Consider the following 72,089-nt stretch of genomic DNA (forward strand, 5'->3'; position numbering starts at 1 on the left):
CTCTTCTTTCCAGCAGATTTTGTTATTCTGGATTTTGAGGAAGATAAGAAGATTCCCATAATCTTGGGAAGGCCTTTCTTGGCTACTGGCCGTACCTTGATAGATGTGCAAAAAGGTGAACTTACTATGCGGGTCCAAGATCAGGATGTGACCTTCAATGTATTCAAGGCAATGAAATTCCCTACAGAAGATGAGGAGTGCTTAAAAGTGGATGTGATTGATACTGCGGTTACTTCGGAACTCGATCACATGCTAATGTCTGATGCATTGGAAAAGGCCTTATTGGGGGATTTTGACAGCGATGATGAAGATAGCAACGAGCAATTACAATATCTGAACGCTTCTCCATGGAAGCGAAAGCTGGACATACCATTTGAATCTCTTGGTACTTCTGACCTTAAGAATGCTGAAGGGAAGCTCAAACCATCAATAGAGGAAGCACCTACCTTGGAGCTCAAACCATTACCTGAACACTTGAGGTATGCTTTTTTAGGTGATTCATCTACGTTACCTGTTATTATTTCATCTGACCTTTCAGGTAGTGAGGAAGACAAGCTCTTAAGGATTTTGAGAGAATTCAAATCGGCTATAGGATGGACCATAGCACACATCAAAGGGATAAGTCCTTCATATTGTATGCATAAAATTCTGCTAAAGGAAGGTAGTAAGCCAACTGTGGAACAGCAGCGAAGACTGAATCCCATCATGAAGGAGGTGGTGAAGAAAGAAATTCTGAAATGGCTAGATGCAGGCATCATTTATCCTATTTCTGACAGCTCGTGGGTGAGCCCCGTACAATGTGTACCTAAGAAGGGAGGTATCACTGTGGTCGCAAATGAAAAGAATGAGCTCATCCCTACTCGAACAGTTACAGGATGGAGAGTATGCATGGATTATAGAAAATTGAACAAAGCCACAAGGAAGGATCACTTTCCCCTTCCATTTATTGATCAAATGCTTGACAGATTAGCGGGTCATGAGTATTTTTGTCTTCTGGATGGTTATTCCGGGTATAATCAGATTTGTATTGCACCAGAGGATCAGGAAAAGACTACCTTCACTTGTCCATTTGGCACATTTGCTTTTCGCAGAGTTTCGTTTGGGTTATGTGGCGCCCCGGCCACTTTTCAGAGATGTATGATGGCTATATTCTCTGACATGATTGGAAATAACGTCGAAGTGTTCATGGATGACTTCTCCGTCTTTGGACACTCATATGATGAATGTTTGAATAATCTGCGCGCCGTACTCAAAAGATGCGTGGAAACTAATTTGGTGCTTAATTGGGAGAAATGTCATTTTATGGTGCGTGAAGGCATTATCCTTGGGCATAAGGTCTCTAGCAAGGGTCTGGAGGTGTACAAGGCCAAGGTGGGAGTCATTGAAAATCTTCCCCCACCTAATTCTGTGAAAGGAATCCGTAGTTTTCTTGGTCATGCGGGTTTTTATCGGTGATTCATCAAGGACTTTTCAAAGATATCTAAGCCGTTGTGCAATTTGCTTGAGAAAGATGTGCCGTTCAAATTTGATGATGAATGTTTGGCAGCATTCGAGACTCTCAAGAAAAGTTTGATCACAGCACCAGTCATTACAGCACCAGATTGGACAGAACCATTTGAGATGATGTGTGATGCGAGTGATTATGCGGTAGGTGCAGTTCTGGGACAGCGCAAGAAAAATCTCTTCCATGTGGTCTACTATGCGAGTAAGACTTTAAATGGTGCCCAATTGAACTACACCACTACTGAGAAGGAGCTTTTGGCTATAGTCTTTGGCTTTGAGAAATTTTGATCTTATCTGCTTGGTACGAAAGTAACAGTATTCACTGATCATGCAGCTATTCGCTATCTGGTTTCTAAGAAGGATTCGAAGCCGAGACTCATTCGTTGGGTGCTTTTACTTCAGGAATTTGAGTTAGAGATCAAAGATAGAAAAGGTACTGAGAATCAAGTAGCTGACTATCTCTCTAGGTTGGAGAATCCCGATTCTACTTCACAAGATAGGACGTTAATCAATGAATCTTTTCCGGATGAACAGTTATTTGCAATTCAGGAGGAAGAACCATGGTTTGCAGATATTGTAAACTATCTCGTCAGCAATATAATGCCTCTTAATTTGACATCCGCTCAAAAGAAGAAGTTTCTGCATGAGGTGAAGTGGTATATGTGGGATGAACCATATTTGTTTAGACAGTGAGCTGACCAGATCATCAGGAGATGTATCCCGTTCTGTGAGACGGAGGGGATATTACGAGACTGCCATTCCACGGTTTATGGTGGACACTATGGAGGTGAGAAGACGGCAGCTCGTATTCTGCAAGCAGGTTTTTTCTGGCCTACTTTGTTCAAGGATGCTCATCAGTTTGTTTTAAGGTGTGATCGTTGCCAAAGAGTGGGAAATTTGTCAAGGAAGGATGAGATGCCATTAAATGTGATGCTTGAAGTCGAGGTCTTTGATGTGTGGGGAATCGATTTCATGGGGCCTTTATCGCGTCTTGCAATAATCAGTACATCTTGCTGGCAGTCGATTATGTCTCAAAATGGGTCGAAGTTAAAGCTTTACCGACAAATGATGCAAAGGTAGTGCTAAATTTTCTTCATAAGCAAATTTTCACAAGGTTTGGAACACCTCGGGTAATCATAAGTGATGAAGGATCGCATTTTTGCAACCGTAAGTTCACTTCTATGATGCAGCGTTATAATGTGAATCATCGAGTAGCTACTGCCTATCATCCGCAAACAAATGGTCAAGCGGAAGTGTCTAACAGAGAGATAAAGCGCATTCTAGAGAAGGTTGTTTATCCGTCAAGGAAGGATTGGTCTTTAAAGCTCGATGAAGCTGTTTGGGCTTACAGAACAGCATACAAAACTCCACTTGGGATGTCACCGTTTCAGTTGGTGTACGGTAAGGGATGTCATCTACCGGCGGAGCTTGAGCATAAGGCCTACTGGGCATTGAAGAAATTGAACCTGGATTTAGATGCAGCTGGTAAGAAAAGAATGCTTCAGCTTAATGAACTTGATGAATTTCGACTTCAAGCGTACGAGAATAACAAAATGTATAAGGAAAAGGTGAAGAGGTGGCACGATAGGAAGCTACATCCTAAGTTATTTGTGCCAGGGCAACAAGTTCTTTTATTCAACTCTCGGCTCCGACATTTTCCTGGGAAGTTGAAATCAAGGTGGTCTGGACCTTTTATTGTCAAAACTGTGTTTCCACATGGAGCGGTGGAAATTTTTGAGAATGATTCGGACCAAGCATTCAAGGTTAACGGTCAGCGGTTGAAGCACTACTATGGGGACATGGCAAACCGAGAGGTGGTTAGTGCCATTTTGTTGACTACTTGAGAAAGGTACGGAACGTCAAGCTAATGACGAAAAAGAAGCGCTGTGTGGGAGGCAACCCATGAATTGTTGTTACAGGAACCCTTAGAAGTTAATAACCTATCCAAAAACACAAAAAAAATCAGAAAACAGGGGCTGAAAAAAAAATTTCCAGAGACCCTCTGCGCGCCCGCGCAGCTATGCTGAGCGGCCGCGCAGCTTGCTGCGCGCCCGCGCAGAAATGCTGAGCGGCCGCGCAGGGATCGAGTTCCAGAAAATTTTTTACAGTTCAGAAAAAAAAAAAACAAACAAAAACACAAAAACAGTTTTAGCCCATAAACCCACGAATTGTTCCCACTACCCCATTATTTTAGCCCTTAATTCCCAAACCCTAATCTAATCCACACCCTATATATACATACACCTATCCTACATATCTCCCACAAAACTTCCTACACTTAAACCTTCTCACAAACATCAAAAATCAGTTCTTACACACTTTTATTCACGAATCAATGGCACCCAAGAGAGCACGCACTATTGACAGCAGCAGCACAGTTCCTACTGCTGATTCATCGAGGGGTACTGCTGCAAGGCCTCGGTTAACTGATAGAGCTGCGGAGGAGGAGTACACTAGGCTGTTGGGGAAGCCGATTCTGAAGGAGAGGGGGTTTTTACCATCAGGGAGGGATGGTGAGTTGTTGCCCATGATTGCAGAGAAGGGGTGGATAGCTTTTTGTGAGTCACCCGAAGCAGTACCGATGAGCGTTGTTCGCGAGTTCTACGCGAACGCGAAGGCTGAAAAGAATGGGTTTTCTGTAGTCCGTGGGCTGACGGTTGATTATCATCCTGCGGCGATTAGCCGTGTGATTGGACAGCGAGAGAGGAAGCCTGAGGAGGAGAATGGAATGAAAAGACTGCTGAGGATTTTGACTTGGATTTGATTTGTGCGACTCTCTGTCGACCGGGCACAGTTTGGAACCGCAGTCCAGCCAATAATGAGTATCGTCACTTTCCGGCGATCGCCATGAACAGGTATGCCCGTGCATGGAATGCATTTATATGTGCTAATATTTTGCCTTCTTCACATGCACACGAGGTCACAGTTGAGAGAGCACAGCTGTTGTGGGGAATTCTGAATGAGGAATACTATGTGGACCTTGGTGAGTTTATCTACCAAGGAATTCTGAAGTTTTTAAGGGGAGCAAAGCATATGAACATCCCTTATGCATCCACGGTTACAAAGCTATGCCAAACAGTGGGAGTGAACTGGCCGGCTCATGAGCAGTTGCAGTTACCAGCAGCTCCGATAGATTCTGGCACTTTGAATGGGATGCAGGAGTGGACCGGTGGTGAGCCTGAGGAGGGCGTCCAGCACGGGCTGGGTTATCGTCTTCCAGGAGGGCGTCCAGCACGAGGTGCTACTATGGCTAGGCCAGGGCATGGTGAGGCTGGTTCGTCGAGAGCTCAGGAGGGTGCTGGGATGGGTGATGCCCAGTATAGGAGGCTTTCACGGTGGATGGATGCCATGTATGAGACGCAGAGCAGATTTGCTCAGGAGCTCACCCTTGCGTTAGGGACTGCTTTTCGAGGCCTTGGAGCTGATATCCAGTGGCCAGTTTTTGGTGAGGACTCTGCATACCCACCGCCTGATACTCCACCCACTGAGGGTGATGATGATGATGACTCCGAGTAGGTATACCCTGTGTTCCTTTCTACTACTTTCACTGAGGACAGTGAAGATTTTTAGTTTGGGGGTGGTAGTTAAGGAATATTGTGTGTGTGTCATTTAGTTGCATATTCATGATAGTTTAGTTCATATAGTTGCATAATTTATGCCATTTAGTTTTTTTTATGAATGTCATGTAGCTCATGCATTTACCATGATCCCTTTTGCAATAAGTTATCAACTGAATTGTGATATTGATGCGAGTGTAGTGATAGCATTAAAGTGATATTAAGTTGTGTAGGTTGATATGCATGCTAGAATCAATTGTAAGTCCACTAATTCTTAAAGAATGCGTAAGGGCTAGATTGTTGTTATGATTTGGTTGTTTTCAAGGTCAATCTACTTATTATGCTTAGAATTCGATTATAGGTTCTTAGTGATAAAGGCATGAAAAAGAAAAAATTTTGGAGAAAAAAATATGGAAGTTGTTGCTAGTTGTGGCTAGGCGTCAAATGGCTAGTAGCCGGCTCGCATATGTTGCGAGTAGTCTAGGGTTGAGCAAGATGGAGCGAAACGCACTTGCTCAGAAGTTATTAAAAAAAAAATTGCATAATTGATCAAGAGTGGGCTCTTTGGTATTCGAGTTATTAAGTTCTTAGGGGACTTTGTGCCTAGTGACCTAAGGTTCTTAGAGTCTGGGATCCGCTAACCTAACGCTCGTTACATGGATACCATTGTATAAGTCTTTTGTGGACCTCACTCATTGCACGGTCAAATAAGCATTTGAGTTGTAAATAAAAAGCACGATTCCGTAGTAAGCTCCAGAGTTCTTGTAGTGTTGTATATCATTTTGTGCCTAGAATTTTTATTCCTTGTATAATCATAGGATTGCCTTGAGGATAGTCTAGTCATAGTAATTGGTCTAGTTCTGAAGCATATCTGTTAAGCATTTGCACACACCACGTTTCTGGCTGTATGTCCGTTTGCATGAGTTTATTGATCTTTAGTTGTCTAACTGCATTCATTGAGATGTGACAATTTGGTTGGTTAATTGTAGTAAGGGGGATCGTTGCATTTTCATATAGATTGCATTCATGCATATTTTTATTTGTTTTTGAGTCTGTGACGCTTGAGGACAAGCATCGATTTAAGTTTGGGGGTGTGATAAGTGGCATTTTATACCACTTAGAACGTCTTAAAATGGCTTAAATTGGTGTCTTGAAATCAAGTATTTTGTGTATTTGATGCGTTTTTCTAGTGTTTATTCATTTCAGGGTATTAGTTGCATTTCGGGGGAGGAATCATCAAGAATAAGCCTTGGCATGTGTTCACCATTGCGAGAGGAAAGGAATGGGCAGATTACGGCGAAGAAACGGAGCAAACCTGGATTTTTTCCAGTAGAGGCCTGCGCGCCCGCGCAGCAATGCTGAGCGGCCGCGCAGCAACCTGCGCGCCCGCGCAGCTATGCTGAGCGGCCGCGCAGGGTCGGGGGAAAAGATAAATTATTTTAGACTTCTACTTCTGTTTGGCTTCCAACTTCTATGTAATCTGAGTTTTATGGGACTATTATATAGGTAGATTTGAGACGTTTTCACAGAGAGTATGAAGGGGATTATGTTTTAGATTGTGTTTTACGCAAGAAGCGAAGGAGATAAGGAAGAAGACCGATTTAGCACACCGCAACGAAGAGGAAGCATATATTCTTGTGATTTTTGTTTCGTTGTAACGTTGGATGCTAGTTTTCTTGCTTTGACTTATTTACTCTTGTGACATACTCTGTTTTAATATAATTAGTTTAGTTATTATTTTCTTGTGTTTGTTTATCATGATTTCATATGAACCCATGATGGCGATAAGTTCTATTATGGGCTAATCGTGATCATGGGGTTGTAACGGATTTATTATGGAATTCTTTAGTTAATTGTTTAATACTTTAGTGTGTGATGATTGCATGATATCTAGTATTGGTTGTGCGTATTCATCTTATGTGCGTCGCGAACATATAAGATAGGGTGTTAATCTCTTGTGAAGCGACGGTGGATCTTGAGATTTAGAACTTGCCATGCTAGCATAGGTTCATGTACGTTGAGCATGATTAGTGGGTAACTCTAACAGTTTTATTTGCCCTATGTAATCAAAAGGAATAACTTGAGCTTAAATCGTTGTGTTGTCAATTTATGTAGACATATAGGAACTCAACATAATTGATGACTATTCAACTTCTATCTTAATTGTGGATGCTTGGTAGAATGGTATTAGTACAATGAAAGTTGGCTTTTATCAGTTTCGTGTTATTCGATTAATATCATCACTGTCACATGCTAAAGGTAATAACAATGGCTATAGAAGGAAGTAATAATGAAGTTGTGATCTCATGAGTGTTTTATTATTGATAAATTTAAGTGTTAGTTAAGTGGTTAATTGAGTAGTTAATTATAGTTAATATTTAATCAACAATTTTAAGTGTTATTATCTTAACATTGAGAAGTAATCATACATTGGTGAGTGAGTTTAATTAGACAATAATTTAGTCTGAGTCTCTGAGGGAACGAACTAGAAAGTATTCTATATTACTTGCGAACGCGTATACTTGCGTGAATATTAGTGCGTGTTTTCGCCCTAATAGTAAACTAAGGGATAATGTTATAATACAAATGCATGAACTATATGCAACATACTAACATATAAAATTAAAAAAAACTACTACATAGCAAATATGCAACTATATGAACTAAACTATCATAAATATGCAACTATATGAGACACACACAAACATATATTCCTTAACTACCACCTCAAACTTAAATTATTCACTGTCCTCGATGAAGGTAATAGTAAGGAAATAGGCATACCTACTCAGAATCAGGCTCATCACCCTCATGGGGTGGTGTGTCAGGAGTTTCTGGAGGCGGGTACACAGAGTCCTCACTGAATACTGGCCACTGGATATCAACTCATGTGGCTCTGAATGCAGTCTTCAATGCCTGGGTGAGGTTTTGTGCAAACAGACTGTGGATGTCATGCATCACATCCATCATCCTCATCAAGCACCTATATTGCGATGAACTCAAATTAGCACTGCCATGTGCTTCCTTCTGTTGTTGCTGTTGTGAACGCAAAGGACCAGCCTTACCTAACTTAGCTCTCCAAGCTACTCTGCTCGCATGAGTTGTCCCACCAACATATGCTTGAGGTGTTGGCCGTCCACCTGGCAAATGGTCATAAGAATAGCTAAGCCCCTTTGGATCAGGCTTACCACTGTACCACTCCTGCATACTCAACAACGTCGAACTATCATTCGGGGCACTCGAAAGCTGCAGCTGCTCATGTGCGTCCAATGAACTCCAATCGCCACATATAGCTTCGTTACAATTGACGCATAGGGAATAGACCCCGTAGTACTGCCTCGCAGAAACCTCAAGATACCCTGATGAATCACCATCCCGAGATCCACATAGTCGCCTTGAAGAATCCCCCACAACAACCGTGCACGCTCCACAGTAACATCATGCACGTGAGAAGATGGCATGATGTTGGCACAAATAAAGGAATTCCATGGACGTGCAAACATGTTCATGCACGAGGCAGGGAAAGTGGCATACTCGTTCATACCCTTCCTGAACTTCCAGTGAGTCTCAGGCACACACAGTGTAGCAACGATCAAATCCAAGTTAAAATCATCCTCCGTCTTCTCATTCCAGTTATCCTGATTTGGCCTCCTCTTGGGCTGCTCAATCACCCTCTGAATCGCCTCAGCACTATACTCTATAGTCAACCACCTCACCACCGAAAATCCGTTCTTCTCCGCATTTGCATTCGCGTAGAACTCGCGAACCACACTCATAGGTACCGCAACGGGTGCCTCACAAAAAGCAATCCACCCCATCTCCACAATCATCTCCAACAACTTACCATCCTTCCCGATGGTGGAAAACCTCTCTCCTTGGTTATGGGCTTCGAAAGCAGCCTTGCATACTCCACCTCAGCCTCCGGAGTTGAAAACCTAGGCCTCACACCACCCATACTCGAAGAATCAGTGGTGTTACTGCTAACTTGGGTTCGTTGTCTTTTGAGTTCTATTGAAAGTGAATAAGTTTGAGAGAATATAAGTGTATAAGAGAGATTTGTGTGTTTGAGAATTTGAGAAGTGATGGAGAAGTTTGTGTATAAGTGTGTGTGTGCATATAGGAATTTAGGAGAGAATTAGTTATGGAAAAGAAGTGGGAATTGATTATGGGAATAATGAGAGTAATGGGGGTGATTGAATTTGATTTGGAGAGGGAAATATGGAAGTGAGAGAGTAAAATTCGGGGGGGGGAATTGATTTGGTGTTTAAATTCCCGTTTCTCTGCCTTTATTTTTTCGGAACCAGGGAGCCAGCGCGGCCGCCCGCCTGGCAGCGCGGGCGCGCCGTGCTACTGGAAAACCAGCGCGGCCGCCCCGCATACCAGCGCGGGCGCGCCGTGCTTTGGCACTGATTTGTTTCTTTTTCTGATTTTTTTGTGTTTTCTCCTTCTTTTCTTCTTCCTCTATCTAATAATGTACAACAAACTTGGGTTGCCTCCCAAGAAGCGCTTGCTTTATGTCGTTAGCTTGACGTAGAATCCCGAGATCAAGTGGACAATAAAATGGCACTAACCACCTCACGGTTTGCCGTATCCCCATAGTAATGCTTCAACCTTTGTTCATTCACTTTGAACGCTTGGCCTAGATCATTTTCAAAAATCTCCACCGCTCCATTTGGAAACACAATTTTGATAATAAATGGACCTGACCACCTCGACTTTAACTTTCCAGGAAAAAGACGGAGAGTAGAGCTGAACAAAAGAATTAGTTATCCCGGCACAAATGATTTGAGCACAAGACCCCTATCGTACCACCTCTTGACTTTATCCTTATACATTTTGTTATTCTCATACGCTTGAAGCCGAAACTCGTCGAGTTCATTTAATTGAAGCATTCTTTTCTTACCAGCTGCATCTATATCAAGATTTAACTTCTTGAAAGCCCAATACGCTTTATGCTCGAGCTCCACAGGCAAATGACATCCCTTACCATAAACCAACTGAAATGGCGACATGCCAAGCGGAGTCTTGTATGCTGTCCTATACGCCCACACAGCTTCATCCCGCTTCAAAGACCAATCCTTCCTTGATGGACACACAACTTTATCTAGAATACGCTTGATCTCCCTGTTAGACACCTCAGCTTGACCATTAGTCTGAGGATGGTAGGATGTAGCAATGCGATGATTCGCATTATATCTCTGCATCATAGCAGTGAACTTGCGATTGCAGAAATGCGATTCCTCGTCACTAATTATGACTCTTGGAGTCCCAAATCTTGTGAATATCTGTTTATGAAGAAAACTCAACACTACCTTCGCATCATTTATCAGCAAAACCTTGACTTCCACCCATTTCGAAACATAATCAACCGCCAACAAAATATATAGATTATTACAAAATGAGACAAATGGTCCCATGAAGTCAATTCCTCAAACATCGAAGACTTCAACCTCGAGAAGCACATTAAGAGGCATCCCATCCCTCTTAGACATATTACCCACACGCTTGCATCAATCACACTTCAAAATAAATTGATATGCATTCTTAAACAATATAGGCCAAATAAATCCCGCTTGAAGGATACGAGCTGCCATTTTTTCTCCACCATAGTGGCCTCCATAAGCAGTCGGATGACAATCTTGAAAGATCTCCCCCCTACGTTTCGCTATACGGAATACGTATCCTGGTGATTTGGTCATCTCCTTGCCTAAACAAGAATGGCTCATCCCACATGTACCACTTCACCTCATGAAGAAACTTCTTCCTTTGAGCAGAAGACAAGTCTGGAGGCATAATATTGCTCACAAGGTAGTTCATAATGTCTGCGAAACACGGTTCTTCCTCTTGTACCCCAAACAACCGCTCATCGGGAAAAGACCCATTTATCAATGTCTTATCCTGTGAAGTTACACTTGGATCTTCTAAACGAGAGAGATGATTAACGACTTAATTTTCAGTACCCTTTATGTCCTTGATCTCCAACTCAAATTCCTGAAGTAAAAGAACCCATCGAATTAGTATAGGCTTCGAGTCCTTCTTCGAGACGAGATATCGAATAGCAGCGTGATCAGTGAAAACTGTCACCTTCGTCCCAAGCAAATAAGATCGAAACTTCTCAAAACCGAAGAAAATGTATAAGAGTTCTTTTTCAGTAGTAGTATAATTCAGTTGAGCACCATTGAGGGTCTTACTAGCATAGTAGACCACATGAAATATGTTGTTCTTTCTTTGCCCAAAAAGTGCTCCAACTGCATAGTCACTTGCATCGCACATCATTTCAAAAGGCTCATTCCAATCAGGTACAGTTATGACATGTGCCGTAATTAAATTCTTCTTTAAGATCTCAAAAGCAGCAAGACACTCGTCATCAAACTTAAAAGGGACATCTTTCTCTAGAAGATTACACAAGGGTTTAGATATCTTAAAGAAGTCCTTGATGAATCGCCGATAAAAACCCGTATGACCAAGAAAGTTGTGAACTCCCTTAACAAAAATGGGTGGAGGAAGGTTTTCGATAACCCCCACCTTGGCTTTGTCCACCTCAAGACCTTTACGAGAGACCATGTGCCCAAGAATAATGCCCCGTCGCACCATAAAATGACATTTTTCCCAGTTGAGAACCAGATTGGTCTCAACACACCTTTTAAGAATGGCGCCAAAAGAAACTCTTCTGAAGGCAAAAGTATCAAACGGACAAGTGGAGGTAGTCTTTTCTTGATCTTATGGAGCAATACAAATCTGATTATAACCCGAATAGCCATCCAGAAGACAGTAGTACTCATGCCCAATAAATCTGTCAAGCATCTGATCAATAAACGGAAGAGGGAAGTGATCCTTACTTGTGGCCTTGTTCAGCTTCCTGTAATCCATGCAAACTCTCCACCCCGTGACTGTTCGAGTATGAATGAGCTCATTCTTTTCATTAGCAACAGCGGTGATACCTCCTTTCTTAGGCACACACTGAACTGGACTCACCCAAGAACTATCAGAAATGGGATAGATGATCCCTGTATCTAGCCATTTGAGGATTTCTTTCTTCACAACTTCTTTCATGACCGGATTAAGCCTTTTCTGTTGCTCAACAGTAGGCTTGCTATCTTCCTCCTGCAGAATTTTACGCATACAATAAGAAGGGCTGATTCCCTTGATATCTGCTATAGTCCATCCAATTGCCGACTTGAACTCTCTCAGAATTCTTAAGAGCTTTTCCTCATCACTACCTGAAAGGTCAGATGCAATAATAACAGGCAAAGTAGATGCATCACCTAAAAAAGCATACATTAAGTGTTCAGGCAATGTTTGAGCTCAAGTGTAGGAGCTTCCTTAATAGATGGCTTGAGCCGCTTTGGAGATTTGTTCAACTCCTCCAATCCAAGAGATTCAAAAGGCAGATCTAGCCTTCGCTTCCAAGGAGAAGCATTCAAATACTGCAACTATTCATCACCTTCATAATCTTCACTATCTGAATTCCCCAACAAGGCCTTCTCTAAGGCTAGGGCCGACAATTTCGGGTTTTGGGTCGGGTTCGGTTCGGGTTGACCATACCTGGTCCAATTTTTAGGTCTACCCGAACCCGACACGACCCGAAACAAGTTCAAAATTATCAACCCGAACACGACCTGTTGATTGCATAATTTACCCGAACCCGGCCTGGTCTGGCCCGAATCACAAATGGGTGGTATTTTACAGCCGCCCACAAACTGAAAAAAGCAAATCGATTTAGAGCACCCAGAAATCAACAAGAAATCATTACATCCACCATATCTTTAATAGTAAATCAAACGGGACTGAAGTGAAAACTTCACACTTGTATACATACATTCAAACTATATATACACGAATCCAACATCCAATTCATCGGTAGATTAATAACAAAATCATGGCTCAAACGTGTTTGTAAATTGACATAAATTAAGTAGAAAAAAGTTAACACAGAGAAGATAAGAGAGGAAGTAAGAGAAAAGGAAAAAAAGAGAGAGGATACAAATGAAGATGGAAGAGGGGTGGTTGGTTGGCTGCTGTTATAAAATAGGGTTTTAAATTAGGATTGATCCTTACTTCAAACGTGACTACATATAATATGTTATTGGGCTTGGGCTTTTTATTGGCCCAAAATCGATGGCCGAATTAAATGACCAGGTGTGATATATGAATTAAACATGTATTTATATATTTCGGGTATTTCGGGTTACCCGAAATTGACCCGATTTTTTCGTGTAAGTTTTAAGTCAACCCGACCCGAAATTAAAAAACCTCAACTTCAATTCGTACTTTCACGTGTCGGTTTTGTGTCGGGTTTTGGGTCGTGTCGATTTTTGCCACCCCTATCTAAGGCATCAGACCTTAGCATTTGATCAAGTTCTGAAGCAACCACAGAATTGACCAACTCCACTTTTAAGCACTCCTCATTTTCAGTCGGGAATTTCATGGCATTAAAAACATTGAACGTCGCATCATGATCCAACACTCGCATAGTAAACTCACCCTTCAGCACATCAATCAAGGTTCAGACAGTAGCCAAGAATGGTTTTCCCAAGATTATGAGAATCTTCTTATCCTCCTCAAAATCAAGAATTACAAAATCGGCAGGAAAGATGAGTTTATACACCTTGACCAAGACATCCTTCACAATGCCTCGTGGATATGTAATAGAACGATCGGCCAACTGCAAGGTCATATAAGTAGGCTTTGGATCAGCTAAGTCCAACTTCTTGAAGATTGACAAGGGCATCAGATTGATGCTAGCTCCCAAGTCACATAAGCATTTTTCAAATGACACTTTTACAATGGTACAAGGAATAGTGAAGCTTCCATGATCTTTAAGCTTAGGAGGCAACTTCTACAACACAGCACTGCATTCCTCCGTGAGAGCAAATGTCTCTAAGTCATCAAGCTTCACTTTCTGAGAGAGAATACATTTCATAAACTTCACATAACTGGGTATCTGCTCAAGAGCTTCAGCGAAAAGTATATTGATATGAAGTTTCTTGAACACCTCCAGAAACTTCTCAAACTGCTTATCCATCTTTTTCTTCCGCAGCCTCTTAGAAAAAGGAGGTGGATGATAGATATGTTTCTCCCCTGTATTACCCTCAGGAGGAGTGTGTTCCACACTAGTATTCCTTGGTTCCACTTCTGCTTCCTTCTGCACTTCTGCCTCAGTCACAACTTCATCTCTCGAAACTTGAGATTTTTCGGGATTTGTAACCTTCCCAGACCTCAATGTATTTGCCTTAACCTGCTCCTTAGCTTACTTCTTACCCGGAACTTTAGTGTCATTAGGGAGTGTACCAGGTTGACGATTTAGCAAAGCATTGGTAATTTTCCCAATTTTATTCTTCAAGGTCTTGATAGACACCGCTTGGCTCTTGTACATGAGCCTCAACTACTCCAATTCGGATTTTTCATTAGATTGTTACAGCTGGAGTTGTTGTCTTGGTGCATATTGCGGTTGCTGAAAACCAGGAGGGTTGTATTGCTTTGCTGCATACTGCTGATAAGGCTGCTGAACCATTTCTGAATATTGTTCCAGCTGAAGTTAGGATGATTGCGGTTGTTGGGAAGATAGGTGGTTGGAACAGGCTGCTGTGACCTCTGAAAGTTGCTCACAAACTGAGCTGATTTACTAGAAATAGCACACTACTATGTCTCATGGGCACCAGCACAAAGCTCACAGACACTAGTGATATGATTAACTCCATAAGTAGCCAAAGAATCCACCTTCATCGTCAAAGCCTTAAGCTGAGCAGCTATAGCAGTAGCTGCATATACCTCCAGAATTCCTGCTACCTTGCCTTGAGGTAGTCTCTGAGTTGGGTTCTGGTATTCATTGGCAGCCATCAACTCAATCAATTCATAAGCTTCATCATAGCTTTTAGCCAATAAGGCTCCTCCTGATGCTGCATCAAGCATGGGTCTAGAAGTAGCACCCACTCCATTACCAAAGCAGTTAATGATCATCCAGTCAGGCATCCCATGGTGAGGACACTTTCTAAGCATCTTTTTGTAGCGATCCTAAGCCTCACATAAAGATTCTCCAGATTGTTGAGCAAATTGAGTAAGTGTGTTTCTGATTGCAGCAGTCTTCGCCATGGGAAAGAATTTAGTTAGGAACTTTTGAGCAAGATCCTCCCATTTGGTGATAGACCCTGGTGGTAGAGAATGTAATAAGCACTTAGCTTTATCCTGCAGAGAGAATGGGAAAAGCCTCAACTGAATAGCATCTTCTGAAACTCCATTGAACTTGAAAGTGTCGCAGATCTCGATGAAATCTCTGATGTGCATGTTGGGGTCTTCTTTCGGAGAACCCCCAAACTGAACTGAGTTCTGTATCATGTGGATCGTGCTGGACTTCATCTCAAATGTGTTAGCCGTGATTCCTGGTCGGACAATGCTAGACTGAATATCATTAATCTTCGGTTGAGAGTAATCCATCAAAGCCTTCGTATTCGCTTCTGGTTCTCCCATTGCAATAAGAGCTTCTTCTCCCACTTTCTCCTCAACAAGAACTTCTTCAAAAACTTCCTTAGCTACAACTTCTTCCTCAGCTTGATCCAGTATTCTCTTACGAGACCGAGAACGTGTGTGCGTACACGCTTGCTAGAGTACCTGAAACATGACAAGGAAACAAGTAAGCAACAATGTCCGAGTCAATGAACTTTAGCGACCACTGATGACAACCACATAAACTAAAAATTAACACCGAGACCCCGGCAGCGGCGCCAAAAACTTGTTAAGACGAAAACACGCGCTAATATTCACGTAAGTATACGCGATCGCAAGTAACATAGAATTATTTCTAGTTCAGTCCCACGAAGACTGGTTTAGGTTAATTTCAATCAATGCACTTATGCAACAATGGTATGATTATTATTCAGTGCTAAGATGATTAACAAATTGAGATTGTTTATAACTAAGATTATTAACTAACATGCAATTAACTACGAGAATTAAAAGGTTGATTTACTTATATAACACAAACATGGTACTCTAACTTCATTACTACTTCATTCAATAGCCTTTTTGTTCTCAACCTTAGCATGCAATGGTGATGATATTCTGATAACACGAAACTAGTAAACGCCAACTTTCGTTGTACAAATACCCTACTACCAGACATCCACAAAAGAGATAGAAGCTGAATAGACGCCAATTATATTGAGACCCTATATGTCTATAGAATTTGATAACATAACAGTTTAATGCGCAAGTTATCTATCCTGATTACATAGGGTAAGTAAGATGGTTAAAATTATCTACGAATCATGCATAACAAATACATGAACCTATGCTAGCATGGCAAGTTCTAAACCCCTATATTTACTTTTGCTTAAATAGAGATTAACACGCTATCTTATAAGTTTGTGACGCTCATAAAATGAATAAGCACAACCAATACTAGGTTATCATACAATCACCACACACTAATATATCGAAACAATTAACTAATAAAAAATCCATAAGTAAATCCGCTTAGACCCCACGATAACGATTAGCCCATAATCGGACTCATCATCAATGTGGGTTCCGATGAAAGCATGGTATAATAAACGTAGTCTTTATACTGAATAAATAATTAACCAAGTACGTAACAAGAGTATAGGTTCAACAACAAGAAATGAGCATCCAAGATTCCAACTTAGAACAAAGAATCACAAGAATAAACTAGGTCTTCTTCTCCTTCGTTGAATTGTGCTATAGGTCTTCTCGTCGATCTCTCCTTAAGCTCTGTTATGTCTCATCTCTTAAAAAATGATCCTAAGTTATCATTATATAGCAGCCCATGCAGATTAGAAGCCCAAAAATCATAATTGTAAGAGAATCATGATTCTTTCATCCCGACTTGGTGCGGCCGCGCGCTTCACCGGCGCGGGCGCGCTGACCTTATGTACTTCTGGCACGGACGCGCGCTAGCCCAGCGCGGGCGCGCCGTTCTTCTGGAAAACTTCTGGTTTTGCTTCTCCTTAATTGCTGGCTCTTAACGGTCTTTGCACAAGCGGTCTTCATGACACCTTCCAAACACCATTTTAGCATCAAAGCGATGCTAATCACCTGGATTCCTGATATATGCCTGAAATGCAAAATACTACAAAAACACATTAAAAACACAAATAACTTGAGTATAAAATATCAATTCAAAGCTTTACGAAGCGCTATAAGTGGATATAAATGCCACTTAACAGACACTAATCACATCATCTTTTAACTATTGAAATTCTAATTTTCGAAGATCTTTCTGATTCGGTAAATTGGCGATTTTGGAAGATTGCACTTCCAAATGCATAGAGAAGGCCCTATGGGGAAAAGCTAACATCTGTATAAGCAATGTAAATTATGCCACGACGTAAATTTGATGTCACAATGTAACATCGAATCAAAATTTGACTATTTCTCACAAACTTTCTTCGCCAGGGATTCATCCTGCACAGAGTAATTTATATCCTCCCTATACATTAAACTATAATTTAGCTGATAAGCTCTTCTTTCCACCTTATCTTCCGAATCAAAATGGCACTCTAGATAGCCAACAATCTGTTTCTGAAATTCTATCTCAACAATTTTTTCACAACCCACAACCCATATCCACTCGTACAATGATATCAAATTTATTCCTCTCTTTAGCTTTCTTCCGAATTTGTTGCATCATTTGAGTTTCCCAGCTCCTGGCATTTCACAGATACCACGTAATCAAAGGCTTTAAAAGGATCCAAACAAAGTTGTTATTAATTTACAAGTGTTTCCCAGAACTTCTCACAATCATCTTTTCTGGATTAAAATTTCAAAAATTCTCTATCAGTTCTCCAAATATTTTCTAATACTTGTATTGTATGGCAAATAGTAAAGCCGAAAATATTGTATGTCATATATTCTTTTGTGGAGAAAATTGACAAGCAGATGTCGCTTCACCGGAAAGCCTTTGTCAAATCAGTCGTATCACAATAAGATAGAACTTTATCCTGTGCCCAACATTTCAATCAGTCTGAGTTATTTGTTTGTCTCTTATAGCAAATCTCGGGGTAATTTGTTTATCTTTTTACTTGGATTAAATTAATTTAATACCTTCCTTTAATTTTACAAAAAATTCTTCCGTCGTTGAAGGACAAGTGGAATTTTTTTTAAGGAATCTCTATTACTTGCATTGACGCCAAGAGAAATACGTTATGGAATGGAATTTTAGCGAAAATATGTTGTAATCATAACTGCAGAATACATATTGATATGAGTCATACATAAACAAAGAGAATAATACATTCACATGTTGATGTTAAAATGTGTGGTCTTGTGTGCACAATAAACGGAGGTTCAAATTTGTTATAAAAGTATGTATCTGTCACTAGTAGAAAGTTAGAGAAATGTAAACCTCTAGTCCATCACGATTTACGGGTAATTAAGCTTTCAGAAGTTACCTTTCAGTATTTAAAAAATTAAAGTTGAACAAAACCTTTCTTCGTCATATGAAACTTTTTCTAATAAGATATGAATGCATACTTCAACTGAATACAACTGTTGACACTGGGAGTTCTGAATTCTATACCAAAATATTCTAAAAAGTTATGGCAGGAATGATTATTTTATTTTAGCTTTATGTTTTTATAATATTTTATGATCTCCGTTACTAGTATTATTTGGCCTTGGAAGGTGGTTGCAATGTGATTTTAAGAAAAATTACTCTAGCTCATGCTTAAGCCTCTAAGTAATGCTTAAAATCTGAAATTTGACGCGAAAATTAACCTTCATTATTGACGATCAAAGTGTTCAACATGATTTAGCATGATTTAAATAGTGCCCTTACATCCGATAACATTTGATGAATTAACGGGACATGTTGTTAATCCCATCCTTCGATTCATAGCAGATGATGTTAAACATTACTTAACCAAAACTTATCGCAATGCTGGTGTACTTAATTCCATTTCTATGTTAGGATATGGAGTGGCCGACAAAATAAAATAGAAATATATGATCATCTAACATAAATCTAACATAACATGATTTAACCTAGGAGCCTTATAAGAGGAAGTAAAATTATAATCCATTACATCCTTAACATTACGAAATATTATTTGAAAATGGCTCATATTCCACATAAATTATTATGCTAGTATATTAATTAATGTCCAAACGACACTTATAAAAGAGTAGACTTCGTAATCCTGCACCACTGGGTGATAGAAAGATACATACGACTAAGCTCAGCTATTTTTGTTATTGTACTACTTGCCAAGGGTTTGTTGCTTTGGTTTAGTTTATTAATAAAAAATTTAATTATAAGAAAAATATTATATTTGACGAGAAAAAATATGAGCAATAATAAAATGAAAAATAAAAAGTATACATATGAACGGATTGAAGTTCCGATAAATCCGTGATTCGACCAATCCGAATATGAATCGGGCCATAAAAAATTTATTTGAAATTCGATCAGAATTTGAATACGATAATTTAGACGAATGAGAATCCAATGGCAGCCCTCCCTGAATTCACAATACTCATGTGCTACAATTATTTTCATTTAACCTCGATAAATCAAATACGTTGACGGTGTCCTCCAACAATCCATGACTATCAAACATGGAGGATTAAAAGTTATTCTCGAATTTAATTCAAAAATTAATCGATGAGAGCAAAAAGAATAAAATTATTATTATTTAGTACTCATTATGTTTTATTTTAAAATTTTTCTTTGATTTTTTTTCACACATCTCAAAATATATTAACCACATAGTTAAAATTATTATTTTTACTTTTTTTATATAAATAAAAGTTTAAGTTATATATTTTTATTTAAAAAAGATAATTTTAAAAATTAATATTTTAATTATAAGGTCAAAACACTTGACAACGAGCGCAGAATAGTTAAGCGAAAAAGACAGAAAAGGAAGCATATTTTAATTCTTAAGATTCTCTGAGAACGTATTAAAAAAGAATTTCCAATTCCCACATTTGGGTTTGTGGTTGTGCGGGTAGGACTACAAATTAGTAGTTGTAGCGTCTTATTGCAGCTTCTCGCTTTTTATCTCCCTTTCACTTTGCTTCTCTTCTGTCATTACTTGTTATTATTACACACAGAAGATATGTCTGCCCAGACCTCCCCATTTAAGGTTTGTATTCTCGTTTTAATACTTTATTGTAATTGTCTACAACTAAATTTTCATTTCCCATAATTATCTTCATTTGTAACATGTATGTATACACTGTTTGCATGTTTCATATGAAAAGATTATCTTGGGCTCTTCCTCAATGGCTAGAAGAAAGATTCTTGGAGACATGGGTTATGAATTCACCATCATGGTATGTTCTTTTTTGTTTGGTAAAAATTTGGTTTTATTTCTCAGCATTTAAAAGTGACATTGGCCTTTTAAAAGATTAATTGAAGCATTAATTTGCTGATTAGAGTGCAGATATAGATGAGAAAGCCATTAGGATGGAAAAGCCTGAGGATTTGGTTGTGGCTTTAGCCGAGGCCAAGGTACGGAGATTTTCGCAAAATATCAAATTATTTTGCGAAAAATGTCTTATTAGTACGGAGATTTTTAATGAACTCCTTAAGCTGAAAGGATGGTAATTGTTACCTTCTGAATTTGATTATGTGTTTTAACTTTAGGCAGATGCTATCATATCGAGATTAAAGACTATGGATGAATACGATGAGGATGCTAGCTCCAAAGAGCCCACATTGTTGATCACTGCAGACACAGTATGCTATTACTATATATTGTTTTATATATTTTTTTCATATTCTTTGGCACATAACTTTGGTTGCCCGTATACAATGGCCGATAACATTGTTACTAAATCAGAAACAATTTGCATTTGTTGCTAATTAAGAGAAAGAAGCAATACTATTTATCTGTTGTTTGTCACAAACAAAATGAATTTAAATTGAGATATAAGGAGTACCCATGTGGTGGCAAAGGTGCTCTTATTGCTTAGATACTAGATAGGTCTAGATTTTAATTCTCATCCCACCCTCCCCTACGCATAAAAATGTCAAAAAAAACACATATTATTCTAAAAAGAAATAGAAGGATACAGAGGGGTACTGTTTAACTGATGATCAAACATTAGACAAGGAATTGTAGATGACTAATACCTCGTTAGGTAGACATTACAAGTTTTAATCAAGGGAAAAGTCTATCAGTATCACTTAACTGCTCTGTCATTATCTGTGCTACAGAAATCTATATCTAGACTGTATTTACTATTTAGGTTTCCACTTTCCAGCCAGAATTTAATCATGCTTTTGACAGTAATGAGGCTATACATGAGCTCTGTAATTCATATTGCATAAAATGTAATCATCCATGTAATTCTAGCCAATCAATGCTCATTGTGTCAATGCCCATGGCTCTTCTTCAAGTCGTGCTGGTTGAACTGCTTAAGGTTTAAAGTGGTATTGTAAAGTGATGTTAGTAGAGAGCATGAACCAGACATTTAGTGTTTATTTTTAGGATGCCTACACTTAATGATGTTTTCTTAATAATAATAATAGTATTAATAATAATAATAAAATAATATTAATTAGAAATGTAGCAGAAAGGCGTAAATGAGTGTTCCTTCTGTTCTTTGCCTTTATTTGGGTGCATAACCCTTGGTAAATTTCTCCTCCGCCCAAGATAGAATATTATGTTAAGTCTTACCTGACAACTGATTGATATTGAGGTGGTGGTGTATGAAGGGACAGTCAGAGAAAAACCATCAGACAAGAAAGAAGCTCGCCAATTTATCAAAGGTAAGCTACATTGACTTCTTTAGTTCTATATATTACATAGTTTAAAACTTGTGGTGGAACTTGTTTTACAGGATATTCTGGTGGTCAGGCCTCAGTAGTCGGATCTGTTGTAGTGAGCAACCTTACTACTGGGAAAAGAACGAGAGGATGGGATAGGTGCGAGGTAAGTATATATGTAACTTGTATGGTGTATTCTTCAAAGTATCTCTGTTGAATATTAAGGTAATTTTTAAGCTCTGATAATTTTAATTTGAGGTTCTCTAACTAGCTACCATGTTGCAGGTTTATTTTCATGAAATACCCGATGAAGTTATCGATAGCCTGGTAAATACCAAAAAGTTGTGACACTTACATATTCAGATTATTTTCATATTGGCATCAATATTTTGTAATATCCTATGCTAGGTCGAGGAGGAAATTATGCTTAAGGTTGCTGGTGGTTTGACAATTGAACATCCATTGACACTACCCCTTATTGACACAGTGGTTAGCTCTTCTCCCTTTCTGATATTTGTAGGACAGTATGAGAATGTAGGTGTCAACGTGCTAATTTGCTTGGACAGATTTACTGTCCTATATATGATTGGGCTGTTACATGCTCACTATTTTGCATTGGCAATTATTCATTATTTCTAGTGACATATTTCCTTTTAAATAAAAATAGTATATGAAACTTGTATTTGCATCACTCCAACAGAAATTGCGTATTATGACATTTTTAAAGAAGGTTTCGTTTTCTCCCCTTTTTAATCCTAATATCTTACTTTTAATTTTTTGTTCTGCTTGTCAATGCTGGCCACAGATTTTAAATTTTTACAAGATATACCACCTAAAATGTGCCGCATACAGGTTACCAGTTAAAACTAACAAAAGCATCTGATATGTGTCATGGTTTTGCAGGTAGGTTCCTTTGACAGCGTTATGGGACTCTCAAAATCTCTCGCAGAAAAACTCATTCAAGAAGCCCTTTAGCGTAACTTGCCTATTTTAGGTTCACATGCCATGTAAACTGTAACTTTGTAGGCTCGAACCAGAATTTTAGCAAGCTCTCGAGTCTTCGTGTTTATGGTTTGCAGTTTCACATTGACTGCTAAGTTAAATTGTTTTTTTTTTCATTTTCAGAAGTGATTGACAAACTCCTAATTATTTTTGTGCGGATTTGCACATGGTCGATCATGTTTACTTCTTTTTAGCAGTTCTGTCACTTGAGTATATCTTTTGGTCATGTAATGCTTATTATGAAGCTGCAGAGAAATAGTATTTAGTTCTGACAGTGTGATCAACTTTTATCAATTCTACAGATTCTCTGCTCACTCGATAAAGAAATATTCCTTAGTGAGTGGATATCATACTCTATTTTGATTGCTTTTATTCAACAGATAATGAAATGAGACCAGTTTCCAGACTAGAAGATAGTTTGCATAGGTAACACCAGTTGTGTGTTTTTCATATAAGTGCAGTGTAAGATCCCATTAGAATTTTGATGCTTTTAGCAATCAGTCATCATAATTTTACAGGATACATTCTCAAGTTTGGAATACAATAAAGTAGCTTACCCTGTACTAATTCAGCTTGCAGGGGTCGCAAGTGTGACAGACACAGGAGTCAGCGCAGGGCCTGATTTTTCATTCATATCATGGTAGAGCATGTCATCAGATCCCCAGTATTTAGCAGTTTTAACATCTTCCTCAGCCATCAGTCTTGAAAACTCTTCATGGTCATATTTCAAGGATGCTTTCCCCCCAAACTCACTTGGTAGGTTTTCGGCATCAAAAAATGATTTCATTACCTCTGCACTCTGCTTGTTGTTAGGGTAAACGAATTTAATCTTCTCAAATGTTTTCGGGTCTACAAAAAACTTCACAACCTGCAAATGCAAATAATTGTCTATTAATACAACACAATGAATTGCAGTTAACATATTTCTACATCTGATCAAACAAAGTTATAGTGCAACTTATAGGGATCTTGTCAAAAAAAAATTAAAAAAAAAAACAAACAAGCCATGTTGCTTTTACCATCAATCTAGTACTTGAAAGGTTGAAGCAAACACACAGAGAGAATTGGTAAAATTTGTGTGACCACAGTTCAGAAGAATTCGGTAGCAGGTTAGCATGTTTTGTAACAAAATCAGAATGGTGGCGCAATGGAAATGCACATAATCAAGATATAAAGCTTAACCTTCCAAAATGCCTCGAAAAACTTTGGTGGATTATAGATGACTATTATAGCAAGTCTCTCCGGGTAGTGATTCTGTAACACATAAATGATGTCTCGGGTAGTTTTTATGGAAATGTTAGTGTTGAGGGACCATCCATTGAAGTCTATCAACCAAGACATTTGTCCTTGGCCCTCAGGTAGATTGAGGATGGCATTCTCGAGTAGATATACCAGATGACGAATATTACCATCTGCTGATGTTGTATTCTGCAATCAACAAACATAAACAACAGTGTTTATTGAAAGTTACAAGTATACACAGATCCAGTATTCAAGGACCAACCTGCATCCCGGGCCTCATTATAAGTACACTTCTCCCTGATCTATCACGAAAATCTGCCCTGGAGACTTTACCAGTCTCGCCTTCATGTGCTACTTCATGCTGTTACACAAAGTACTCGGTCAAAACTCAGAACAGCTTCAGATTTCAATCATATATAACTGGGTCAGAGATCGGTGACCAATAACAAGAAAGTTACATACTGAGAGGAGATCTAGCACATTAATAATAAAAGAAAAATCCTCACAGATGAGATTCGAGATAGGTAGAAATTTGATCCATGTTTTTTTCATAGATCATCGAATAATATGGACTTACCCAACGAATTTGTTCAGGTTTATAAGTAGACCTCCACTTGAGTGTCTCCTCCAACATTTTTCTCGCCCTGTCAACATTCCAGTTTCTAGCTTCCAAGTACCTCCTTAAACAGGCATCAGAGCAAAATTTAAGATCACGCCCCGATAACTGTCCGAGTGCAGTCCTTAGTGCCTTGACCTGTAACAACATACATAGCAGGATCTTGAATTTTAAGTGTGCACATCTAAAAGTGCAATATATTTTGATCTCATGATTCTTGATCATAAACTTTGTACCTTATCAGGCTGTTCAACAGGTTCAACCTGAGGAAGATTTGGACTGCGCCACCTCCGTAACATAACTATATGAAGCTGCAGGAGTATAAACAGGGTACAGGTTATAAAAGAGAAAATGCTGATCAGCGGTGAGTTAATTTGTGTGTCTAAATGCAGTAGTAGTATGTTTACTAGTAATGGATATAGTGATAGAGAAGTGGAGTTAAACAGAAAACAGATGCGTTGCGTAGGTGAATAAATGATTCAGTTTTTAGTTTTGCACCTACCTACCAGCCAACCAATGGCATTTACTTTGGTTCTTCTGTTTATCGTGATCCAACGGGTTAAGTGGAGCGTCATCCCCGTAGGGAGTATGGACTACTATTTAAGTATACTAACACACGCATAATACTAGGCTCGGTAGTCTAGTCCTATCAGTTTACGTGGACTTAATTTAAAGGGCTTGTATAGTGAGTGCCAATGCACCCATTAAGCACTAAATTGTATGAATTTGAAGTGTTTTTATTGGTGGAATTGATCTAAATGAAGGGGATCCATCAACATTTATGATTGAAAAACTAATCCAATTTTGACACATATTTTCTTATTGTGTGCCCACAGAAAATTCGAATTTAAAAGCCTGAGACACAAGTATATTACTTATGATCAAAATACTATAAAATAAAGGTTTATCTAATTTTTAAAAATATGAACGCTACAAGAAAATGTACAGAAAAGCGTACCCTTGACAGTCGGTCAAATGCCGAGTTTTTTTCCGAATATTAGATCAAATCTCAATTTCGAGTCTATATTAGTCGAAATTTACTGTGTCGAGTGCAACCTATTTGAGTAAACGACGACTCTCAAAAAATCAAGATTTGTTACTGTACATAATAACAATAATTTACTTTATAAACTAAACAAAAGTCCTAGATCTTCACGATGTAAAACTGGGGTGTTCCAAACTCCCCCACTTAAACTCCTGGTGTCTTCGCCAGGCCAGAACAGACAGCCCATAGGTCCGGATTGCTCATCTATAGTCATTCTGGGATAATATCGGCGGGCTTCGTGTCACCACCTCCGAACCTCTTGCCATTAGGAGATAATACAACCAGCCTCCGTGTCCCCACCTAAGCAACTTGACGCATCAACTTTCGAGAGTCGGCTCTGATACCATATGTGATAGCCTGGGTCAAATCCTGAGTTTTTTCGAAAATCGGGTCAAGTCTCGATTTCGAGTCTAAAATAAGCCGAAATGTACTGTCCCGAGTACAACCAACTTTGATAAACAACAAACTCACAACATGTCCAGAAAATCATAATTCATTGGTGCGATTTATTGGTGTATTAGGAGTACTTTCTAGGGTCGTAAACAAATCGAGCTGAGCTTTATCCTTAACGAGCCAAGCTTAACTTTTATTCTTAACACCGAGTCGAGCTTTTTTAAAGAAAAAAAATGTGTTCGAGTTCGAGTTTGTTAACGAACCGAGCCGAACTCGAACTTCTATCGAACAAAACGAACCGGGCCAAACTCGAGCCATTAACAAAGGGCTTGTGAACTGTAACATTTAATTTTAAAAAAATATTGAAGCCCACTTCGACCAACTTATTATCAGTTATTGTTGGACAAACTTAGTATTTTAGACTAAATTATGAATCATTTTGAGACTCTGTATGAGTGAGACACATTATGTGTTAGTGATGTGTATTTATTGGAATGTATTCTCCTCTTTGAGGGGATTCCAATGCATATTTACACGGTCAAAATGAGTAAAAGGTGAATGAGAATTGATATTCCAAAGTGTGACTTTTTAATGTGAAAAGTGGGTTTTGTACCACATCTAGAGTAGCACAAAATTATTCCTTGGTTTTTCTTATAAATACCATGTACCTCATCGAATTGGAAAAAATAAATCCTTTCAAAACTGTCTTTATATATAGAGTCTTAGGGCACCAGTTTTATCAAGTCGAGAAAATGAGAGTCATCTCTTTAATTCTCAGTCTCTTCAGTCTTAATTTTTCCCAATATTCCGGTGATAGTTCTCGGGCTCAGGTCAAGTTCGCTGAGAGTATCTTCGATTTATCGATTATACTAATATCTCATTTTATCCTGGGAAGCAGGTCGCTAAACACGGATGGTGCGGGGCGAAACTGCTTTAAAGAGACAATTTTCTGGACTCGAGATTAAATTCAATCTCTGTTTGTATTCTCAAACCATTCTCCTAATTTAATTGTTGATTCTTATATGCTTATGTAATTTAAGAATTAGCAGTGTTCCTGTGAATTAGTTATATATTTAATATATATATATATATATATATATATAATGTCTATATCGTACAAGATTGCTAACAATCTTAAAGCAGTTTTCTTCAATTTTCATACTTTCTTGTGAGTAGACGCAAAATTCTATTTGATTATTTAAATTGAATTTATTTATGGGTATATGAGTGGCCATTATTTGCCTTATTAATTAAATTAAATTTAGTGCGTTAATTTCTTTGATCACTTGTTGCATGTGCTTGAAATTAATATAAATTTTATTTTAAGTGGTGCTTTGTTTAAGCATAACATGTACGAAGCAAAAGTAACCACAAAGTTACTGGATAATTGGTTTTCTTATAAGCCTATTGATGCTTTACTGGTTATTGATTTATGATCAACTTATACTAAAGTGGACATATTTGGTGATTTCTGTTTCTTGTGTTAATCATTATAAATTGGTACATTAAACCAAAATTTATAATTTGTCCATGTTTTCGCTATTAATGGATAGCTTATTATGTTTTGTTTAATTAGCACGGTGATTGATAATATATATGAGCTAGAGTTTCTTTATTTTGAATTAATTTTGAAATTATTAGTATACTGATACAAGAATCGTATATGATATAGTTTCCATGCGTGTTTGCTAGTTCATAACATGCTATTTCTATGTAATTAAATGATATGGCTACATACATGTGACCCTTCATGATGAAACTTGATTATTTGGTGATTCCTTTTTAATCATTGTTGAGTGATGACAACGCATCAATTATTATTTTTTAATCTTTAATAATGGAGTTATATCACAAACTTGTAATACTGGATAAATAGAGGCCTTACCGCATATCTATTTAATTGGAGAAAATAGATTACAAGCATAGGTTTGTGACAATAAACGTGATGCAAATTATGTAGTTCTATACATCTTATTTTAATAGATTTATTTGTTAACAAAATATTTTTAGTCTATATGGAGACTTTGAAAAACTATTAAAGAACACATAAATTGTTTTATTATGTAAACAATAGTTTGACTGGAAAAAATTTGTTCTAGTATTCTCACTTGTGTTGCACTGGATATTATAAAGTAATATGTTTATTGTTAAACAATGAGACGAGTTGTGCAGCTGAAGTGAACCAGATTTACAATTGCTCAGAACTCCCCACATTAAAAATCTTAATGGGCCTGGAGTACAGGTTATGGGTCAGCACATAAATTTTATTTTTCTGGTTGGATTTTTCCTCCAGATAAATAGTAATTTCACGTGTTGGTGTCGGTCTGTTGCGGCAGTGACACACGAGCCTATTATAGTGATCCATGTGATACTTAATACTGCGAATATTGATATCAGCTATTTATGCTGAACTTCGGAGAGAATCCGGAAAGTTGTTTACCCTAACGCATCAGTTGATCAAGGATCACTGAATGTGGGTTTATATTGAAAATTTATATTCTTTCTTGGGCCTTTTCTGGTTGTACCAGTAGGTGAGCCAGAAATGTAGGTTCGTGTGAACCATGTAAATATTTTAGAGAAATTCGGTAATTGAATTTCTAATGATAAGAACTACGAGAAGTTCTTAAAATATGATACTAAAATCTTATAGATTTTAATGATTGACGTAAAACCTGCTCAGATGAGAGGTAGTGACACGATATGTGTTTGCTTTTTGGTTTGATAGTAAAACATTTGTCACCCGTACTCATAATCGAGTCAATATTGAAGCGAAATAGAGAGATGTATGCTCTATAAGCTCAAGGGTAAAACCAACTTAATACAGATAATTAAGATGACAGTGAATAAATTTAATGATGAATAATCACCGGACGAATTCTGTTTGCAACGTGAATATTCTTGAGGTCGTTGCACCTTACTCGCATTAAATAAATGGAGTAGATGCAGGCTTGAGTTGCGCTCTGAGGGAGATGCAAAACGATTGTGATCAGCTCAGACTATCATTGAATTTGAGGATAATAGTTACAAAGGGCTAATTGTTTCTTAATCATGATACCACAAAAGGAAATAATTAAATTCACTATTAGTTTTGGAATGTTTTCAGACATTCTGTGAAATATTAATATTGTGGGGGTATCTAGAATAAAAAATTATTAAATTTTCTATGAATAGTGGAATGTAATGAAACATTCTTGAAAATAATTGAAATGTGGGGTATCTCGAAACTTGATACTAATACCTCTGTTGGTAGCATGAGATCCAAAATCAATTGAGATATTTTGGATGGATACATAGACAATGGTTGAGTCTAATAATATCCGATATATGAATCTAATTTTTGAGATTCGTAAGAATACTATTACAGAGTTTAGGAATGCTTATGCGATAAGCTTGTAGTTCCTAGTAAATTTGTAATTAAAAGTCATCTAAATGAACTTACGAGTTATTGGATGAATGTGACGATGAACCTATAGAGAGCAAATATTTTGGGAAATTGTTAGTCCCGAATGTCTTGATAATTTGCTTGAAGGTAAACCTGTAAATTTAATAGAAGCAATGCGCTTCTCGTATAATTCCTTGATAAGTGAATATATCAAGAGAAAAATTGACTACTATTGAGAAGTCAATAAATCAAGATTTTCTAGCACGTATACTAGAAAATGGATTGTGTATGTTCTCTCTATGTCCTTTGTGGGGGGAAGGATGTTAGAAAATAGAGAGAGTGGTTCTGTTTGACAGAATCTTGTTTAAAAAATATATGTGGGTCGAAAGGAAGTAAAAGGTCAGATTGATAATAAATTATTATAGTCAAAAGTGATGACCTTATATACTTTATGAAATATTCTCGAGTTTGAGAATAAGGTTCATTAAGATGATACTAAAATTATCGTATTGTAAAATTTAAAAGTGCATCTATGAACATTGAGACAGTCTTTCTAAATAGATATTTGGAGTAATATCTATTTACGTGAACTTGAGGGTTGCTCTAGATAAAGAAAAAGTAGAAAATCTGTATTTTCGGTGATCTTGTTGAGTGAAACAACATAGACACGAAATAATGGCATATTAAATTTGATATTGCTATGATAAGCAATGGATTCAAAATAAACGGTATGGTTGCCATTTTGAGGATGCTCAAAATTGGTAACTAGATGAATGAGGATTGCCGATTTAAGGACGCTTAAACTCGGTAATGATGTAAATTTAAATTGCTGATTTTTGGGACGCTAAAAACTGGTAATATCAATAACAAGTGGAAGCCTTGAGTAATAACTAGTAAAGTTATTTCATAAATGTGAAATATGTTAATATGAGATGTCAAACTGATTCAAAATCAGAGAATTGACAAGTGTGCATGTGTTATTTACACATGATATACAAGTCATAATTGATTGCATGTGAGTGATCTGATCATTACGAGAAGTAATGACAAACGAATCATCTCTGAAAATCTTGATGAGATTGAAAAGTTTTGATTTGAAGATTACAATCTTCATGACTTTAAAAGTCTTAGATACTACACATCACATGTTGGTGTTGTGAAAATTTGAAGAGATCAACGAAGCTAAAGTTGTCATAGCTAGAATGGATTTATATTTATCCTAGCATAGATGAACAATGATCTCTCAAGAAGGATTGCAAGTCTGTTGTACTTTTTAAAATTGTACAAAATCAGATATAGGCTAAACAGTTGATAAACTGGGTAAATGCACGTGTACAATGAAAATTGGTCATTTGAAAGTGATTGCAATGAGATTTAAGGTGTATAATATGTGCTCGTGAGCTTGGAATGCAATACGGAAGATATCTAATTGTACTATGTGAATATAGTATGTAAATTAGATATTTGACTTTAAGAACTTAAAAGTCATTCGAGAATACATTTCACACTTAGCAGTCGTGTCATGAAAATCCTAAACTTAGCTCGATTCATGATGGAATACGAGTCTGGTGCATAAAATAAATTGAGTTAAAAGGCTGAATAGCCACTTTGGAAGGATATTCCTAAATGACAAGGAAAACGTGTCTTCAATATGCATATATTGTGTAATCAATCTGCAAATTGGGGAATCACGTTGTTATGTATGCTATAGTATGTCTCACATCTATGATGAGGACATAATACCATTAAACAACTATTCTCAACGAGAATTATCAGAATTGACTATGTAAAGTCAAACGATAATGTATGGATCCACTAACCAGATGGTTAAACTGAGCGAATCTGTTTAAGCCAAGGGAATCTAGTTAGACCGAGAGATAATTGTAAAATCATCGAGAGGAATGGGTCTTGCCTATTGCTTAACGGCGTCATGATGGATACCCAACCTTGTTGACTGGAGATCCCAAGAACTTGGTTCAATGGGACAACCAAATCATGATGACCAAATCACTGTGGGGGTAACCCCATGCCTATTTTCTATGATGATGAAACAGTGAGACCCATAAGGTACGGGGTTAAACTTTATGCTTTTAATGATCTTTGACGAATGAATGGATTTCAAGTTTGAATACATAGAATTCGGTTGAGTAAACACGTGTTACTCTATAAGATAAAGATCACCTATGTGAGAAATAAGTGGGGTCGCTTCAAAAGAGAATTGCGATGCACAATTTTTTAGAAATTCTTGTAAAACTAGGACGATATTTCAGGGCCAAAATGGACATAATCATGAGAACTGAATGAGTCAGGAAAGATATAGTGATAAGTATATCATCATTACACAAACAGTCGAACAGTTCAAGGACATCGCGTCATACTGTCTACCAGTAAAGTCGATATACTTATTCGAGCGAAGGTTCAAGGAGCATTATCTACCTATCATATGTTATATCTGACCGTCAGAACTATCACCAAGTCAAGCTCCGCGTCTGTCTGTCTATGCGTGCTACTGAACTATCAATCTCATTTGTGGGGGATTGTTGGACAAACTTAGTATTTTAGACTAAATTGTGAATCATTTTGAGACTCTGTATGAGTGAGACACATTATGTGTTAGTGGTGTGTATTTATTGGAACGTATTCTCCTCTTCGAGGGGATTCCAACACATATTTACATGATCAAAATAAGTAAAAGGTGAATGAGAAATGATGTTCCAAAGTGTGACCTTTTAATATGAAAAGTGGATCTTGTACCACATCGAGAGTAGCACAAACCTATTCTTTGGTTTTTCTTATAAATACCATGTACCTCATCGAATAGAAAAAATAAGTACTTTCAAAACTCTATTTATATAGGGAGTCTTAGGGTACCAGTTTTATTAAGTCGAGAAAATAAGAGTCATCTCTTTAATTCTCAGTCTCTTCAGTCTTAATTTTTTCCAATATTCCGGTGATAGTTCTCGGGCTCAGGTCAAGTTCGCTGAGAGTAACTTCGATTTATCGATTATACTAATATCTCATTTTATCCTGGGAAGCAGGTCGCTAAATACGGATGGGACGAAACTGCTTTAAGGAGAAAGTTTTCTGTACTCGAGATTAAATCCAATCTCTGTTTATTTTCTCAAACTCTTCTCCTAATTTAATTGTTAATTCTTATATACTATGTGATTTAAGAATTAGCAGTGTTATTGTGAATTAGTTATATATTCAATATATATATATAATGTCTATATCGTACAAGATTACTGACAGTTATAAGACAACCAAAACTCAATTTTAGTTGTTTAACCTTAAATAATTCAAATGATTTATGTATTAAATATTTGGACAAAATTTTAAACTTAAAATATTATAAATATTTATATTTTTTTCGAGTTTTAACAAGCCGAACTCAAGCTGAAACAACTCGAGCTGCACATACTAAAACTCGGCTCGAGCTCGTTAAACTTATCGTACATATTTTTTAGCTCAAACTTGAGCTCAAGTTCTTAACAAACCGAGCCGAACCTCGACTCCATATTTTTGAGCTCAAACTTGAACTCGAGTTCTTAACAAACCGAGCTGAACCTCGACTCCGATGCTTCAGTACATCTCTCACCGCTGATAAATGATCATCAGTACATCTCTCACCGCTAATAAATGATCAGTAAAGTAATATAGTAAATGATTAGAAATGATAGATTATAATCGACGAACCAAACCGATCAAAAATTTTGGTCACCATAACCGACAAAGGTCGAGGCAGAGATAAAAATGGATGAATCAGAAACATGTTCGGGATTAGTACATTATTTAACATACACTTTGCTATGCAGAAGTTGTGCAACTGAGTATAATTTCAATCAGAATTGGGTGATTTGTTTATCTCTGGCTCAAAACTTGATAAAATCATCAAATTTAGGATTAAAAACACTTAAAAGTTAGAGTCTACTACTATCAATCGACATTTGATATAACGGCTGTACCTTGCATTTATAAAGACGAAGAGCGAATGATATACAATCATTAACGAGTCAAAGGCACACATTAGTTTGCATAAAAACAAATACATTACATGATCAAACTGTAATCATTAAAAACCCAGACTCTACTCTTGAGCCAGCAAAGAACTAGATCAAGTACTCCATCTAACCAAACATTAATACAAAGTACAATACAAGTAATTAGAGTAACTCAAAGTACTATATTGTATAGGAGTAGCCTAAGCAGCAGCTAAGAGCTGGAACATGGGGACTCATGTCTGATTCCGGGCCTTGTCCTTGTCCTCCACATGACTTCCCTGTGACTTCTCGTACTCTTTTTCATCTACATATCCCAAAATCATTTTTACATTCCATAAAAATCTCGAATGTTTTCCGTTTTCTCTCTATTTTAATTAAGCTCACTGGGAACAGGAAAAAAATAGTAAGATATTAGATATATACCAGCTGTGGTGCCATCAACTTCGTCGCCGCCTTCTTCTTCGTTGCCACCATATATACCACCAAAACCTTCTTCATTTGACCTGGTTGCGTATGCATCTCCAAACGACTCCGTCATAGCCGCATCCCTGTCCATTTTTCTAAATACCCATGCATAAATAAGAATGCAATATAACATATTCAATTCAGGGCCAACCTTGTCAGCTTATAGTCAGGACCACCCCGTACTCGATACTCGATAGAGAAAATAAACATACTACAAAAACTCACCCATGCTCAGTTTTTAGTTTGGATTTTTCAGCTTTTTCTGGTTTGGATTTATGAGCTTCATCCATCTTATCAGGCTTTGCTTGTGAGTGTTGAAATTTAGTCCCTGCTGTAGCCTCCAGATTTCGACCAAGGTGGTGTTGGGCTGAAGAAGAACAAAGTAAGAGAGAACTGGGTGCGTGTGTTCGTGTTAATTTGATTGCTATATTCATTATTATTGTGGATCTTCAATCTCTGTTTCTATATAAGCTAGCAGTGCGTGTGTTTTAGGAGATTGCTTAAAATATAGATAAGACAAAACAACGGAGGAAGGTGGCTAGGATCCTCGTCAAATTTGAGGTTTTACTAGAGCTTCACACGTATCACTTAGATTGACAGGTGTATCAAAGTCTGAGGGACACGTGTTACCTACAGCTAAGGAGCTCACTATTTTTTGTTACCTACAGGGAGTATATGATTTTATCAATTTTAAAGTACATATTAGTATCAGTTAATGTCATTTTTTCGATTCCTAATTATTCTGTCCGTCCCGTTAGATTATATACATTTATTATTTACACATATTTCAAAAATTTTATAAATTATAATTTCATAATATTTTTTTATTTATTTTTAATAAAAGATTAAATATAAAAATTTTATTCAGAAAAAAAAATTAAATATATTATAAAATTATAATTTAAAAAAGTATTGAAAAACGTGTTAAAAATAATGAAAAAAATTCAATAGGACGGAACGAGTGTAATTGAGTCAAGCCGAGCCGAGCCGAATACTGTCAGGCTCGGCTCGAGCTCGATTAAAATAGTTCGGGCTCAAGCTCGAACTCGACCGAGCCTTTAATTTCAAGTTCGAAATTCGGCTCGTAAAAGGATCGGTAGGCACTAGTTCGGTTCGAAAACTCGAATTAATTCATTAAATATTAACAAATATTTGAAATATGATTGGTTCGACTCGAGTTCGACTCGATAAAAAAATATATATATAATATTAAATATTTACATAAAAATATATTTATAATAAAAAAATTTAAAAAATAATAGAGGCTCGATAAGGCTCGCGAACCTTAGAGCCGAATACTTTGAAGTTCGAGCTCGGCTCGGTTAAAAATTAGAAAAGCTCGAGTGCGAACTCGGCTCGATTGCTTTTGAGATAAATTCGAATTTTTTACGAGTTGAACTCGAGTAGGTCACGAACAGTTTGACTTATTTACATCCTAGACCGAAATAGTACATTTGCGATTATCCATGTGCAACATTATTTATATTAAGTGATTAACTATTAATTTACATTTAATTTATAAAATCAAATATAGTCATTATTTTATTGAATTCGTATTTATGAAATATTTTAATATAATAAAATTTTTATATTTAATACTAATACGAAATTAAAGATATTAACAATTAAAAATGTGCATCGTTAGTAAATCGGGACGGGACCGTTTGGATCCGACTAGACCCATATATAGTATGTTGAGCTTGGCCATTCTGGTACATCACCTATTTCCCCTTTCCCCACTCCAATTCCTTTAATCTCTTGATAAATGTAAAAATTAGGTTTGTTTCCAATTATTGTATCTAACTTGAGTACCTCAAGTTGTGAATATATGATTTGATGAAATGTTTGGCATGTTTAATTTGATTAATTATGTGTGAACTATGTTTTTGTGTTATTAGGGTTTGAATGGATAATAACAACAGGAGCCCTTCTTAAGTGGATGAACCCGATGCTGCTACCGGCTGGAAGGCAAAATTATTAACAAGATGTATGTGCATTGTTAATTTTCCCTTTTCATTTTTTATTTTCGTTGACTGCAATCTTACTCCATTTTAACTATCTAGCTTGTAGCCTTGTATAATTACTAAATTACCAGTATCGATATCCTTTTTAGCTTGTACAATTACTGAATTATGAGTGTTGATATGTTTTTGTATCGTCTGGATCCGTATTTAATATATGAGTTTCTATGTGCAAGCATATGTTGTCTATCTCATATTATATATTGGTCATTAATTTTTTTGCAGTAAGGTGTAAGCATTATTTTGTATTTTTCACTCCATAGTTTAAGAGTTCAGTTAACATTTGGTATTTTTCGTGCCATGTTTTTAATGCAATTGGAATCTTCTTTTCCCTAGTAGATAAATTTTCTCACCCTTTTAACCTAAGATTCCTGTTTTGAAGAGCCGTTTTTTAGGAATTAAAGTATTGTTGGCCCTCTTTTCTCAGTTTCAGTTTCATTCCCGAATAGCTAACCCTAATTAAACAATACTTTAATTCCAATTAAACAAAAATGTCAACCTCTGATTTTTTCTTAATACAAACTGTTTCAGGCCAAATAACATTTACAAAGATCCCGATGATGGGCGTCAGCGCTTCTTGATTGAGTTGGAATTTGTGCAATGTCTTGCTAATCCAACCTATATTCACTGTATGTTTGACTAAATTAATTATTACTTACACTTTTATTTCGTTTGTTTTTTTTTGTTTTTTATTACAACTTCATGCTCCTTAATCTCGAGCATCAAGCCAATTGTTGTTGTGAAGGATGAAAAATATGGTTACTCTCTCAGTTCTGTTTGACGACCTTTTTCTTCTTGGTTTATACGGAAATTTGTTTACTTAAGTTAAAATAGAAATAATACTTAGCCCAGTAAAGAGCTGCTTTGGAGTGGAGGAATATAACATTAGTAACATTTTTATTCACTGGAATGTCTGCCCATTGTGAAACAAATTGATAATGTGTCATTGATAATGTTCCATTCTTATTTCCAGTACCCTTACAGTGAAAAGTAGTTTTGTTGGGTGAACCTAGATATCTGTATGTAAAATATAAATTGCTATTTGCTAATATGACATGATTACTCCCAACTCCAGATCTGGCTCAAAATTGATATTTTGAAGATGAAGCTTTCATAGCCTACTTGAAATACCTTCAGTACTGGCAACGACCAGAGTATATCAAGTTTATAATGTGAGTTTTAATCATTTGTGTTTAACAAAGACCTTCATTTTGGCATTTGATTAAATTTATAGGGCATTCAACTCTTTTTCTACAATTTTCCTTTTCAGTACTCAGTACATACATACATACTTCTGCTAATAGTTTTGTTTGATATGACCAGGTATCCACATAGCCTCTTTTTTCTTGAGCAACTCCAAAATGAAAATTTCCGGAATGCAATGGCCCATCCTGCCAACAAGGTACATTGTCAAGTTATTCTCTTAGGGATTCTTTTCTTTCTTTTTAATAGGCAGGTGTCTTCTGTCATAGCCTACAGGGATTAGAATCAACAATTTAGCTTCTAGATTTGTCATGTTAATGTTTTGAACGTGATAGATCTTGACTGTCTACATTGTATCATCTACAATTTGACAACATTGTCTACTTTCGTAAACAATCTTAATGTGGCTAGTTTCTTGGAATTGACCATTATTTACAAAAACAAAAGAGTGCTTCATATATTGTGTTACAGCTTAGAGCCACAGGCTTTCTACTGTGGTTGCATTCAATTATCACGTCCATGGCTGATATAATTTCCTACGAGTTATCGTGTTTATTAAGTACACTATAACGATGGATAGATGAACATATCTGTGTTTTATATCTGGATTCCAATACATTTCTGTTTGTGTATGCTACCTTGTCGAATTTTCAGGAACTAGCACACAGGCAGCAGTTTTATTTTTGGAAGAACTACAGGAATAATCGGCTGAAGCATATCTTGCCAAGACCCCTTCCGTAGCCTGTTGCTATGCCGCAAGCTGCTGCTCCACCTCCAGCTCCTGCTACATCAGTGGCCAGTACTATTGCTTCTTCTACTCCAGTTCCTACTTCAGCTGCAGGACCAATACCTTCTCCTATGCAATATGCTATTCCTGCCGGATCTTCTCTTGCGAAGAATGATCCCAGGAACAGTGGTGTGGATCGAAGAAAGAGGAAGTAATTTTCTTTTCGATGTTGACTGTTTTCCGAGACTTATGCTTGATGTGAAATTATTATGATATTTGAAGGACAAACCTAGGGTTTGGGGTCGTATTTGTGTTTGTCAGCGGGTCAATTTGGGGTCGGTCTAAGAAGTAGTTTTAAAATTTAAGTTTAAAGGAATAAAAATTTGGTCGAGTACGAGTTGCGTCTGATTTTGCCTCCCGTAGTTTTAACCCTTTAGTTTTTACATATACCCTCTGTCCCACTGTAGATGTGTTTATAGTCAACTTCTCTGTTCTAAAGAAATTTAACCCCTTGTTCTGCAGTCTAGTGGATACGTTTCTTCTCAGTAATAAGAGGTTGAGAATCCAAGCTTTGGAGGCATGTGTATATTGACCATAATACCCCCCAAAAACCAAAATAAAATAATGTGATTTTACTCCACGCTTGTAGTGGACGATGATAGTTATAATTTAGTGCGCTTTACTAACTTTCACACTCATATAAATGCTAATCATTCTACAACAGATTCAAATTCTAGAATTTTGGGCATTGATTAGGAAGAGATGAAGTAAATTATTCCTGTGAAGAAGTGAAAAGTATTAAACAATTTACACAGCTGAATGCACTTCTTTATGTCTTCTATAGGAAAGATGGATGATTGTTGTATATACCAATGCACAACTTTGTTAAGAAGATCATGTGCTTCAGAAGGAATATCTTCCATTTTTGTATGTATTCGTGGCATGTCATTTATATGAAATGAAGTTGCAGTCGTGCTTTTACTTTTTCCCCTGACCTTTGAGAAAACAGTATAATTTTTTTAAGTCCTACTTTTATCCTTTTTAGCTAGTTAGACAGAGGATGCTTAGTAATTAACATAATTCTGTGTTTCTATTGCAGTTGAGGCAAAGACTACTAAAGGTTGTACCAAGTGCCAGTGATGTTACTTGTATTATGATTTTTTTATTTAGTTCAATTTGTAAGTTGTGGTTTTGGCACAAACAATAGCAGCTGAAGTTGTGGTTTTGGCACAAACAATAGCAGTTGTTGCCTAAGAAAGGTGTTTATTATTGTTGGGTTGGGCTTATTTGATTTTGGTTGATATGGGTTTGGTTAAACCTACTTTGTTTTGTTTGGATGAAAATGAGGGATGAGGGACAATATATATATATATATAGAGAGAGAGAGAGAGAGAGAGACACACACGCACTAATACATATTAGTATTAGTTAGTGTCATTTTTTCCATTACATGCCCCCTGGTGTGGTAATTACATTTACAATTATCTATTTGCAATATCCAAGCATCAACATAGCTCATTCATACAGGACCTCCACAGGCTCCGCTACACATTCTGAAACGGGTCACAAGGCCCCTGTCTACTAGTACCAGTTTGGACACAATTAGGCCCATGTAGTGTATGTTGGGCTTGGCCCATTTAGTCCTAAATGAGTTAAATAAATAATTCTTGCATTCTTAAGGTAAGCATTATTCTTATTTTTATATGCAATAGTATAATTCATTGAATTGAAATACTCGGGTACAAATGCAACTAACTGAAACAATTCGTTATAAATTTTACTAAAACTCTAAAGAGTCGGAACTTATTTTTGTTAATAATTAGACATGTACCCACGTTTGATTTTGGGTAAAGGGAGTAAGAGCTCAACCGCGGTAACAAAAAGTCAAAAAAAAATAATAGAACATTGCATAATGGAGATAATACAGGGAAATTAACTCTTGTGGGAGTCATTTGCATTTTGCATGTGTAAATGTACAACAACTGTTACACACACCAGGGTGAGTTACACTTATTAGCGTGCCAGAAAAGATAACATTGCGGCAAGAAGTTTTCCAGGAGGGTCAGGGAAACCATATCTAAGGGTACAAAAGCTACCACTGTTAGACTGAGAAATGAAATTGTACTTGGGTCACTTTTTCATTCATAAAAATGTACTGTACCAGCATTATGAAATTATATCCTGACTCTGACAAAGATGAACATGTTACATGTACATCATCAACTTGTCCTACCAATATTTACTGCATGCACTCATTTTCCTGTTCTGTAGTTAGCTACAGATCTGAAGCAGCCAGCCAGTCACTCTAATAAATAAACAAGGAACTCACTAGAAATCTCAGACCTTTATGTTTTGTCAGACCGTCAGATACAGAATACTCCTATATAAACGGCAAAATTCATATTGTTATTTTAAATAATTAAATGTAACTTGGACAGCTTCGAAACAATAAAGTCAGGGGAAGCAGCAATTGATTTTTAGTCCTTTTAATTTAGTCCCCCGTTTATCTGCCGACTAAATTAGCTTTTTCTACTTTTACTGAAATAAACAATCTTCAAGTGCAAACAAACACTGAATTAATTTTATATGTGTTACTTGATTTCTTTTTTTTGAAATATATGTAGCACTCCATCATTAAAAAAAGATTACTAACATATCGCAATTGAATATAGCAATTGTTAAATTTAACGTGTATCGACTTGGATTGCGATTTTACTGATTTGAAAAATATGTGCGAAGCGTTCCGCCAGGACTGCGGTTATACTGAATTGAAAAATATGTGCGTAAGTGTTCCCTACAATTTATACAGATTCAAGTGTTCCATCTCGCTCGATTGGAAATTGGAAAATGTACTCCAATAATAAAGAAATCAAGAAAAACCAAACGAAAAAATAAAATTATATTTCATGCAGGACAATGACATTGCCCAGGTCGCTTAAATAATCCCAGGGTTTAACAAATCGAACAAGCAACACAAATAGTGCCCGGGAGGAATTGGAGTGCACATTTGCATATATAAACTTCATTGCGTACAGGTATAGACTATTGCAACTTGCATATATACTATACATTTTCTAACATGAGACCAAATTTACAAGAATCACAATTCATTTCAGCGTCCACAAATGTACTAATACTTGTTAAGTTCTAATGTTAAAATTTAGCGAATGATTCAAAATTACTTGCAAGTCTTCTAGTTATACATTAGTAAGCAAAGCTTCATAATTTACCACCACCAAAAATGCAAAATTAAAAGGTATACATATAGTTCCATCTCTACTCTAAACAAAACAACTAAACCCAACCAAAAACAAATGCACTAAACATTCATAATCCAAATTAACACCACGAAGAAACAGTGAGAACAGGTACATTATTCCAGGCAAGCGAAATAAAACCAGGAGGCGAATCAACCAGCGAATAACTCGAACTATAGTTGCAGTACCATAGCAAAATCCTCGCTTGACTAATTGCGTAATGGCTCAATCCAACAGCCTCAAACCCCGCATTTTTCATCAGCATTCCCCATTCCTCTTTCCCTTCCATTCGCTCTCGCCTCGTTCCAGCCTCCTCTGATTGTCCAATTACTCCCGCAATTCTCCGTCCGAGCAATAGTCTTTCCACTTCTAGTCTCTCAGGCGAGTCTCGTGTAAAATTCGGGTCAAGTGATTCAAACATTGCACTGTAGTATTGCAGCGCGTTTTTAACCCGAGGAAAAAACGCAACACCGTTCAAACTAGCTTCATATTCCCCCAATGTCACGATTTTCGGGTTCAACGATTTCGCCAATTTCAACACACATTCAACTCCTTCATTTGTTTCTCCTAACAAATTATACAATTGCAGCATAAAATTGACTGTCACGACTTCATCAGGCTCAACTCGAAAGCTCGAACCAGTCAATTCATGAACCGGAGAAAAAACTGGCTCAAACTCAAAATCCAAGTCTAGCACTTTCGCGAACTCTCGCAACCGATTACCAGTAGCATTCATAGCCGCGCCTGGTGAATCTCCCAAAGCCGGCGCCGGAATTGCAGAGATTCGAATCTTCTCCGGCTTGCCAGCAAGCCGTGTCGCCAAGGCCTGTAACAAAGCGGCCCACTGGACCCCCTGAACAATTCCAAAATCAACTATATGTATATTCGTAGCTTTCTCAGTAGCTTCTAGAATTGCTTGATTAGCAGTCAAGTGAGCGAACTTCGAATACGGAACGGCATCGTTTAGAGCTTTGTAAGATAAGCAGAACTCCTCCGACGTCGTTTCGAATATTGTCGGTGTTTTCGACGCGGAGAGCTTACTGTAAAGAGCTTCAGTGAAGTAAAACGCAACTCGCTCAGTTGGATCGCCGGTTTCCGAAACCGAGTCCCTGAGTCGAATCAGTGACTTGATAGCCGAGTCAGACTCGGACTCAACGAGTTTAGCACAGTCAATTACAGCGTTAAGTAGTGGCTTAGTCGATACAGCTTGTTCAGGTGAGCTGGCAGATGCAACGGCTAGTATGTCGTCGTTTTTGGTAACCGCCTCAACGGTCGTTTGCGGTGGTAATGGGACCCACTGAGGAGTAGCTTTAACAACGTCAGAGTACATAACATTCACGTTGTCTAGATCGGGAGACGGAGGGAACGGATCTGCTGCAGCGGCGGCGTAAAGATTGAAATCAGAAGAGTTCTGCCACGTGTCGCATCCTGATTGGAGGTTAGAGCTAGTAGCAGTTGAATCAGCAGCACCGCCTATTAAACTCTCCATCCAATCATCCGAGTCAAACTCGCCACCCGGTCCATTACCGAAATCAGTGAAGCGGAAAGAGTGGTTCGGGTCCAGATTGGGGAAATGAAAAACCGGTTCAGTTCCTTCGGGTAAAAAGGGGTCAGGAAAAGACGGAGAGTAGCCATAAGGAGGAGTGGCGGAGAGGATTTGAGAGCAAGGAGAGAGAGAGAAAGGAGGGAGATGTTGTTGGTGTTGTTGTTGCTCTTGTTGTTGTTTTTGTTTGATGACTTGTTGGGCAATAGCCATGAGATTTCCACTATCAGTACACATGTATGCCATTCTCCGGCCAGTTCTCGCCGGTGGTACTTGCACTCACATCACCCGCACACTAGTTCCTTCTGCTGCTATTGGTGCTGGCTGTAGATGTATTTTGGTTTTGTGTGTGTAATATGTGAGATAGAGTTGGGGTAGCAAGGTGAGTGAGATAGGTTAGGTGGTGTGAGAGAGAGAGAGTGAGCGAGACTGTGAGGAGAGAGATTGAGTTGGGAGGGTTTAATGATAGGAAAAGGAGGGGGGCTCAACTCAAGCTTGGAAGGTGGATGTGAGCTTGAGATATAACCACACTCACACACACCTCACTCTCAATTCTTCCTTTTCTTTTCTTTATTTTTAGTTCCCAGTTGGTTGATAAACGTCTCTCAGTTACCCTTTCGTGTCACTGAATGTCACTTCCCCTGTTCGAAATATTTACTTTTTTTAACGGACAAACTAATTGTGAAATTCGTCATCCCTCTCCGATTGAATATACTCTCTCTCTACAAAATATTTATAGATAGCGGAGCAGACTTATGCTTGACAAAAGAGAAAATATTAATCTCGCATAAATGGAAAAAAATTATTTTAAAACAATCTGAACAAAAATGAAAAATTTAAATTTTTATTCAAAAAAAAAGAGTTATATAACCATATTGAATAATAGCCCAAAATACATACCAAACCCTATATTTTAAACGTTAAGAAGCTACTGCGACGGTGAGGGTATGATTTATAAATATTTTTTTAATAGTAACCATTATTTTCAAAATGAGTTACTCTTCAAAGTCTTCATGTATTCCGTGGAGTGGACCTGTTAATCAAGTCAAAATTTGATCCGACTCGACTCGATTCGAGACCATGTTAGTGAATGTGGATCAACCGATTAAAAATGAAGCTGATATAAATTTAGTCTGATCCAATTTGTTAATAGCCTGAACCGGTATATAGTGTATTATAATAAAAATATTTATTATTATTTCTATTTTAAAATTCTTATACTCAGTTAATATCTATTGTATATTCTTTATTCGATGTAGTCTACAGATTCCGACACATTTCTATAGTATACTCTAATTCGATTTCGGTACATTTCTATAGTATATTCTAATTATTTTAACTTTTCAGAACCACGTATCACCCCAATCTCAACTCACATAACATTTTCACCTCGATACATCATTTTTTTCCCATTGTTAGAATCAAATACTCTACAATTCAATCGTATGTTTGGTTTTTGTTATGTTTCCAGTTTATAATAGCTTACGTAACAAGTTACGTTGAAAAAAAATACATAAAAGAGCATGTATCCGATCCCAAATTCATGATCCTAACGAATCTGAATATGGATCTGTCTATAAAAAATATGTGACTGATTCGATCTGAATCCGTATTCGAAAAAATAAATAAATATAGATATTGAATTAGGTCGCTCCGATTCAAACATGATCCATTAAAAGGCCTATCGTGGAGTGCTAGAACTCGAGTCTATTTCCAATTTGATTTTATTCTACTCGATTATAACAACATTTTTTACTTGACTCGGCTCAAGATTTGACAAAACTCATATTACTTTGGGAAAACTCAATTTCATGTTAAAAATTAAAAAATGAATAATAATAATCCCAAAAGAACATCAAAGCGTATAATAGTTACTACTAAAAAAAATATTTTTTAAATATTTTTAATGTTAAAGTGATAGCAGAAGGCTATATACAAATTAGTAAAAATAATCAATCACATTGTACGTCATTTATAAAATATTAAAAATTAAATAAATACTTAAATCTAAAGAACATGAGTTCAATACTTATAATGTTTATATTTAAGTACTCCAGTATTTTTCGAGTGCTCATTACTGTAGATTTTTGTCAAGTCGAAACAAGTTATCAATTTTTACAACAGCGACGGGCAGTGACAATATCATAAATAATATAAAACCAGACTTCATCCTATCTAAATCAACACCGATGGAGAGTGAAAATATTATAAATAATTTAAAACCAGACTTCATCTCATTTAAATCATAATTTATCTCACCAAGTTTAGCGGTGTCTTAGTTTGGTATTTATAGGTGTTATAAAATAATAAATTTTAGTAATTTAGAGTATCATTTTGCATTTTATCTCCAACAATAATTATTATACTGATTTCTTATTATTATTGCGATAATAAGTTTGAATAGAAAAGGAGAGAAAATAAATATTAATAAAAATGAATTGAGGATGTCGTGTAGTTCTTTATTAGAGCAACTCTAATAACTTAATTATTTGGGATCTTAAATCACAATAAAAGGAACATGGTAAAAAATCACCCCAATAATTATTTGAAAAAACTAGTTAAATTAATTCTTAAATTTAAATTGTGGCCAACGATAATAAATGCAGCGACACTTTTCCTTTTAACATTTTCAAATAGCATCATTTTTTTTTCATGTTGTTTACATATATGATGAGCCAACGTTAAATTAAAAAAATACAAATTTATTAACAGAGGCAGAGGGTAATATTAAAATGATTTTATAGGTCGATTATCTGAGATTTATATATGTATGCTACAGTGTAATTGTGGAGGGGGTAGTAGTCGGAGACCATTCAAACTGGGTCCAAACAACAGATAGACATGACAAAATCAAGTCATCAGCAAACACGTGTATCATCTTCGCACCCCGCTCTGTACGGGGCTTGATGAAGCCCCGAGAGTCTTGATCAACACGTCTTTATACGGCGCGTCACTATCAAAGTCGCAGTTGATGACGTTAGATGCAGATCTAATCTTTTGGGAAATAACAATTGTTAATATTAATACTATAATCTTCACCGTCTGTCTTGGCTTGCCCCCATTTGTTTAAGCAATTGTTTTCTTACAACAGACTGACGTTGTCCCTGTCACCACACTTTCTTTCTTAAACTAACACACGCCCTCCGAGTCCTGTGTTCCTTTACCACATTTTTTCTTCCTTGTTCGCAAATTGAAATGTAAAGATTATACATTTTGCACACTTGGAGTTGGTGGGTTTTGATCTTTGGAGATATCTCACTTCCGAATTACTGAATATTTTAGCTTTCGTTATATTACAGCTGTCAAAAAAAAACTTTATTTATATACTGTCCTTTTGACAAATCTTAAAATAAGTAATTTATTATTTAGAATGAATAAGTGGTGACAAATAAATAGATAAATATAATTTAAATAAGTGTTGGGTTAAATTTCAGAATATTTTTACTTAAATGAGCTAAAATAAATAAAATTTAAATATAATTATCTTAATTCGTAAATTTTAAATTAGAAAGACATGTAAAACATACATTTTAAAACAAAAATTAATAAAAGGGCAAAAAATCAAAATAAACTAAGAAAAAGTTCGTCGTTGCTAACATTTAACTTATTAGTTTATAAGTTGTAAATTCGACTTATAAACTGGATCGACAAACACTCATTAATAAATATTTATTGGCTTATAAGCGAATAAGTAATTTTTTTTTTTGTAGTCAAACAAACCCGATGTGTATCTTCATCAATTTAGTTTATTGTTAATCCGTCTGTCTCCATTTTATATAAATCATTTTGTTTATGTTAAAAAAAATAAACCTCACATTTATAACATTTTTTAAAATTAACACAAACATAGTAATATAATACATATTAACATAATAGACTTACATTAATTCCATTATCTCGTTTTTGTAGTCGAAATTAAAGGCTAGCATATATATATTAAAAACCCACTAAACAAACTAGCTCGTACAATTTGAGACTGATGAAGCATTAGAAACTCAAATATATTTTCGTATTTAATAGTCCTCTAATGCCCCAAACCTATTTACATCACTGACAATCCTCCTAAGAATTTTAAACTGGATTATCTTATTAGTTTTACAAATAAATGAAATCATTTAAATTGCATAAAAATAGTTTCTTTATCCTCTACAATTGATTTTAAAATAAAAAAATGGGATTAATAGTTTTTACATAATCCAAAACCAATGATATGTTAAATTTGGTTTGAAGTGTCAGATTTGAAGTAAATACATAATTGTTTTAAAATAAAATTGTGATATTAAAATCATTATCAATTTGTATGAAGTAAAGAGATGTATCTATTGCAACTTAAATAACTTGATTCCGTTAAGAAATAAATAAGATATTAAAGTTTTAAAATTAGGATTGAGAAAAAAAAGAAAATCATAAATCATAAATGACTATTTTATCCCTGATTTTCAGCTTATTTCTTAATGGCGTTAAATTATTAACGAAAATATGCACTTTATTGCATAGATTGAAGTTCGGTTTAATATGTGATAGTTTTTAAAATGTAGTATTACAAGTTAGGGGTGAGCAAAACCGGATATCCGGTCCGGTTTTAAAATTAAAACCGGATATTCAATTTTTCGAATCGCTAATCCGATTTAACCGGATATCCAGATATTCGGATATCCGATTAAACCGGACCGAAAATCGGATTATCCAGATCCATTTAAAACTACTAATGATTTATAAAACTATACTTTTGTCATCATATTATTAGTTGGGAAAAATGGTGACACGTAAATTAATTTAATATAAATATTGATTGTAAATTAGCGAACATGATCAATATAAACATATTTCTTATTGTACACTTATATTAAATTTGTTCATATTTATTTTTTAGAATACTTGTCAAACATAAATTATTATTTCTTAGTATCACTTATGTCTAATTTGCAAGCATGGTTAATATAAACTTGTTAATATTGATATTACACACTTATATCAAATTTGTTGATGATATTAATGAAGGAATGATGAGTAAATTGGATATTAACCTGGAATTTTGAAACTCCTAGAGAGAAACCGTCATAATGTCGCTAAATATTTTTAAAAAAAAAATCTAAAATAAATATAATTTATCATGTATTTATATATATAATTTGATTTGTATTAAAAAAAGTAAAAACTGGATCGGATCCGGATATCTGGTTTTATGAAAAATTGTGATCCGGATCCGAATCTGAATCCGAATCTATACTGAAAAATTGTGATCCGGATCCGGATCCGAATCTGAATCCGAATCTATACAAAAAAATCGGATAGGATATCCGGTCCGAATTATTCGGATCGGATATCCTAATTATCGGATTTTTTTAAATCGGATACCGGATAAGAAATTCGGATAATACAGTTTTCGAATTTTTATGTTCACCCTTATTACAAGTAATCTGAAATATTGATGTACGCACACAAAATACACGTCTGTTAATATCAACGCAAGGGGATGATAGATTAATTTACCAAAATATAGTAATTAATCACGAATAAGATAATCAAGTTTAAAATTCATTTATTTTAAATGAATTCTAAAATAAGATAAAATTCCGTGCATGGCCACGTGGCGAGTTACATGGGCCGATCCGGTTCAACGATTCGTGCCGTGTTACGTGTCGTAACGATTGGACATCTTGAGCTGAGTTGTGTTCTGTGCCGTGTTGTGATGCGATTCAGAAATCTTGAACTCATGAACGACTCGTTTTTTTTAACGAGTTGTGCCGATTCAAACTCGGCCTGATACAAGCTGGGTTTATGCGAGTAAAAAGGCGAGCTTGGGCTAGTCCAGGCGGGTGCAACCCGTCCGTTTGACCATCTCTACCACTACAAGAAAAACGGGTATTGTCTACCAACGAATCGATAGGAAATGCCCCAAAATCGGTAGGAAATGACCAATTTCCTACCGACAAGGAACGATAGGAAATTCCTAAGTGGAAACTGACATTGCTAGGAAATTAGTATGATCATAGTCAACATGGGCCCCACGTGTTGATGTGGACAGCCACATGTCGAGGACCCACATACTAGTAACATGCCATGTGGAAATGCAAATTTCCTACCACTAGTGGTAGAAAATAAGAGCAGCGGTAGAAAATTAGACCACTTGGTAGGAATTATACCAGAAGGTCATGTAAACACCATTTCTACCGGTCATTTCCTACTATCCACGGTAGGAAATATCTTGTTGAAAACGGTAAAAAATAACTTGAAAATGGTAGGAAATAGCTTGAATACGGTAGGAAATAGCTTGAAGATGGTAGGAAGTAGCTTGAAAAGGGTAGGAAATAGCTTGAATGCGGTAGGAATTTTTGGTTAAGTTTTAAAAATAAAATAATTCATTGATTTAATATATAACATATTTCCTAACAAAATCAATGTCTAAATCTCAAATATATAACCAAAATAAAAAAAATATACATCATAAAATATAATTCATCTTACCACTATCATTTTATTTTAAAATTTTATTCCATACCAAAAATGACTTGTAACACACAAAATTACAAATATTACATGAAACTAAAAATTGTGTTAAACACCAAAATTAATCACCCCCAAAGTGGGTCATCATCGTTTAATCCTTCATCAACGTTCGACATCGCTTTCTTCATTTTTTTTTATCTTGAATCCATAAATTCTGGATTGCTTGTATTAAGTCCTATCAATTTCCATAAGAAGTAAACAAAATAAAAATTAGCATCAACGAATAAAAAACTAAGACATAAACAAAGTATTAAAAAAACTAAAATACACACATGATAATATGGAAACAATTAAGATGAAGGAGGTGAGGTGATTAAATTTGATTATGAGATGTATGTAAATTGAAATTTTAGTAAAGTGAGATGAGAGAAAATAATAGATGAAAGAGGGGAGACGAAGATGAAATGAGGTTAGAAAGTGATAAGAGAGAAGAAGTAAATGATAAGTATAATTTTGAATTTTCGGATTTGGCAAAATAAAAAAATTTTGATTTATGCGCCAACTTTCAAATTTTTTGTTTTTTTTTTGAAAATTTTGGATATTTCATACCGAATTGCGGTAGATTATAAGTTTGTATGAAAATTTTGAATTTTTTAGTTTGGAGCCAATTGAATTTAAATTTTTGATTTGGGCGCCAACTTTCAAATTTTCATTTTTTTTATTTTTTTTGGCATTTCCTACCGACTTGTGGTAGGTTATGAGTTTAAACAAAAAAAATGAGTTTTTTTAGTTTGGGGTCATTTTGGTTTTAGCGGTTTGTCTTTGAATATTCATTATAAACTTATTGAAAATGAAATTGAATTTTTTTTTAATTTTTTTGCGTACATCATGATAATTGTTTTAACATCCGCACAATTGGATCATTGAAAATATTATTTTTAAAATATCATCATGTAAACTTAATTTAACCCCTAAATTTCAATCCTTAAATGCATAACATCTCTTATTCAAATTTCTAAAAAGTTGTTTTTTGTTGAATTTCTTTTATTATTATTTTTGGTTTGAGTTGTTATTATTTCGTTGAAAATTTATATTTGTTAAATGATAACTGCAAATGAAGTTAAAAATTCTAAATTTTTGCATACATGGTTACCTTGAAGTAATATCGACATGCATGAGTTTGGATTGCCGAAACAAAATTTATAAAAACCGTAATCTAACCCCTAAACCCTTTTACATTTAAAAAAATCATTAATTATATCACATGATTAAATATTTTAACCGTAATTAATGAATGATTCAACCTTATAGATGTCAATATCTATATATTTTAGTAATATGATAAAACATTTAGAAAAAAATATATATATTTGGTTTGTTATTTTAACAGTCAACTAGTAATTTGACTAGTACTTCTTAGTTGTGTTTAGTCTTATACCGAAGTTTCAATTTTTTTAAAAATATTTATGAATGATCCAACCTTACAGATGTTAAGATCTATATATTTTAGTGATATGATAAAAAATTTAGAATAAAAAAATGTATTTGATTTGCGATTTTAATAGTGAACTAGTAGTTTGACTACTACTAAATTCGATTATATTTAAAAAAATGATTAATAGTAGGTAGGAAATGTAACTAGTTGGAAGGAAACGTAACTAGTCATTACCCTTCGCTTCTTAGTAGAAAAAATCATGTGGCATAAAAGCCAATCACAAGGCAACACATTAGTATATTAGTGCTGAGTAGACAAGCTCATTTCCTACCACATCAAAGTGGCGGGAAATGAGTCCTACAATACCCATTTTCTATAAACGTCGGTAGGAAATGAGATGCACAAAATCTACCGTGGTAGTGTGGTAGGAAATATTTTACTTCAAATGACGTTTGTTTTATGAGTGACAAACTTGTTGGAAAAATGACGTGAAAAAGTGGATCCACCTTTAGTCATTTGTGCCACCATTCATTTCCTACCGAGCACATAATTGATAGGAAAAAACCCTTTTGCCTCAAAAATCGGTATGAAATGGTTGATAGAAAATATGCTGGTAGAAAATATTTGATAGGAAAATCTCGTTTTTCTTGTAGTGTAAACATGGATGGTGGATTTATTTACCAAAATATAGTAATTAATCACATAACTCGAATTACGAATGCAGTCAAATAAAGTTCACACTTAGACTAAAATGTTGATGGTCAAATTTGTCCTTTTCATTTTAAACTTAGAAAATTATATTAAGCGAAAATTCAATACACTCGAGCTTAGTTCCACATTCAAATTGATTTCACAAAAATTGACAAAAACTTGAATACGAGAACAGTACGACTTGATACATATTAAATGTAATGTATAGTTATCTAATTATTATTATGTTAAATATGAAATAATAAAATTTTTGTTAGTAATTTGGTCAGATCATAATTTGTTCACTTAGTCCAAAATCGTCATATATTTCAAATTAAATTGATGCTGAATGTGAGATATAATCTTAAGAATTATTATTATAAATATGTGTAGAATTTAAATTCAACCAACTACATATTTAATTTATCATTTATGATATATAATAATAAAAATATGATACACGTTATAAATTAGTACTTATGAGGTATACAAGTTAAAAACCACATACACTCGGTTAGCCTCGGAAATCTTAAACATCTAAAACTCGAACCTAGTTTTATAAAGAGTTTAAATAGCTCGATATCCATTTAAAATTAATTAATATCAAATTAAATTATAATATTTTATGAATCGAACTTAAATTATTCATGACCAATTTAACTCGTTTTCGTCCCCAACTCAAGTAAAATTTATGCTCGAAATTTTTGGCAACTGACCTGCTATCTGTTCCCAATTCTTTAGCTTGTTAAATCTATGTATCACCTTTTTATAATTTAATAAACTTACAAAAAACATTTTAAAGTAGATTAAATATATTATTTATTCAATAATTATTATCATTAAAAAATCAAAATAAGACAAAATTTTGGGACCGACGATTATATGCATCATACAAGTACATGGTTATCGCATATTTACAGGGGAAAATAATATCGTATAACACTTGTTAAAAACATGACAGGATGTAATAATTAATTATGTGATCAAACGGTAGAGAAGATTGCATGTTATATAAGAAAAGTTTGCAGCATGCACTTGTATTAGATTTAGGACTGTACATAATCGGACGGAAGAAGACGGAGCATGCCCGCCATGTCTTTACAAAATTAACCAGATTTTAATAAAAATCTTAAAAGATGGAACTGAATATCCTAAAATTCTAATCTCAGAGAAAATGCTACTCCTTCTGTCCCGTTAAACATAATTTTTTATTCAGAAAAAAAGAATTTGAAAAAATATTATAGAATTCTGCTTTAAAAGAGTGTTGAAAAACATGCAAAAAATTAATATATAGAATTTAATAGGATATAAGGAGTATAAAGTTAAATGAAAATATTAGGGATATCAAATTGATTTCCAAAAAGTTACAAAATACCACTCGTCAAAATTTTATTAGTTAATTAAAAATGGACACAGTGCACCAATAAAATCATTACATAATGTCACATCAGCCATAATATATCATTTTGTAATAATCTTTTATACTCTATCTGTCCCAACCATTTCTTTACATTTTTTTTTTGAGATTTATCATACAATTCTTTACATTTCAAAATTTACCAAAAACAGTCAATGAGTCCCATTACTTCACCCACTTTTTCTCCATTTTCATACTACCTTTACTCCACTATCTCCTTTTTACACATTAAAAATCAATATATTTCATCACTTCACCCACTTTTCTTTCCCTTTTTTATTATTTTATATATATTTTCTTAATTTTGGTGCCCAAACTAAACGTAAAGGGAGGGAGTATCATATATGTATCTGGCATTACTCAAAGTAAAATCGGGGAAAACCGAAAACTTAATAGTTCACTCACGCAACCAAGTACAGTAGTTGAACACTCAAACATTGACATCTTTTAAAGAAATCAAGAACTCCATCATCTTTGCCCCCTAACCATACCGATCTTCTCTATACCTTGCCGAACTTCCATATTGGACGGAGGAGCTAAGAATGTACACATGATCTATTTGTCTCGGACATCAAGTTGAAGGGTCACAGTATGAAAAGTAATAAAAGACCATTCTGTTTCTGTCTTTTCTGTCATATGGAGAGTCTGTTTACACTTTACACTACGAGCAAATGCATCTTTGTTTCAGTGTTGAAACAATTTGAGCAACTTGTTGCGGGGTTTTGGAAGAAATATGGGCCTAAGGGTCCACAATCAACGTGGAAATGGGAAAGTGTGGGGGGTTCACTAACGTCAAATATGATCCAACCAAAATGCAACACCCAAAAGCAACGGCGGGTGACATTTTGACGGGTGAAAGCGAAAGCCTAACCCCATGGCTAACCCATCCCCCCCTGCCTCATTTGACCATTACAACTAGGTCGTCCTCATCTTACTTGTTTATTTCTTTTTCGGTTTTTAGCTAATTATTATTCACTATTTAGGTTTTGGTTATTTAATATACCATTTTTTCGTAAAATTATAATATCCCCTATAATTTACTTTACAGGCTTGATTTGTTGAGGGAGTGATTTGAGATTGTTATTAAGATTCATGCATTGTATGAAGTTGAGATATCATTATGATTGACTCAATGTTGAAATAAATAAGTTTGATTTAAAATGTTTTCGTCGTTTGTTTTTAATAATCTATTATTTTAAAAAATATTTGTGGTTCATTGATTTTTTTTGTAGTCCTGGATTTCGTGTATGTTTAGCAAGTAAAATACTGACTAAAATATTAAAAACATGTAATTTTATGAATCATGTTCAATAAACATCACTAATAAAATCTTGCAAACCTCATATATTTTAAAAATAAAATATCATAAATTATATAATTTTACAAAATATTCTTAGTTTGCAAAATATAAATGTCCGCCTTGTTGAACATACATATTCTCCTCGTAAAATATATTAAATTTACAAGATTTTCATTAATATAATAATATTATCATAACATGATTAGTAAAATACTCTATTCTACAATATTTTAATTATAAAATGTATACTGATTCCCGTATTCCAAAAATAGAGTATTTTACTAATCATGTTATGATAATATTATTATATTAATGAAAATCTTGTAAATTTAATATATTTTAATTATAAAATGTATACTGATTCCCGTATTCCAAAAATAAAAATAAAGACTATATAATATATGAGATTAGAATGAACCTGATTATGTATCATCTCTCTCAAACATTTGCGATACTGTGTACGTCTTCCAATGGACGTACCTTTTCGGTAATTGGTAAACAATTATATTGGGATTGAAATTTGTTTTAGGTTATACATAAAAATACAGATTATACATTCACTTGATATCTCACATTTTTATAATGTTACTACATTGATTAAACCTTTTCGGTAATTGGTAAACGATTATATTTGGATTGAAATTTGTTTTAGGTTATACATAAAAATACAGATTATACATTCAGCACTTGATATCTCACATTTTTACAATGTTACTACATTGATTAACCGGGGGACGAAAGTGATAAAAAAAAATCTCAGGGGCGTAGTCAGAAATTAACGCCCTACGGCTAGCACATCTTTTATAGCAAGAAATACCTTTTGGCTTCAAAAACGGTTTAGTCTTTAGTTCATCTTTCTTGTTCATCTTAATTATTCTTTAATTGGACCGTTAACACATCTATGGTTATGCTTCATGTAAGCTATAAGTTCACTAAGGTTCAACGAGCGAACGTCCACCGGGCGTTCAAATTATTGGGCTGGAGGCCCACGTGGCTCTTATAATATTCGAGATATATCGTATAATTATTTTTATTAATAAATGATTATTATGTGATTATTATGTGAATTTTGGTGAATTATCTGTTAATTGGTATCCGTGTTTGGATGTTTATATGTGGTAAAATATAAGTATTTTAATTTTTATATATCCAAAATAAAATATAGATAATTTTGATATTTTTCTATTAAATTATATGTTGTTATATGATTTTATAAAGGATTTATGGATTTGATAAATTATTTTTCCGAGTAATTATAAACTATTTTGTATAATCGGGAATCGTCCGACTTCAACCGTTTTTACGTTTTTACAACCCGAAAGTCTCGAAAAAACTTCTCTCTAACCTAATTTGATTATTCCGAGCATTTTCCGTATTTTAACTTTTTTGATCCGGAGTACGGTTTTACCTGTGCGGGTCCCGATGCAAATTTTCGATACAATATTTGTTTTGGTAAATCGATAAAACCCGAATTTTCGAAAAACAGAATATTTTGATTAAACTATTATAAGCGCTGAGACCAAGACCGTATTACAGAAAGCCTGGTTTTGATAATTATCCCAAAACCGGTACCGAATTAGATCCGTTTTATTAATACCTAACGATTAAGTATTCTATTTTTATATCCGATATGATCCAACGGGTTACCAATATTTCTTAAATATAAATAGCCCTTACCGTATTTTATTTTGTACAGATAATCATTATCAAACAGTAAAATTATATAATTTTCAGAGAAAAACCAGAGAAATTATAGTGTTCTTCGTAATCAAACTAAGATTTGAAGGCGTTATCGAACTCAGATTTTTATGTTCAAGTAATCAAAACAAAGGTCTCGAGGATTACTATCAGATTCTACCATCTATTTCACTACAAAAATCATAGGTATTTCCCTATATTTTTTATTAAATTCGAATTAAATTGGGTTTAAATAAGAATTTTTGATTTTGATGTTGTTTGTGTGATTTGATGTTTGCATGTTGTAGATGATTTGATTCAGGTCATTTTGGTATATTATATGTCGAATTTAGAGTTCAATAAAATGTTCAAAATGATGTTTGATTATCAGATTCAAAAGTTAGGGTTTATAATTGATATCAATGTTTTTAATTGAATTTGGACGTTTTTGATTTAAGGGTTATTAGTTAAGTTGAATTATACCAGTAAATAGATCATTGAAAGAGGATTTTATCGGTACTAGTTTGAAGGCCAAAGGGTTCCGGGTTCGACCTCGCCGAAAAACGACATATGTGTCGCCGGAAAACTTCGGGTTGAATTTCCGGTTTATACAGTAAAGATTTGTGCGTGTTTCTATCGTATTCAAGCTCCTGGAGTCGAGAGGATCGATTACTGTTAATCTGGGTTGGTTCTGGGCATCTTTGCAGCTGGCCGGAAAAGCTCCGGGCGGCGGCCACGGCGAAGGAAGATGGAGAAATTCAATTTCCGCCCCTATAGTTTTGTGTTATTCAATTTTAGTCCCTGTATTTTTCGAAAACTTACAAAAATAAGATTTCAGTTTTAACATTTTTTAAAAATTGCATTTCCTTTTTATTTTAATTTCAGAAAATGGTTTTTATTATTTAAAATTTTTAAAAATCATTATTTTAATTCTGAATTTTTTTTTAATTTAAAAATAAATCTGAGTTATTTAATTAATTAATTTTAGTTAATAATTAATTATTTAGTTGATCAATTAATTTAAATATTAATTGATTAATTGATTTAATTAGTTATTAATTAATTTTAATAGATTATTTAATTAGATTTATTATTTCTTTTGATTTAAAAATTCTGAAAAATAGTTTTGAGATTTAAAATATCATTTTAAATTATGTTCAAGACTCGATAATTATTATTAAATGATTTTAAAGTCAGATTCGGGTATTCAAACCCTGTTATTTATTTATGAAATGATTCTTTGATCCATTTTAATTCCGAAAAATATTCAGAAATTCATAATAAATACCGAAAAAATAATTTTAACCCCAAATCTTCTTTGAAAGATTAGTTTTATCGAATACCTTGCGTGCTATGTGCTATCTGATTGATGCGTTATATGCCTATGTGTTTATTGTTTGATTGTCTTGGTCATAACTTTTAAATCCGTAAATCGAATTTGGGTGAAACGAAGTGTAGATAAAAGTTTACGATGTCTATGTGACGATTAGAATAACATGAGATTGAATATTGATAGATACCTATGATGCCTAACAGAGTAAGCGAGGCATAGAAAAGAAAGGAAATGATCAGTGAATAGAAGCGAGGCATAGAAAAATTAGACAAGTGGTTGTTGAATAGAATCGTTAGACGAGTGCAAGTGAAGTTGGAATCATTTGTGATAAGGCAAGTACTTCTAAACCTTTCTCGAGATATATTGCAAATATTTCTAAACTTTATCGTGACAAGTTTCTAGTATTCAAATAGTTCTATTTTATATTATAAGTGCTTTGAATCATTCAACCTTGAACCCTGATCCTATCATTTGATCTTTGAGCTGTAAGCCTTATTCTTTGTAAACCACCGAATGTTGATTTCCCAGATACTAAACCATAAAAATACAATACTACTCCACAAATACATATACACCATATACCAGACACTGAAATATAATTACATGAGCATAAAGAAACTTATATACCCTATTATACCCTGTGACATCAAAGGTCTACACCTTATATAATTATTGAACCGTTGTTCACCTGATACCTGATTCTTCAACAGGCTTGAAGCCGTTCTTCATATATATACCTTGATATACCCTGGTGATGTTCATGAATTGCTTTATACTCTGAGATAAATGTTTTATAAATGTTAATAGTGATTCTGTTTTATTAAATTACAATGTTTATCATATTGAATTATTTTAGAATTGGATAGTTTTCTTTATGTGGACCATATTCGTGGTCAGACCAGATTCGTGGTCGTATTAGGCCAATGTGTGCCTTGGATCCAGTTTATAGAGCAGAGCTGTGTGCCTTGCTCGGGGTTAGTGCGTGACTGATCAGCAACCTAACCTTGGTTTTAAAATTTAAAATGAATATCCAATTCTAATAATTGCTTAACAAGAAACTTGATTCCTCTGAATTATTTTAATTGATCATTGTTTAACCTCAATTATTTCTAGTATAACTTGCTGAGCTGGTTAGCTCACTCTTGCGAATCTGTTTGTGTTATTCTATAGTTAAAAAGGTAATTGTTGGTAGCAAGGATTCTCAGTCCATTGTGCGAGCTAGGATTCCAGGTTGAGTTGGATCGAGTTAGCAGGAGCTTTATGTTGTAGTTTTAAGTTTTGCAAGTTTGTAAGAGTAATTTCAATACCATTTCCGTAACGCCCCCAAATCCGGGGTCAGGAATCTGGGTCGTCACGCCATCCTTCACTCATGTGTAACCTGGTATTGGTTCAATAATCCAACAGACCCCAATCTCATACTCGCACACACAAGTTATAGCCTTAGAAACGACGTACAAAATGTAATTTTCTTTTATTACACTCAAATGTACTTTACAGGATCTCAAACAATTATTTATAACCTCCACATGAAGTTATAATAATTACGACCGATATCTTATATCTATCTGATAATCTAGCACACCTGAGACAAAGCTGTCAGGGATCCTCCCCATGACTGCAAGCGATTAAGTCCCACACCGGCATACTGGTTATCTGTTGTGTTGTGTCATTTGAAAGAAAGCAAGAGTGAGCTTTAATGCCCAACATAATAATGTACAGTATGAAAATGACTGTATGATAAACTCATGTAAAACATCATATTTGATAAATACGTTTTCTTCAATAATAGTTTTCCTTGGTGATACACACCTCTTTATGAAAACAATCCTTTAATGGGTTTTATTAACCTTCGAATACCTTAATAGTAAACCCAGCACCTAGACTTGGGTTACGGTATTGCATCACAATTCCAATTGGAAGAATTTGGACATTCGTTGGAGCCACCGCATACGATGATCAGTCGTACTACGATAAAAGTAACCTTTTCTACTAGTAGAGGGACGACACCTTCACATCTTGGTTATCACCATTGCCGCATACGGGATATGTGTCCTCATTTCGGGTATACACACACTTCGCAGGTCCATAGGTACATATTGTACCGTCTCCTACGGTACCAGTAGTCTGTCCAATACACGAAGTACTTGGATCCTAGCCCTCCCTTGTCCTTTAGGAAATCCTATCATATCTCGAGAACTCGAACCACATCAAAGTTCCTCCAAGCGTTTTGCTTGTTGATAGGCATAACTTTACTGTATATATATATATATATATATATATATATATATATATATATATATATATATGTACTCCCGAAAGTTTCGGAGGAAGTACTAAGGATGTGAGTTGACCGTTGTCAATAGATGATTAAATACGGGGGAAAAGTTTTTCCTTGAAACTATATTCAAAATATTAAATAAGTCGGGATAATGTTCTCCGATAATATGAAATTATTCGAATAATATTCCGAAATTATAAAGTATGTTTTAAATCAGGATCTATGATTTTTAAATCAATAATAAACCCTTTCATAAATAATAAATAATTAAATGATGATCGATAAATAATTAAACCTCGAATGGGTTCTCTCTAAAATAATATTCAAAATAATATTCCTCAACTAGTTTGTTTCTTAATAATCTATAATGATTAATCGGGTTTGAAATAAATAATCGTTGGAGTATACTACTCCCATAATAAGGAATAAGTATATAGTATTTATTATTCGAATAATAAAATATAGTTGAGGGAATATGATCGTTGGGAAATCGTTTTAATAAAGTTCGAGGTGTTTTAATGTTTCGTAAGTGGACGATGAGTCCCTTTAAAACGTACTACTATGGACTTATAACCTTCCTATAATATCGCCGGAATGATTCCCGGGTTTTATCTTAAATCCCGACCGACTCTCGGTCTTATAACTTATACATCACACTCTATTATAGCGTTAATATTATAATTAAAACACCTCCGGAATACTTCCGGGTTTTCATCAATCTTTACTAACCGATCCTTGGTCTATATATACCACGCTACTTGCTAGCGTTAAAGTTCTCAATTATAAACTTCTCCGGAATACCTCCGGGTTTTATAAGCTTACACCGACCGACTCTCGATCTAAATATAACATTTCGAACTCGGTATGAACATATACTAGGAAATATCAACAATTGAGTAATGTAATACGTCTCAAACTTCGTAAAATAGTTTAAAGCAATCTCATGCATATATCACAGTTTTGTACAATATTCACAAAACAACAGTTCTTAAAAGGTAGGGTTTGAAAACTTGCCTGGGTATCTCGAGGTGGAGGATGCTCTAGGTTCCACTCGAAAATCTATAATCATAAACATAATTCGTTTCGTTAGGTCCGTCCTAATTTACGGCGACTCGCACTTCATGCGTTACTTATTATGCACCCTCTCAACTTATACTACCCTTATTATTTCTTTAAGTTCTTATTCACATTATGGTCGCTTCATTTTTCTAAGTATCTTAGGTTCATTCTCTTTATCGTCGTCGGCTCCGCTTATGGATTCTTACGATTTCTACTCGCGCGGTCTCGGCTCCGATATTTTTATAAAACTGAAAAATCATTGTTTTCACTTGAAATTTTTATGGCAGTTAGGAAACTCAAAATAATAATCTCTATAAAAATTTCATGATTTATGAATACTTTTAAGTCGATCCTTTGTATTTTCAAAGTTCATGATTTGTAGCAGTTTTTGTCACATAAATCACTTTTATTAAAACAACCATAACTTTTGATCCGTAAATCGGAATCGAGCGATTCAAGCGCCTAAATGATCCTTATAACATTTAACTACAGTTTACAACTCTGGGATTTTCTGCAAAAACTTAAAGTTACGATTCGTTGGTTTTAACGGAGTTACGTTTTCGATCGGGGTTTCGTTTACGCCCTAACTCTTAACACAACCACCAACAATCATCATTTCATAATCAACACACAAAATCCTCTCAAGAACATCATGTTCTTGAGGCAATAACAATCAACCTTAAATCTACTCAACTTAAACTTCAAGATCCCAACAATACCACTTCTTAAACTAAGTTTTCTACCACATACTAAATGGATCTTAAAATGAATCTTAAATAAAGTTGGGCCAAAGATTTTTACCTTTCTTGAAATCTTGAGATGTGTTCTTGAGGATGGTGGAGGCTTGGAAGTGCTTGGTATGATTTTTGGAACCTAAAACCACCATTGAAATTAAGAAACCAAAGAGATGTTACTATTTATACTATTCACTAGTGAGTTTCTTGATTTTATTTCACCCATCAAACCTTGATAAAAAGAGATGAAAGAATTTTTTTAACTTAGTTTAATTGCTAGGAGGCTTGAGAATTAATGGGATGATTTTACCATGGATAGATTTTGAGTTTTGAAATTGAATTCTCCCTTTTTCTTCTTGACGGTCGAATGGAACAATGTGATGGGGGGTATTTATTAGGATGGAGCGCGGTTCGGTTCGGGGCGGTTTTTGGCCAAAACCGAAACCGAAACCGCATACCCTCAGTTTTTAAAATTGAAAACCGGAACCGCAACCGAAACCATCGGTTCGGTTTCGGTTTGAAAACCTCGGTTCAGTTTTGGTCGGATCGGTTTCGGTTTTAAAACCGCATCACTCAAAATACAAAACCCTTACCAGTAGCTACAATACCTGGGTGCAAATACAAAACCCTTACCAGCAATACATAATCATTTTTGTTTTACCATCTTTCTCACTGGAATGTGTACTTGGTAACTCCTCTACCTGCAGGAAGAGAAAGAACTCCACTTGTAGCATCAGTGGTTTAGTGCTCACAGTGTTGTTCTGGCTCATTAATTTTCTTGAGGTTTAATTTAAATACTTGAAAGCGCCATCCTGAACAATAGGCACTGATGTTTCAAATAGAGACTCACCCCTACTTATCATCTTTACAACATCGCCTTAATCATTTTCTTCATTCATAGAAGTGGGTTTTCCACACTCTGGTTTTACACACTGATAAGACAACCAGTGCCCTGAGTGTATACTAAATCAGACTCGTTTATTAATTTTAGAAATTTATAATATATAAATATATTATTTATTTTATTTATTTTAATAATCGGATCGGTTTCGGGTTTTTACGGTTCGGTTTCGGTTTTTAATTTATCGGTTTCGGTTCGGATTTTAGAGGTTCGGTTTTTATCAGTTTTTAGCGGTTTCGGTTTCGGTTTTTTTCGGTTTTTTGCTCAGCCCTAGTATTTATACTTGCTTCCCTTGGTTGCTTAGCTTGGTTGCTTTGCTAGGTTGCTTCTAGGAAATGAGGTGGAAGATCTTGCACTTGATTTTTATTCTCCTAGGTTGAATCCTAGGTTTATTCTTGTTGCAAATCTTAGGGACAAATTTTTGGTAGCTTCCTAGAAACTACTTATGTTAGCTTCCTTAGCACATTATTTGGATAGCTTGCTTGATAATCCTATGGTTAGCTTACTATTCGATAAAGTAACCATGATTACTTTCTTACCATGGTTTAGTTAGTGCGTTACGTTTATTTAATCGTTTACGCGTTCGCTCGGTTACTTAAACGTTTTCGTAATACTTACTCGTAAATGGTTCGCGACGTAATTCCTTTCGTATTTATTCCTTATATTTTTAATTATCATACTTGAATATAAATCCGTAGGGTTTTAATCTCGATGATTCGTAAATATGGTCGTTTTTCAAAGTTCGTTTTCTTCGAAAACTAATAGCGTTTACAGACACTCATTTAGTACGTATAATCGTAATATCAACTCCGAAACTCATTTCCTTATGCACTACATAGTGTGGGCTCAAAAGTTTTTCCTGTCCTTCAGGGTTACTATTCATTAAACGTTTTATAAGGTCTCAAAAATTCAAGTTATTATATTACCATTCATAAATGTCTTTTACCGATGTCAAAAATTTGGGTTCTTACAGTCTGATAGCAGGGCTTTATTTCCAGTCATATGTCCTGAACATCCACTGTCCAGAACTAGGATGTTTTTTCTGTTTCCCTGCAATCACAAAGACCACTAATGATTAGTTTTAAGGACCCAGACTTGCTGGGATCCTTTGGCCTTATTAAGTTTGTTAACATTTGCAGCGGATTTAACATCAGAGTTTATGTCAACATTTTTCTTATCAGAATTTACAGTATCAGACTTTGCATCAGAACTTACACTAGAAGGAATAATGCTAATTTCTTTAAAGAAGGTTTTATTTGATAATAATCATAGTAAAAACTATGATATTCCTTACATGTATAAATGGAATGCCATAAACTACCACAATGAAAACAAGGATTTTGTGGCTTAAACCTAACATATACTGACTCTTAAATCCAGACTTAGAATGTAAGGAGTTTATATTCTTATTCTTCCTGCAAAAAGAAGCCAGATGGTTAGAAATTCCACAGTTATAACATTTCTTTCTAGGAGCATTAGGAACAGGCATATAATTATTGCTTTTATTCACACCTTCCTTTCCATTCCTATTTTTCCTAGGTGGCTTTACCTTGTTTACATTCTTAATCTCTTTCAGCTTATACTTAAGCTGCTTCTTTGTCATTAAGCCTATGTTAACATCAGCTGGTTTATCCTGTTTTAATTTGTCAGAAGTTGACTCTGCCTTAACTTCTGTATCAATATCTTTCATCTTTTCAGAATCAGACTTTAGAGTTTTACCTACATACTTAACATGATTTACATTTGGCTTAGTAGTCTGTTGAACAATAATTGACTTAATTTGTTCAGTTCCTGTTTCACTTTTATCATGTCCATAACCTAAGCCCTCTTTCCAGTTTCCACTACTTAGTAAATTCTGAGTTGTTCTGCCAGAGTTAGTCCAAGTTCTGATATCTCTCTTTCCTTTTCTAGCTCAGTTTTTTGAGATTGATTCAATTTTAACACTCCATCTCTAACATAAAAAGCATCATCTCTTTCTTTCTGAGTTTGATGGAACAAAACTAACTCCTTTTCTAAATAGTCATTCCTTTTCTTAAAAGCCAGATTTTCAGAAGTTAACCTATCACATGTTAAAGTCTGATCTCTATAGCTAATGAATATGGTTTTAAGATAAGATCTCAACTCATTAATATCATCAGTATGAAAAACATAAGTTTTTTGAGGTACCTTTAACTCAGCAGCTTCAGAACTGCTATCAGCATTTGCCATCAAGGCATAATTTACCTCATCTTTAGAATCTGAAGTGTCTGTCCAACTTTTCTTCTTTGTGACAAGTGCATTGCTTTTATCACGTTTTCCTTTCTTGCAATCAGGAGATATGTGGCCTTTCTCACCACAATTGTAGCATTTGACATTTGAGTAATCTCCTCTGTCAGACTTTCCTGCTTTGGCTTCAGATTTTCTGAATCCCTTTTTATCAGAACTTCCACTTTTCCTGGAAAACTTCTTTCCTCTTCTGAATTTCCTGTAGGCTATCTTTGTGATACCCTTCACCATAAGAGTACACAATTTCATCATCTCATCATCATCATCCATCTCAGATAGACTTCCAGTTTCTGAATCCTCATCATTATCAGAACTTGACGACTCAGTATCATACTTTGTGATAAGAGCCTTTCCTTTGCCTTTCTTTGAGATAGCCACTTTGGGGGATTCCTCCTCAGCCTTAAGAGCAACTGTTCTTGACTTTCTCCCATGCCTCTTGCTTCTTTGATCCATTTCAAGTTCATGAGTTTTGAGCATACCATAAATTTCGTCAAGAGTTGTTTCATCAAGAGCATAGTTGTCTCTTATAGTAGTTGCCTTCAAATCCCAACTTTCTGGAAGAGCTAAAAGGAATTTAAGATTAGTATCTTCAAGATCATATTCCTTATCTACCAGTGACAGATCATTCAAGAGTTTGACAAATCTGTCATATAAACCAGTTAATGACTCTCCAGGTTTTGAGTCAAAGTGCTCATACTCTTGAGTGAGTATAGTCCTCCTGTTTTTCTTAATTGCATCAGTTCCCCGGCATCTTGTCTCCAAGGCATCCCATATCTCCTTTGCAGTCTTGCAGTTAATTACCCTGTTTGACATGACATTATCAATGGCACTATGCAGCAAATGCCTTACCTTTGCATTCTTGGCAATAGATGAGATATCTTCAGCTGTATATTCACTTTTCTCCTTGGGCACAGTCTTTGCTGGCTGATCTGCAACTACAACAGAGAGCTTGGTTGGTTTATGTGGTCCTTCATTAATTTTGTCAAGGTATTCTGGATCTGTAGCTTCCAGAAATATAGTCATCCTCATTTTCCATATGGGATACTCAGAAGGTCTCAGTATGGGAACCCTAATAGTCTCATATCGATTATGGATTTGAGTCTTTGGAGTTTCTTCATTTTTGGTGGGCTTGGTTGGAGTTTGTTCTTCTTCAGACATGATTGTTTTTGGATATTTACTGTATATGTGTTAACAGATTAGCTCTGATACCACTTGTTAGGTCACACACACTATAGAAAGGGGTTGAATACAGTCTATAGTACAATCAAATCGAATTAAGAACACAAGTATGAAACACATAATAATCTTATTAATAAAACAGTATTGCAATGAAACCGTTCTCTCTCAGTGATGAACAAATATCACGAGAGCTGCTAGGGTTACAATGAATAATATTCTCGATTAAGATAACACTTTTAGTGTAGACCCTATGCTGTGTTTATATAGACACACAGTTATAAGATAATCTTCTAATTGATATCGAATATGATTCTGTATCCTAAAATATATCAATTAGTTATCTTTTCCTCCAAGTCTTCTATTTTCATAGAATTCTTCTCCATGCATATATCTTCTTGTTATAGTCTTGATCTTCTTTCCTTTCAATCAACCGCCTTCCTTATCTGAAAGTCTTCTAAAGTCATGATATTATCTTATGATGAATATCTTCTGATATCTTAAGTTCTGATAACTTAAGTTCTTATATCTTAAGTTCTAACTTCAGTATAAGTACTGATTTCCAGTTAAGTCCTGATTTGTCCTATTAGTCAAGATCTAAAAACTAAACACAAATCACTATTAGACATGACATCTCAAATATATCTAACATAAAGACTCTCCCGATTGCTGCGCATATTGAGTAAGAGCATTTCTGATTGCAGCTATCTTCGCCATATAGAAGAATTTAGTAAGAAACTTTTGAGAAAGATCTTCCCATTTGGTGATAGATCCTGGTGGTAGAGAATGCAACCAACACTTAGATTTATCCCTCAGAGAGAATGGGAAAAGCCTTAGTTTTATAGCATCTTCAGACACGTTGTTGAATTTGAAGGTGTCGCAGATCTCGATGAAATCTCTAATATGCATGTTGGGATCTTTCGTTGAAGAACCCCCAAACTGAACTGAGTTCTGCAGCATCTAAATCGTGCTAGCCTTGATCTTGAAAGTATTAGCCGCGATGGCTGGTCTGAGAATGCTAGACTGAATATCATTGATCTTCGGTTGAGAGTAATCCATCAAAGCCTTCAGATTCGCTTCTGGTTCTCCCATTGCAATAAGAGCTTCTTCTTCAACTTTCTCCTCAATAAAAACTTCTTCAACTACTTCCTCCGCTTTATCCAGTGTTCTCTTGCGAGATCGAGAACGCGTTAGCATACACGGTCTCTAGAGTACCTGACAAAGAAACAAGAAACAAGTAAGTAAAATATCCGAGTCGGTGAACTTTAACGACCACTGATGTCAAGCACATAAACTAAAAATTAACACCGAGTCCCCGACAACGGCGCCAAAAACTTGTTAGGATGAAAACACGCGCTAATATTCACGCTAGTATACGCGTTCACAAGTAATATATAATTCTTTCTAGTTTGTTCCCACATAGACTGGTTTAGGTTAACTTCAATCTATGCACTTATGCAACAATAATATGGCTATCGTTCAATGCTAAGACAAATAACAAATTGGATTTTGATTAACTAAGAGATTATACTAACTAAAATTAACTAAGAGAATTATGGTTGAACTACTTATATGAGACAAACATGGGATTCTAACTTCATTACTACTTCATTCAAAGTCATTGTTCTTAACCTTAGCATGCAATGGTGATGACATCTAATCAGATAACATGAAACTAGTAAACGCCAACTTTTATTTTACGAATACCCTACTACTAGACATCCATGAAAGAGATAGATTCTGAATAGACACCAATTATATTGAGACCCTATATGTCTATAAAATTTGACAATATAACGGTTTAATGCACAAGTAATCTATTGTGATTACATAGGGCAAGTAAGATGGTTAAAATTACCTATGAATCATGCATAACAATATATGAACCTATGCTAGCATGACAAGTTCTAAACCTCTATATTCACTGTCGCTTCAATAGAGATTAACGCGCTATCTTATAAGTTCATGATGCTCATAAGACGAATAAGCACAACCAATACTAGGATATCTTATAATCACCACACACTAAGATATCGAAACAAATTAACTACTAAAATCCATAAGTAAATCCGTTAGAATCCCACGATAACGATTAGTTCATAACCGAACTCATCATCGTGGGTTCCGATGAAAGCATGGTATAATAAACTAAGTCTTTAATAAATGAATAAATAACCAAAGTATGTAATCAAGAGTGAGAGGTTTAACAAACAAGAAAAACAAGCATCCAAGATTACAACACAATCAAAGAATCACAAGTAAAACCAAGCTTTTCTTCTCCTTCGTTGTATTTGTGCTCCTAGGTCTTCTTGCCATCTTCTCCTTAGTCTACTTTATGTAAAAAGTCTTTAAAGAGTCATTATATAGCAGCCCAAACCTTCCCAAAGCCCAGCAAATCAGTCTTCTATTCAAATCAGGATTTCTGGAAAACGTCCTGGCGCGGCCGCCCTGGGATACGGCGCGATCGCTCCCAAGTGAAGCGCGGTCGCGCTGAGCTACTGGAAAAAATTATTATTTCTTTATATCTTTTTTATCTTGCTGGTTTCTTCACGCACTTGACCAATGCTTCATCCTTACACTCTTACAAGCATATATCATGCAAAATCCAACCCTTCTTCCTGTCTATGCCCTGAAATGCAAAACACTACAAAAATACATCAAATACACCAATAAATTGAGTACAAAAAACCAACTCGAGCCTTTATGAAGTATTCTAAGTGGACATAAATGCCACTTAACACACCCCCAAACTTCAATCGATGCTTGTCCTCAAGCATAAACAGACTCAGAAACAAGAAATAAAAATGCATGAATGCAACTAACATGAATGCAACGATCCCCTTAGAATAACTAAACCAACCAGCGAGCAACATCTTAACAAATGCAATTATTCGTACAAAGATCAATCAAATCCCACAATTCAATTCACAAGCCAGAAACGTGCGTGTGTGCAATTGCTTAACAGATATACTCTCTCAACTATATCAATAACCATGACTCACTACTCATCAAAACAATCACAAGGTTATAAATAAAATAAATACTAAACTCAAAATGACTGACAACACTTCAATTTTATTGGAGTTATTCAAGGATTCATGCTTTTATTGATAACACATAAACAAACACAAACATGCTTATTTGATTGTGCAATGGGTGAGGTCCACTAAAGACTTATGAAATAATACCCATGTAGCGAATGTTAGGTTAGCGGATCCTAGACTATAAAAACCTTAGGTCACTAGGCACAAAGTCCCCTAAGAACTTAATAACTCGAGTATTAAAGCACCCACTCGTGATCAATTATGCATCAACATATTTTTTTTCCTTTTCTTTTTTCCATTTTTTTCTTTTTTTTCACATGATTTCTGAACTAGTGTGTTCCGCTTCATCTCGCTCAACCCTAGACTGCTCATATAAATATGAGCCGGCTGCTAGCCATTTGAAACCTAGCCACAACATCTAGCAATGAAATCTAAAGTTTTTTCCAATTTAAAAATCCATGTTATTTTACCATTAAGAGAATATCATACATTCTAGACAAAAACAAGTGATTAAACATCAACAATCAACAAACATGACCATGACCTAGTGCGCAATCAACCTATAAGACTTAGTAAAAAATTTCTTTCTTCTAGCATGCAAATCAACTCGTAAAGACTTAACATCCCTCTATACGACATCACTACACTCACATCAATATCACAAATTAATCGGAAAAACAAACTAAAGGGATCATGATATAATGCACATGCAACTATATGCAACATACTAACATGTAAATAAAATATAAAATAAAAAAACTACATGAAAAATATGCAACTATATGAACTAAACTATCAAGAATATGCAACTAAATAGACACACACACAAACATATTCCTTAACTACCACCCTCAAACTTAAAATTTTCACTGTCCTCAATGAAGGTAATAATAAGGAACAAGGCATAACTACTCGGAATCAGGATCATCACCCTCCGTGGGTGGAGTGTCAGGAGGCGGGTACACAAAATCCTCACCAAAAACTGGCCACTGGATGTCAACTCCTGTGTACCCAACGCCTGGGTAAGGTCCGGTGCAAAACTGCTATGGATGTCATGCATCGCATCCATCCACTTCATCAAGCGCCTATCCTGCGCTGAGCCCAAACCAGCACTGTCCTCTAGATTCTGCTGCTGCTGCTGTGAAGAACCAACCTCCCCCATCTGATGTCCCCATACTGCTCTGCGGGCCTGAGAACAACCACCAACATATGTCTGATCGGCTGGCTGGCCACCCGGTAAGTTATCATAGGAACCGAGCCCCTTCTCATCAGCCTTTTCCCCAAACCCCTCCTGCATCACTGTGATCGTCGAGCTATCAATAAGGGCACTAGGCAACTGCAGCTGCTCATGTACGGGCCAATAAACTCCAACTACCACACACAACTTCGTCACAATTGACGCATACGGAATAGAACCCGTAGTGCTCCCACGCAAAAACCTCAGAATACCCTGATAGATAATGGAGCCAAGATCCACATAGTCGCCCTGCAATATCCCTCATAACAACTTGGCATGATCCACAGTAACATCGTGCACATGTGAAGAAGGCATGATGTTTGCACAAATAAAATAGTTCCATGCACGAGCGAACCTGTTCATGCAAGAGGCAAGGAAATTGGCATACACATTCGAGCCCTTCTTGAATTTCCAGTCAGTATTTAAAACACACAATGTTGTAATAATCATGTCCAAGTCAAAATCCTCCCCGTTCTTCGTCACCCAATCCTCCTGAGCCGACTGTCTCTCGGGATGGTTAATCACCCGACGAATAGCCTCCACAGTATAGTCCACAGTCAACCCCGAACCACTGAGTACTCATTCTTACCCGCCTTCGCATTTGCGTAAAACTCGTGAACAACACTCATGGGCACAGCAACGGGTGCCTCATAAAAAGATACCCAACCCATCTCCAAAATCATCTCCAAAAGCTTACCATCCCTTCCCGATGGTAGAAAACCCCTCTCATTCGCTATGGGCTTCGATAACAGCCTTGTATGCTCCGCTTCAGCCTCCGGAGTAGCAAAGCTAGGCCTCACACCCCCAAAACTCGAAGAATCAGTGGTGCTGACGCTAACTTGAGTCCTTTGTCTCTTTCGTGCCATTGGATTTGACTAAGTTGAGAGAAGAGAAGTGTATAAGAGAGATTTAGGGTTGAGAATTAAAAATTATGATGGAGATGATTGTGTATAAGTGTATGTATATATAGAGATTGAGAATTAGTTTTGAAATAGAAGTGGGAATTGAATATGGAATTAGTGGGAGTAATGGGGTGATTGGAGAGTAAAATTCGGGTATAAAGGGAAAGAGGGAAACTTGTGCTGAAATCTTTTTGTGCTTTAAAATTTATATCTTTTTTCGGGTACAGGGGGTCAGCGCGGCCGCCCCGCCTAAGAGCGCGAGAGCCCCGTGTTTCTGGAATTCCAGCGCGGTCGCCCCGCTTCCCAGCGCAGGCGCGCGCGGTTACTGGAGTTTTCAGCGCGGACACCCCGCTTCCCAGCGCGGGTGCGCCGTGCTTCTGTCAATAATCCCCTGTTTTTTAATAATTTTGTGTTTTCTTCTTTTTTCTTCTCTACTCAACTAATAATGTACAACAAGCTTGGGTTGCCTCCCAAGAAGCGCTTGGTTTACGTCGTTAGCTTGACGTAGAATCCCGAGATCAAGTGGACAATAAAATGACACTAACCACCTCATGGTTTTCCGTATTTCCATAGTAATGCTTCAAACGCTGTCCATTCACCTTGAACGCTTGGCCTGAATCATTCTTAAAAATTTCCAATGTTCCATGTGGAAACACGGTTTTGATAACAAACATCCCTAACCATCTTGACTTCAATTTTCCAGGAAAAAGACGGAGACGAGAGTTGAAAAAAATAACTTGTTGCCCCAACATAAACGATTTGAGCACTAGACCCCTAACGTGCCACCTCTTGACTTTTTCCTTATACATTTTGTTGTTCTCATATGCTTGAAGTCGAAACTCATCGAGTTCATTCAATTGAAGCATCATTTTCTTACCAGTTGCATCCATATCAAGGTTCAATTTCTTCAAAGCCCAATATGCCTTGTGCTCTAGCTCCACATGCAAATGACATCCCTTACCATAAACCAATTGAAACGGTGACATGCCTAGCGAAGTCTTGTATGCTGTTCGATACGCCCAAACAGCTTTATCCAGCTTCAAAGACCAATCCTTTCTCGATGGACATACAACTTTTTCTAAAATACGCTTGATCTCTCTGTTAGACACCTCAGCTTGACCATTAGTCTGAGGATAGTAGGCTGTAGCAATGCGATGATTCACATTATATCTCTGCATCATAGCAGTGAACTTGCGATTACATAAATGCGATCCCTCATCACTGATTATGACACTTGGAGTCCTAAATCTTGTGAATATCTGCTTGTGAAGAAAATTTAGCACTACATTCGCATCATTCGTTGGGCAAACTTCAACTTTCACCCATTTTGAGACATAATCAACCGCTAACAAGATATACTGATTATTGCAAGGTGTGACAAATGGCCATATAAAGTCAATTCCCCAAACAACGAAGACCTCAACCTCGAGTAGCACATTAAGACGCATCTCATCCCTCTTGGACATATTACCAACACGCTGGAAGAGATCACACTTCAAAACGAA

At 35.7% G+C, this 72,089-nt stretch overlaps 4 protein-coding genes, 1 non-coding gene and 1 pseudogene across 6 annotated transcripts; 3 read left to right on the forward strand and 3 right to left on the reverse strand.

Annotated features, from left to right (window-relative positions):
- The first annotated feature begins 15,030 nt into the window (after positions 1–15,030).
- LOC141722240 (small nucleolar RNA R71) lies at positions 15,031–15,137 on the forward strand. Its single transcript, XR_012575260.1, has one exon. It is a non-coding gene; the product is annotated as a small nucleolar RNA R71 (small nucleolar RNA).
- Positions 15,138–20,003: 4,866 nt separating this feature from the next.
- On the forward strand, positions 20,004–23,060 carry LOC141717826 (uncharacterized). Its single transcript, XM_074520032.1, has 9 exons — positions 20,004–20,161; positions 20,280–20,351; positions 20,455–20,529; positions 20,665–20,757; positions 21,723–21,792; positions 21,864–21,955; positions 22,075–22,116; positions 22,198–22,278; positions 22,693–23,060. The coding sequence occupies exons 1-9, from the start codon at positions 20,135–20,137 to the stop codon at positions 22,762–22,764; spliced, it is 624 nt and encodes a 207-aa protein (XP_074376133.1). The 5' UTR covers positions 20,004–20,134; the 3' UTR covers positions 22,765–23,060.
- Positions 23,061–23,208: 148 nt separating this feature from the next.
- Positions 23,209–25,190, reverse strand: LOC141717825 (uncharacterized). Its single transcript, XM_074520031.1, has 6 exons — positions 25,156–25,190; positions 24,886–24,960; positions 24,611–24,787; positions 24,296–24,394; positions 23,974–24,219; positions 23,209–23,659 (listed from the first exon to the last, which is right to left on the reverse strand). The coding sequence occupies exons 2-6, from the start codon at positions 24,946–24,948 to the stop codon at positions 23,360–23,362; spliced, it is 885 nt and encodes a 294-aa protein (XP_074376132.1). The 5' UTR covers positions 24,949–24,960; positions 25,156–25,190; the 3' UTR covers positions 23,209–23,359.
- Positions 25,191–33,415: 8,225 nt separating this feature from the next.
- Positions 33,416–34,462, reverse strand: LOC141716679 (uncharacterized). Of its 2 annotated transcripts, none has more exons than XM_074518875.1 (3): positions 34,161–34,462; positions 33,894–34,018; positions 33,416–33,774 (listed from the first exon to the last, which is right to left on the reverse strand). In XM_074518875.1, the coding sequence occupies exons 1-3, from the start codon at positions 34,367–34,369 to the stop codon at positions 33,704–33,706; spliced, it is 405 nt and encodes a 134-aa protein (XP_074374976.1). In that variant the 5' UTR covers positions 34,370–34,462; the 3' UTR covers positions 33,416–33,703. The 2 variants fall into 2 exon arrangements, with proteins under 2 accessions (XP_074374976.1, XP_074374975.1); XM_074518874.1 differs by having other exon boundaries at positions 33,894–34,030; positions 34,161–34,447.
- A 1,129-nt stretch (positions 34,463–35,591) lies between these two features.
- Positions 35,592–39,201, forward strand: LOC141717827 (mediator of RNA polymerase II transcription subunit 31-like; annotated as a pseudogene).
- Positions 39,202–41,012: 1,811 nt separating this feature from the next.
- LOC141717828 (SCARECROW-LIKE protein 7) lies at positions 41,013–43,243 on the reverse strand. The gene has a single exon (XM_074520033.1). The coding sequence runs from the start codon at positions 42,930–42,932 to the stop codon at positions 41,226–41,228; it is 1,707 nt and encodes a 568-aa protein (XP_074376134.1). The 5' UTR covers positions 42,933–43,243; the 3' UTR covers positions 41,013–41,225.
- Positions 43,244–72,089: the final 28,846 nt, after the last annotated feature.

Source organism: Apium graveolens, chromosome 4, assembly GCF_009905375.1.
Source record: "Apium graveolens cultivar Ventura chromosome 4, ASM990537v1, whole genome shotgun sequence".
NCBI lineage: Eukaryota > Viridiplantae > Streptophyta > Magnoliopsida > Apiales > Apiaceae > Apium > Apium graveolens.

Coding starts and splice junctions, on each gene's coding strand:
- LOC141716679 (XM_074518874.1), bottom strand. CDS start 34,369: ATGAATATAGCAATCAAATTAACACGAACACACGCACCCAGTTCTCTC. Junction 34,031..34,160: donor AAACTAAAAACTGAGCATGG/GTGAGTTTTTGT, acceptor ATGGGTATTTAG/AAAAATGGACAGGGATGCGG. Junction 33,775..33,893: donor AGTTGATGGCACCACAGCTG/GTATATATCTAA, acceptor TGGGATATGTAG/ATGAAAAAGAGTACGAGAAG.
- LOC141717828 (XM_074520033.1), bottom strand. CDS start 42,932: ATGGCATACATGTGTACTGATAGTGGAAATCTCATGGCTATTGCCCAA.
- LOC141717826 (XM_074520032.1), top strand. CDS start 20,135: ATGTCTGCCCAGACCTCCCCATTTAAG. Junction 20,530..20,664: donor TGGCTTTAGCCGAGGCCAAG/GTACGGAGATTT, acceptor TTTTAACTTTAG/GCAGATGCTATCATATCGAG. Junction 20,758..21,722: donor TGTTGATCACTGCAGACACA/GTATGCTATTAC, acceptor ATTGATATTGAG/GTGGTGGTGTATGAAGGGAC.
- LOC141717825 (XM_074520031.1), bottom strand. CDS start 24,948: ATGTTACGGAGGTGGCGCAGTCCAAATCTTCCTCAGGTTGAACCTGTT. Junction 24,395..24,610: donor AACCTGAACAAATTCGTTGG/GTAAGTCCATAT, acceptor TTTGTGTAACAG/CATGAAGTAGCACATGAAGG. Junction 23,660..23,973: donor TTTTCGAGGCATTTTGGAAG/GTTAAGCTTTAT, acceptor TTGCATTTGCAG/GTTGTGAAGTTTTTTGTAGA.